This window comes from Miscanthus floridulus, chromosome 3 (genome assembly GCF_019320115.1).
Source record: "Miscanthus floridulus cultivar M001 chromosome 3, ASM1932011v1, whole genome shotgun sequence".
NCBI classification, from domain to species: domain Eukaryota; kingdom Viridiplantae; phylum Streptophyta; class Magnoliopsida; order Poales; family Poaceae; genus Miscanthus; species Miscanthus floridulus.
In genome coordinates this window covers 104,062,784-104,134,249 of record NC_089582.1, presented here as the reverse complement: position 1 = coordinate 104,134,249, position 71,466 = coordinate 104,062,784, and the positions used below count along the sequence as shown (strand labels likewise).

At 45.9% G+C, this 71,466-nt stretch overlaps 3 protein-coding genes across 3 annotated transcripts in view; all 3 read right to left on the bottom strand.

The window, feature by feature from the left end:
- Positions 1-28,437: 28,437 nt before the first annotated feature.
- Positions 28,438-30,946, bottom strand: LOC136546318 (protein GAMETE EXPRESSED 1-like). Its single transcript, XM_066538296.1, has 6 exons — positions 30,462-30,946; positions 29,751-30,338; positions 29,515-29,641; positions 29,251-29,437; positions 29,016-29,172; positions 28,438-28,914 (listed from the first exon to the last, which is right to left on the bottom strand). The coding sequence occupies exons 1-6, from the start codon at positions 30,944-30,946 to the stop codon at positions 28,596-28,598; spliced, it is 1,863 nt and encodes a 620-aa protein (XP_066394393.1). The 3' UTR covers positions 28,438-28,595.
- A 21,171-nt stretch (positions 30,947-52,117) lies between these two features.
- Positions 52,118-57,358, bottom strand: LOC136546317 (cysteine proteinase 2-like). The gene is made up of 8 exons (XM_066538294.1): positions 57,107-57,358; positions 56,860-56,981; positions 56,609-56,730; positions 55,847-55,920; positions 53,095-53,359; positions 52,869-53,000; positions 52,598-52,733; positions 52,118-52,483 (listed from the first exon to the last, which is right to left on the bottom strand). The coding sequence occupies exons 1-8, from the start codon at positions 57,310-57,312 to the stop codon at positions 52,446-52,448; spliced, it is 1,095 nt and encodes a 364-aa protein (XP_066394391.1). The 5' UTR covers positions 57,313-57,358; the 3' UTR covers positions 52,118-52,445.
- Positions 57,359-65,582: 8,224 nt separating this feature from the next.
- The window catches only part of LOC136544148 (uncharacterized), an 8,735-nt gene continuing 2,851 nt past the window's right edge, over positions 65,583-71,466 (bottom strand). The window contains exons 3-5 of the mRNA XM_066536404.1: positions 70,459-71,466; positions 65,673-65,778; positions 65,583-65,602 (exon numbers count right to left, since the gene is read on the bottom strand). The exon at positions 70,459-71,466 is cut by the window's right edge and continues 744 nt beyond it. Of these exons, the coding sequence (XP_066392501.1) occupies positions 65,583-65,602; positions 65,673-65,778; positions 70,459-71,466 (1,134 nt within the window). The remainder of the gene's footprint in view (positions 65,603-65,672; positions 65,779-70,458) is intronic.

The window sequence follows — 71,466 nt, the reverse complement described above, 5'->3', positions numbered from 1 at the left end:
TGACCGTTGTGTGGTGGGAGCCAGACCGCCTGCCCGCTGCCTATATAAGGGTGCTGTTGGTGGTGGGGTCCCCCCCGCATCGCTCATTCACTTTCATTGCATTCGAGAAATCGCTCTCTGCTCTCTTCTCTTTCGCCTTTCGCTGCCCTCGCGTGTTCTGTCTCTCTGCTTGCGTCTCACGCTTAGGTTGCTATAGCGGTGGCTTTCCTTTCCGCCTCCGCCCAAACTCGCCAGCCCGCCTTCTCCGGACCTTACTGCCACCTTCTCGATGTTAGGGCCGTCGGCTAGGGTGCGTGCTTTGAGGAGTGCATGCTTGCCTCTGCCTCCGCATTGGAGTTTGAAAAACTAGTGGAGTAGGATTTGGGGAATGTCTCTACGTCTATCGGAGACCTAATCACCGCAGACTCTGAAGATATGGTGATAAAGTCTTGGGACTTCGGCCCCTCCTCTATTACTGAGGAGGCAATCATAGAGATGTTGAAGGAGTCATGTTTTCCTTCTTCCAGGGTAAAAATCCCTCCACCGGGTCAAACTGTTCTGGAACCGGAGGAAGGATATGCAGTGGTCTTTTGGGACTTCTTCACCTGTGGCCTCTACCTTCCTTACATTCCCTTCCTTCACCGGGTGTTGGAGACCTTCAATGTCTAGCTCCATCATCTGACTCCCACTGCTTTCCTGACGCTTAGCAAATTCTGCTGGGCGTGCATCTCTTATGGTGCCGAGCCGGATGTGGACACCTTTTGCATGTACTATGAACTACAGAAGCAGCCGAAGAAGAAGAAGGAGGTGTGAGATAGCAAGGAGGTGGAGGTGACCTACCAGTATGATAGTTGCACTTTTATGTCTAAGAGGAACCAAGGCGTGGACCGCCTGGAGATCTCTTTTTGCTAGAAGGGTAAGTGGGACCACGGCTGGCTCGAGCAATGGTTCTACGTGAAGACCTATGGGGTCTGCAGCATAACTGAGGATGGCGAGGAGCTCTTGGAGTATCCATTGACTTCTTGGATGGAGGAGATGGTGCCACACACGCGCGTGGACCCATCGGAGGAGGTGTCTCCGATGAGGGAGGCTTGTGATCAGGCTTTTGCGGCAGTGTGCCGCTACTCTAGTGGCCGTGATCTAGTGGAGGAGATCATGGCCTCCAACTACTGGCCCTTAGGCAAAAACAACCCAGCCTTTCGGCTGGAACATGTCAAGGTTCCTATTTTCGGGCCGGAGGCTAGGGTTCCGTTCCCCTGCTTTGGTCGGTCCTTGGGGGAGGGGGTGATGGAGGATGGTTTCATCTCTGAAGTTGAGGAAGCCACCATAGGGTTGGTTGGCAAGATTTCTGAGTGTGAGTACACGTCATGGATGGCCGTGGTAGGCACCATGCCGTGGCTCAATCGAGTTTTTGAGGAGGTTGGGATCGTCTACCGGGAGCGCGAGGTTCCTGCTGAGGTCCTGGCTTTGATTGAGAAGAAGAAGAAGGCCTTTGCAAAGAATGCTAGGGCAGAGGCCAAGTCTAAGAAGAGGAAGGGCGCCGTCGGCTCTCGGGCACCTACGAAAAAGAAGAAGACGAGCGGAGCTCCATTGATCGCGCCGGCCTTGTCTTCTGCTGGCAGTGCGGGCGTTGCCTCCACCGGCAGCGAAGACATTGAGAGCTCCTCTGTCCCGTTAGCGGATGCATGAGTTGCGAGCGAAGGGGATCGTGGCTCTCCTATAGCTCTGGTGTGCCCAACGAGTGGAGCTGTGAGCGGTGTCGAGCGTCTGGAGATCGGCGTTGCCCCAGCGCGCTCCTCGCATGGTGCTACGACCATCGGAGAATAGTCGGAAGATAGCGCCATCGAGACTATGCCTAACGTTCTTGGTAGGCTGTGCCATCCCATGGCATGTTCCTTTGTCCCCTGCCATTGTCATGCCTTCGCCCATGCCTATGGCTGATGTCGGGTAGCTGGAGGCCACGCTTGCTGAGGAGGCCCCGGCGGCTCAGCCTTCTTCGAGTCCTCCACCCGCCGGGCTGCTGGCTAAGGAAGTCTAGCCCTTTGGGCCTTCACCACATGATACGGCGGAGACTTCTGCTCAGAGGGCGCGGCAAGCTGCCTAGCCTGGGCTTTTTACGAGTAAGTCTATTTGGTGCACATCATTGTGTTTATTGTCTTCACCCAGTTCATTCCTTTGTGTATTGAGCTAAGTGCTAATACTGTGTATCTATTGCTTTGTAGGTGATGTCATGGCTGGACTTCTCACCCTGGAGGAGCGAGCAGCCGCTGCGAGTGCTAGGTTCGGTCCGGGGCAGCCGGGGCTGACGACGCCGGGTCCGAGTAAGTATAAAATGTTTTTATTTTGATCATAATCTGACCTATTTCTGATCTGCCCTCTGACTTGAGCTATTGTTGTTGTTGTTTTTTATGTAGGCTCCTCTGACACTTCTATCTCAGGTTGGGAGGAGTGTTATCTTGCCATTCTTGGAGATGTCGGAGGTGGTCTTCGGCTGTTGGTGCGTTTAACGTGAGATTTGCTTTTCTCACCTTATCGTTTCGTGTTTGTTTGTTCTTTTTTGAACAGATCGCTTCAAACAGTGTCTGAGGGATATGGATTTCTTCCAGCTTCTCCGTGTTCACCTGGAACACCAGAGCCTGGTGCATCTCCAGCGGTTTTGCCCCTTTCCTTCTTTTATTATTTTTTGTGTATGCTCGCTTCTAGACTTGTTCTTGATTCCATTGCTGATCGCTTTGGTTTTTTTCCTCTGGTCGCAGGGGTATCACACAGGTGTTGTTATGGAAGACCGCTATACCCACGAGGTCTCCGACCGAGACATCGTGATCGAAGCGCTCAAGGTGGAAATCGAGCGCCTGGAAGGTGAAAAAGGGGGTCTATCGGACTCTCTTACAGCTCTCCACCTATCTCTGACGGAGAAGGAGCGAGAAAAGGATGGCTTGAGGGCTGATCTCGCCAAGGCCCAAGAAGCGAAGGTTTTGTCCATCGAGCAGGCCCACAGGGCGAATGAGCTGACCGAGGGTCTCCGGCAAGAGCTTGCCTCCGAGAAGGAATCCGCAGCAGCGGTGAGGGAGCAGCTATCTCTGACGACAAGGCGTTTGGACTCGGTCAAAGGAGTCCTTGCTACAACCATTGGCCACTACCAGGCCACCATCGCCGAGCTCAGAGGCGAAACCTCCGCTCCTCCAAAGGAAGACAACGTGTACGCCCTCGCCTCCTGGCTAAAGCGTCACCTTGCGAAGCTCCCTGGTCTGATCAATAGTTGCACGGACTACGGGGTGCTCACGGGAGTGGCGAATTATGCCAAACTTTTGGCACGCGGCGGGTGTACGCATACCGAAAGTATTCCAGAGGGGGCGCTGCCTGGCCTGGAGGAGCTCGGTGAGACCTCTCTTGGTTTGTGAAAAACCTTGAGAAATTTCATTGGGCACTTTTGGGCTCCATTTAAGAGATCTGCTGCCCAGACATTGGCGGAGGACAAGAGGGAGAAGGTATTTGTAGTCTTTGTAGCTATTTTTTTTCTTTTTGTTTTTGGCGATGCTGCGAAGGCTTTCGTTGCTTTTGCCCCTGATACTCTAGCCTATGCTGTAGGATGCGCAGAAGGGTCTTGCGGGCAGGCCTCCATCGGTTCCACGCTTGGCGACTGTGGTCGGTGCCTCCGCCGCTGGTGGTGCTCCGAGGGGATCTATGATCGGCGGTGGTGGCGGTGGTCGGAGGCCGCAGGCGTCGTGCCCGCCCACAGCTGATGCGAGCTCCGCTCTAGAGACTTTCGCTGCGGCTGATGCATCGGAGGTCTAGGCTCTTTGTAGCACTCAGTTTTTCTAGCGTGTATTTTGCAGTCCAGCTGGACTTTTGTGAATAAAGTTTATTTTGTTCTGAATGGTTTTGTGGAAAATTTTAACCTTGCGCAGGTTCCGAATCGGGAGCCTACACAAGATGTTGCGCCTTTGACTCTCTACAACGACGGTATTTACGTGAGCGAAGAGCTTTGGGAGTATTGGCGTTCGGCCTTTCCCCGCAGCGTTGCGCGCGATGTGTTTGAGTCAGTTAGGTTTGACATAGACGACGAGCGCGCTGGGTTTACTCGCACGCTCGCTTGGCGCGAACCTCCGCCACAATAGTTAGGATTTTATTATAAGTTGGTGTCCTGTAAGAATGTTTCTCGATGCTTTATGGAATACAAGACAGGTTCACTTTCTTGATTGTTTGTGCTGTGGCTTGAGCCCATCGTGGTAGTTTACATATCTCGTCTAGTCCCGAGCTCGCACACCGTTGTCCTTTGCTTGGGCGAGCGAGCGCGATACAGAGGTGGTGGCTAGGACCTTCGCCCCATTTTTTCTCATTCTCTGTGCTTGCTTGATGGCCGGGGTAGAAGTCTCCATAGTTTTTCAACCGGCGGAGGCATACTTGAAGTCCGCCTAGCGAGGCTTGCCAAATCATTGTTTGATCCGGCTAGAGGTTTGGCGCAGCTTGTGCAGACAGCGGAGATTCTAGATATTTCCTTAGCTAGGTGTTTTAGCTATCTAGAGGTATGGGTCTCCGACGCTGCACACCCGTGGGACATGGTTGATCTTTGGAGATGGCAGGTTAGGTCTCTGGCACTAGGGGAATGTTACAAGATTTCATGCGATATCCCCTACTTCCGTAGGCCTCTGCTGTTCATCACCATGCCGTAGGTCCTATCTCTTTTCCCACTGCCTCCGACTATCTACTGTTGCCTCCAATTTTATGAGTTTTCATACAATATCTACGTTCGAGTTGGATGTCTAAGGAGACCCCTGCCTCCATGGCTGTCACTATGGCTTTTGCCTGTGCTATGCCTTGCTCCCCCCTTGTGCCCTTGCGCCCTATGCTGACTGAGTTTTTAAGGGCTTGGGGGGAGTCCATTTTTATAGCAGGGTGGCGGCTTTCGGGTGTTAACATTTTTGTACGTTGTTGGTTGGATCGTATCTTGGCTTTAACAGCCTATATCTTTATTGAATCATTCGTTCCCCTTGAGATCTTTTGAAGTAAAGAGGTCTGGCGCCACAGTTGTGGCAGTGTTTCGTTAGGCACTTTATGTTTTTCCTGTTTTCGATGTCAGAGACCTTTGGTAGTTTTCTAGCTAGAGACCTTCTTCCTGGTCTAGCGCCATAAATTTTTTGCCCCTGATGCTAGGGGTGTTTTCGTTAAGGTCGGAGGCGTGCTTTGCCGAGGTTGTTTTTTCCTTGGCTCCTGAATTTGTTCTTCGAGGGTTGGAGGCCTTTTTGGCTCTCCCCTCCTCCCTTTTTTTGACCTTGCTGCCTGACTTTGTTCAGGTCTTCGTCAACGGTCGGAGGCTTGTTTGGCCAAAATTTTTATTATTATTTTTTTATGCCTGACTTTGGACAGGTCTTTGTCAAGGTCGAAGGCCTATTTTGACTGTTTTTTGCTGCCTTGATGCCTGACTTTGGACATGTCTTTGTCAATTGTCGGAGGCCTTTTTGGCCAAAATTTTTTTGCCTTGATGCCTGCCTTTGGTCAGGTCTTTGTCAAGGGTCGGAGGCCTTTTTGGCCAAAATTTTTTGCCTTGATGCCTGACTTTGGTCAGGTCTTTGTCAAGGTCGAAGGCCTGTTTTGGCTATTTTTTGCTACCTTGATGCCTGACTTTGGACAGGTCTTTGTCAATTGTCAGAGGCCTTTTTGGCCAAATTTTTTTTGCCTTGATGCCTGCCTTTGGTCAGGTCTTTGTCAAGGGTCGAAGGCCTTTTTGGCCAAAAGTTTTTGCCTTGATGCCAGACTTTGGTCAGGTCTTTGTCAAGGTCGAAGTCCTGTTTGGCCATGGAGGTCGTTTCAAATTGCCCTTGCCTATGGCTGGCGCTTTGAAAGGACCTGTAGTTTTTGTTTACCGAATATTGCGGCGCTAGAGCTGGCCGCTTTCGGTTTTGGGTTTTTTTGGGGCGTTCTTTTGGGGAATTACCTCTTTATACTTGTAGAGAATTTTTACATTGAGCCTGCCTCGTTAAAAACCTCACCTCCGCTTAGAGTTCCCTTAGGAGGAAAAGAGTGCAGGCTCTTTTACATTTTGTTTTGATTGAAGTAAAAAAAACTAAGGTAAATGCATGGAGGGGCCTCCACTTATATTTTGCGGAGGTTGCCCTTTGGTACATTGCCTAGATGTAGTATCTACGTAGGCTGTCAATATTCCATGTGTGGGTTGTTGTGACACCTTCGTTGTCGGTCAAGTGGAAAGAACCAGGTCGGCCTGCTACCGTTGCTGTGTATGGGCCTTCCCATTTCGGTTGCAACTTGCCGACCAGTTGTGCGTTGGGTTTTCTTCTGAGTACGAGGTCTCTGTGTTTTATGTCTTTCCTTACCACCTAGGAATCTCTCTAGTTTTTGGTTTGGAACTGATATTTTGCAATATTTTCGACTGCTTCCAGTCTTATTACTTCTATAGTTTCTTTTGCATATTCTTCATCTTGCAACATCAGCTGACTCGTTGTGCGGAGACTTTCATGCTTTATTTCTTCTGGCATCATGGCTTCTTCTCCATAAAGCAGTTTGAATGGTGTGAATCCCGTTGTTCTTGAGACGGATGTATTATGTGACCAAATAACTCTAGGTATTCATCTATCCATTTTCCTTTGCGTAGGCCCAGCAATGTTTTTGATATTGCTGAAAACACTATTCTATTTGCTCTTTCCACAGCGCCATTAGACTCTGGGTGGTATACCGAGGCGAAGGCTAGTTTTGTCCCTATGCTTTTGTAGAATTCTTTGAAGTTCTCTGAATCGAATTGTTTTCCATTGTCTACTGTCAAGATCCTTGGTACACCGAATCTGCAAATGATGTTCTGCCAGAAGAATTTTCTGATAGTTTCTGAGGTTATCTTCGCCAGCGGCTTTGCCTCTATCCATCTTGTGAAATATTCCACTGCTACTACTGTGAATCTATTTCCTCCTTGGGATGGCGGTAATGGGCCGATGTAGCACTTGGTTTTAAAGACAAAACCAGATACACACTATATGTGAGCCTAGAAAGTCAAATCTCACATATAGCCACAAATTAGGGTAATATCAAAAGACAATACTTATTACATAATGTATTAGTAAAAGAAAAGTACCCTCAGAGTAAAGACAGTGGAAAGTTGACTCCGGTCTTCTGGTGAAGACTTCAAATCCACAGGGACGATTGACTGGTTGACCACAAGCCTAACTCCTCCAAACCAGCAATCTGGTATCCATCTGGGATTTTTATCCAATGTATAGAAAAATAAAGCAAGCATAAGTACATGTCGTACTTAACAATTATATCATGGGGTTCATGAGGCTCAAAAAGGCTGACACTAGTTTAACTGCGATTAGCTTTAATAGGTCATCTTTTTAAGCAATTGGGTGGCAAAGAATTTATCATTCCCATAAACATATGATCAGGTAAACATGATTAATGTATAGCATAAACAATCAATTATTAGCATCATCATTATCCATTAGTGATCATCTCTATTCCATAAGGGTCCAAGGCTACTCGTGTTCGTGAGCACGACTGTTATAACAGTTTTATACTCTGTAGAGTTTGTACACGTTCACTGTGAGTTGTGATTTACCCTTTCGCCCAAGGTAGCTATTCCCTTGACCCACTTCAAAGGAAGGTCGGCAGGGTTCACTATGAAGCCTTTCAAAAGACTTTGTCTAACAAGTTAGGGCCGCCAGGCGTATGTGGCCCATCTCTAGGAGTGGCAAGCGTGGGCATCGTAGCACGGTACACACTTCCCAGCAGCAAAGGAAACATACTCCGCGCCTGAAAGGTAACTACTAACAAGCTAGAAAAGATCCTCATACTAAGCTAAAGCCAGAGCCATATGGACCTCACAGCTGTACTATAAGTCTCGAATGATCGCTTACAAATAAGTCCTTAGGGAGAGGAATCTGAAGCATATAAACACTCCAGCCCCTGGTTCCATGTTACTAAAAAGTCATATTTTAATGTTTATTGCATATATCATTAGTCAAGTTATAAGATCATGGTTTTGATTAAGCACTAGCAAAAACTATCCAATGCAATATCCTAAAGGTGTCAAGGTACAAGATATCAAATATCTAGGATATCCTATTTGGCAACAAGGGAGACACATGCAATATGAATTAAGTGATTAAATGTGAATAGGTAACAAGGATGTCCCATGCTATACTTGCCTTACACATCGATCCTTCGGTAAGCTTTATTCTTCGATGTCTTTCTTCTAATTCTTTGATCACCACATGTATCTCACCGACTGGACGTAATCGTAGAACACCACACAAACATCCATACACATACATGCATAGCATATAGTTGTATCTATATTAGAACAGTAAACCAATCATAGAAAAATAAGTAAAAGAGATTGAAACACGATTCTACGTATCGCTACGAACACACAGTCGCGAGAAGCACGCTAATCGAAGCTACGATGAAAAAGATACATCTACCGAAAGATTTGCTTAATACGTGGAAAAGAAACTATAGGCTTCGCTTATGTTAACTATATGAATTCATATACAAAAGATATTTTATAAACAATATGGATTGAATCAAGTCAATCTTAGATTTAAATTATAAAACAAAAATAAAACAAATCATATTTTATGTATAAAACCTAGTTGCATAATCTTTAATCAAGATATGATTTAAACTATGATGAAATAGCAATATAGTAAACATCATTACTAATACATAGATCTCGTCATTATGAAACAAATGCAACTTGAACGGACTATTTCGGAGTTAGAATGAACAAGTTATGATTTAAACAAGTTTTACTTTGGTTAATTAATCAATTAAATCTACTCATGAATTTCAAGTGTTGAAAACATGCCTAACAGTTGTATAAACATGTAGAAAACGTAAATACGATCCTAACGCAATTTGAACGGATCAAATCGGACTTAAAACGCAAAAGTTACGCATAAAATAAGATCCTGTGGCATTCCTGTAAATAATTGAACTCAAATTTGAATTAAAACAATTAAAATTCTGAATTTAAATGTATTTTAGACTGGGCACACTAATTCTGGAAACTACAGGGACTTAAACGAATAAAAACAGGGCCTAAAAGAAATTATTTTGAACTGCTTGGATTGCGGGTTGTTTTCTTGAAACTCTAGGGGCTAATCTGCAAAACGGGTGGGGTTGACTGCTGGCTGGCCGCGCTGATGACCGGGCAGCCACGTGGCAGCACGCTGTTGGTGCGGTGTGCCACGCGTGCGGTGGGCACGCGTTGACTTGGCGCGGTGGACCGAGTCCACAGTCCGCGGTGAACCGAACCGTTACGTTCTAATCCTGGCCGTCCATCCAAGATCCTATGGCGTAGGTGAGTGCGGGCGATTGACCGGCGCTGCCCCTCATCTCCGGCGAGGGCACCAGGGCCAGCGGTGACTGGTGTCCTACGCTACGGTGTCCTAGGGAGCTATTTGATGAACGTGAGGCATGGGGAGGTGAAGAAGCTTACTACGAATCGATTGGAAGGGAGCTTGGTGTCCGGGAAGTAACCGAGGTGGGTCGTCGATGGCGATGGCGACTGGAGAGAGAGAAAGGCGCGCGGGTGAGAGCGAATCTGACCAAAACGTGACCAAAAACCAGAGGTGGAGGTACCTACGGGCGCGGCCGAGTACGGTGGAGCTTCGAGGCGCGTCGGTGACGTGGTTCAAGGTGCGGGACGGGGAGTTCGCCGGCGGCAGTGGCGACTGGAACGGCGAATAGAGGAAGGGGCAGAGGGGAGGGCTCAGGCTGGGTCTTTATAGGCGGGCGGGCGTGGTGAATGGAAGGTGAGCGGGGCACGCGGGCGAGATCTTGGCGCCTTCCAAGTAGGCACGGGCGCCGGTGGCTTTCCATACGGCGTGCGCCATCGGCGGGGGAAAGAAAAAGGAAAGAATGCGTCGGGGAAGAAATGAAGGGAAGACGATGGCAGCGCTGACGAGTGGGGCCAAGTCGCAGCGAGAGAGAGAAGGGCAAAACGCGTGCAGCGCTGTGGGCACGGGGTGGCTATCGTGCGGGCCAGCTGCGCAGCGAGATAAGGGGAGCGGAGCGGTGGGCGCTGAAGGCTGAAGTGGAGCGGCCAGCGTGGGATGGGCCACGCGGACGCGCGTGCGAAGCGGGCCGGTGCTAGCGAGTGCGGGCGTAGGCGCGCGGGGCAGCAGTGCTGAGCTGAGCGGGCCGCCAGCTGGGCTAGGGCGAGCGGGCTGCGGGAAGGAGGAAGGGAGAAGGGCTGGGCCGCTGGAAAAGGAGAAGGGAGGGGAGTGCGGCTGGGCCGCCAGCAGCGGGCCGAGGCCGGGAAGAGAAGAGAAGAGGTGGGCCGACCAAATCCTGTGCTGGGCTGGTTCCGAGGTTGGGCCAAAAAGGGTAGAAAAGAATATTTTTCAAATAAAAATCCTTTTCTATTTCTTAATTCAAAAACGATTTCAAATATGAACCAAATCAAGCATAAATATGATTTAAAATATACTTTCTAATTCCAACATAAATGAACCAATTTTTGGTAAGTTCCAAAAATAACTTTTTAAGTTCTCACATTTTCCATTTCCTTTTCTTTTTCTAATCTTCCAATTCTAAGCTAAGTTCAAATCCAATTCGAGTATGGTTTCAAAAATACTTTCCCATTCAATAAAAATGGACAATTCTATTAGGCTTTCCAAGATAAACTTTACAACTTTAAAAATACTTTTATTTTCTAATTTTCTTTTCTTTTATTTCAAAGCCATTTTCAAACTCTTTTCAAAGCATTTTAACCATTTTGACTTTTAAACTAAAACCACTCAACCAATAAAATTAAATGCAATAGCATGTATGCATCAAACATATTGCTACCTTATAATGTATTTTAATTTAATGAATTTTTTTATTTTGCTATATTTCTTGTGCACAAAAATTCATAAATAAATATTTTTAGCTCTATTTTAAAAGAGGTAAATTTTAGGGTGTTACAATTCTACCCCCTTAAGATGAATCTCGTCCTCGAGATTCGGAAGACGTCGACTAAGAGATGGGAATACTCCGTCCTTAGATTCTTCTTCACTTTCTCGTGTAGTTCCATCATCTTGATAAAGATTGCATACCTGTTGCTCTTACTCTAAGTAACTTGCCTAACAAATCCCAAAACTTTGACAGGTGCCTTGAACAACTCTCTGGTAACCCTAATCACTAGGCCATAATTCTATTTTCTCATATGTTCACCTTTCAATGAGGCTTCCTTATATTCTTGGTCCGAAAGATGATCTACAACCAATCTTTAAAACATTGATGATCTTGGTGAAGTTGCTCGAACTGGGAACACAACTCTTAATCCTTAGTGTCATCCAAACCTTCTTAGCACGATTCTCCATTGCTAAGGGTATCGACCATGACTTCGCTTCTCGAAGTGATAGCACTTTTCCAAGTCACAATTAATCTCATTCCAACGAGGATATCACAAGCTCAAAGACTAACTTGGTGAAGGTATCCTATATATTCTTTTGATCCTTCTAGATATTACTTTTACCTTCAAGAAGATGGTACTTCCATGCATCGTAATGGATAACTCCAGATAACTGGTTAGTTCAACTCATGCTTATAAGGACACATCCTACACCTTCACAAGACACATTTTTGTAGATACAAAGCTCTCGTCCTAATCTAACAAACTAATACTCAGGTTTTACTTTGACCTTTTGGACCCCTTCAAATATTTGACTGAAGTCTCTTGATCCAAACTAACTTAAAAGCTTCTCTGGTAACTTTATTAACATCTTGCTGGTCTTGGATAGACCTTTCTTGGACTTCTAACCAAAACTCATTGAAACTCTAAATTCTCTCTTACATCCTTGAGTACCACCACGCTTCCGCTGCGCACTCTGATTTCCGCTGTGCAAACTCAAATGTATGATACTTCATCTTACCAATTCTTCAACTTGGCTACCCCCCTTAAGATAAGGTAAAGTAGGGGATACCAAAGTATAGCTTGCATCGTCTTGTGATTGTAGTCTACTATTGTTCAGAATTTCCTCAGGATTTTTGACCATCCAAAATTAGAGATATGAACCAATAAAGACAGACAGCTCCGAAGATAGGATAGTAAAAATAGAAGAACAATAACCCAACTATTTATTTCATTAATCCTTATACCTTAAACCTATAAACTAAATGAAATTGTGGGAACACCCAACAAGATCATTGCAATCATTACAAAGATGCAAAACAAGTATAAACATAATGACAATTCGACAAAGCACTTAAAAATGCATAACTCATTCATTGACTCACTTGCGATACTATCGTTTTTATTACATAAGGGGCACAACTCCTATTTCTTAAAAATGGCATGATTACAGGGACATCTCTCGCATGGGAGTGACATGTCATCCACTACATCAATTTCATCATGGGCTTCCTTTGTACTGTGTGTCACCATCACTTGCTGGTGGTAGTCCTATATTGACCTAACTTTGGCTACCTCCATGGCATAATTGTTGATTCTTTTGTGGGCAAGATTTAACATAATGTCCTTCCTGCTGGCAATGATAACACTTTCTCTTAGCTGGATCTTTAGTGATGTCATACTCCACAGAATTGTTGCTTAGAGTATTGTCAGCTTGCTGACTCTGTAAGTTCATCTTTGTTTGACTAGACCGCTTTTTAGCTCGCTTGATCTTTTGGGGTTGAAACTCCATGTAGGTGATTGTCCACCCATCTATGCATACCTCATGTGGAAAGACTGGAGTGACCTTAGCTTGAGAAACTTCTAATTGTTTAGAGTCTGAGTTTGTCTGACTAGGGATTGGAGTTGGATGTGACAATGTAATAGAACCCAAATGTTGATTGCTTTCTAATTCTGTCTCTGGTGAGATCTCCTTTCTCTTCTTATCCACATTGTCCTTAGGTACAGGCTGAATACCTTCATACTCAATTCTTTCTTCTGATGGTGCGGTTAGAAGCACTGAGCGCTGGGCATACTTGATCACTCCTTCACAAGCAGATAGCCATCCTATTCCAAGAATGACATCAATGTCCACTAACTCTAATACAATAAGGTTTGCTTCAAATTTTACTCCTTTGATGTTAAGACTAACTCTTGGGCATTTGTGGTTTGCCTTCATTTCTCCTTCTGGGGTCTTAACTATCACTGGTCTCCTCATTGAAAGCATAGTTATCTTATGTTCCTCTACGTATGCACTAGAGATAAATGAATGTGAAGCTCTGGGGTCAAACAGCACTGTGGCAGAAGCTGAGTTTACTAGAATGAAACCATACATAACCTCCTTAGCTCCATGAATGGTAGTCATATCCATATTATTCAATCTTCCTCAAATGTAGTTTCTCTTTGCTTTACTTCCTTGCTCCTATTTCTTCTAGACCTTCTGTTCTTGCTTCGGTTGCAGGTGATCCTGGCATTCATGTGCCATTCTTCCAATATCTTCATTGGACTTCATATTCTTCCAAGCTTCTACTACTTGTCTCTTCACTGGTCCCTTTGGTATGTTGGTTTGACCTTGTGGCAAGCACTGTTGAAAACTCCAAGGTTGAGTCATTCCTTCTGGTGCTTGTTGTTGCATAGCTATAAACATCTCCTTGTCGAATGCAGTCAAGGACAACATAGCTTGGTCCTCCTAACCTTTGATACCAGTGGTCTCCTCATTATGATCCATCTATATAGACAAAGATAGAGGATTGAGAATAGAGACAAAGTTTTCATAACAGACAGAGGCTGAAGTGAGCATAAATTTTAGCAAATAACAAGGTTGGAGAGAAAACAAGAACTAAGCAAGATAAAAGCATGCTAAAACGTCCAGTGCTATCTAGGCTTGCATCCTACAGTCAGCATTGTTCTGATACCACTTTGTAACACCCGGTTTTAAAGACAAAACCAGATACACACTATATGTGAGCCTAGGAAGTCAAATATCACATATAGCCACAAATCAGGGTAATATCAAAAGACAATACTTATTACATAACGTATTAGTAAAAGAAAAGTACCCTCAGAGTAAAGACAGTGGAAAGTTGACTTCAGTCTTCTAGCGAAGACTTCAAATCCATAGGGACGACTGACTGGTTGACCACAAGCCTAACTCCTCCAAACCAGCAATCTAGTACCCATCTGAGATTTTTATCCAATGTATAGAAAAATAAAGCAAGCGTAAGTACATGTCATACTTAACAATTATATCATGGGGTTCATGAGGCTCAAAAAGGCTGACACTGGTTTAACTACGATTAGCTTTAATAGGTCATCTTTTTAAGCAATTGGGTGCCAAAGAATTTATCATTCCCATAAACACATGATCAGGTAAACATGATTAATATATAGCATAAACAATCAATTATTAGCATCATCATTATCCATTAGTGATCATCTCTATTCCATAAGGGTCCAAGGCCGCTCGTGTTTGTGAGCACGGCTGTTATAACAGTTTTATACTCTGTAGAGTTTGTATAGGTTCACTGTGAGTTGTGATTTATCCTTTCACCCGAGGTAGCTATTCCCTTGACCCACTTCCATGGAAGGTCGGTAGGGTTTACTATGAAGCCTTTCAAAAGACTTCGTCTAACAAGTTAGGGCCGCCAGGCGTATGTGGCCCATCTCTAGGAGTGGCAAGCGTGGGCATCGCAGCACGGTACACACTTCCTAGCAGCAAAGTAAATATACCCCATGCCTGAAAGGTAACCACTAACAAGCTAGAAAAGATCCTCATACTGAGCTAAAGCTAGAGCCATATGGCCCTCACAGCTGTACTGTAAGTCCCAGATAATCGCTTACAGATAAGTCCTTAGGGAGAGGAATCTAAAGCATATAAACACTCTAGCCCCCTGGTTCCATGTTACTAAAAAGTCATATTTTAATGTTTATTGCATATATCATTAGTCAAGTTACAAGATCATGGTTTTGATTAAGCACTAGCAAAAACTATCCAATGCAATATCCCAAAGGTATCAAGGTGCAAGATATCAAATATCTAGGATATCCTATTTGGCAATAAGGGAGACACATGCAATATGAATTAAGTGATTAAATGTGAATAGGTAACAAGGATGTCCCATGCTATACTTGCCTTACACACCGATCCTTCGGTAAGCTTTATTCTTCGATGACTTTCTTCTTCTTCTTTGATCACCACGTGTATCTCACCGACTGGACGTAATCATAGAACACCACATAAACATCCATACACATACATGCATAGTATATAGTTGTATCTATATCAGAATAGTACACCAATCATAGAAAAATAAGTAAAAGAGATTGAAACACGATTCTACGTATCGCTACGAACACACAGTCGCGAGAAGCACGCTAATCGAAGCTACGATGAAAAAGATACATCTACCGAAAGATTTGCTTAATACGTGGAAAAGAAACTATAGGCTTCACTTATGTTAACTATATGAATTCATATACAAAAGATATTTTATAAACAATATGGATTGAATCAAGTCAATCTTAGATTTAAATTATAAAACAAAAGTAAAATAAATCATATTTTATGTATAAAACCTAGTTGCATAATCTTTAATCAAGATATGATTTAAACTATGATGAAATAGCAATATAGTAAACATCATTACTAATACGTAGATCTCATCGTTACGAAACAAACGCAACTTGAACGGACTATTTCGGAGTTAGAATGAACAAGTTATGATTTAAACAAGTTTTACTTTGCTTAATTAATAAATTAAATCTATTCTTGAATTTCAAGTGTTGAAAACATGCCTAACAGTTGTATAAACATGTAGAAAACATAAATACGATCCAAACGCAATTTGAACGGATCAAATCAGACTTAAAACGCAAAAGTTACGCATAAAATAAGATCCAGTGACATTCCTGTAAATAATTGAACTCAAATTTGAATTAAAATAATTAAAATTCTGAATTTAAATGTATTTTGGACTGGGCACACTAATTCTAGAAACTACAGGGACTTAAACGAATAAAAACAGGGCCTAAAAGAAATTATTTTGAACTGCTTGGATTGCGGGTTATTTACTTGAAACTCCAGGGGCTAATCTGCAAAATGGGCGGGGTTGACTGTTGGCTGACCGCGCTGATGACCGGGCAGCCACGTGGCAGCACACTGTTGGCGCGGTGTGCCACGCGTGCGGTGGGCACGCGTTGACTTGGCGCGGTGGACCGAGTCCACAGTCCGCGGTGAACCGAACCGTTATGTTCTAATCCTGGCCGTCCATCCAAGATCCTATGGCGCAGGTGAGTGCGGGCGATTGACCGGTGCTGCCCCTTGTCTCCGGTGAGGGCACCATGGCCGGCGGTGACTGGTGTCCTATGGTACGGCGTCCCAGGGAGCTATTTGATGAACGGGAGGCATGGGGAGGTGAAGAAGCTTACTACAAATCGATTGGAAGGGAGCTTGGCGTCCGGGAAGTAACCGAGGTGGGTCGTCGACGGCGATGGCGACTGGAGAGAGAGAAAGGCATGCGGGTGAGAGCGAATCTGACCAAAACGTGACCAAAAACCAGAGGTGGAGGTACCTACGGGCGTGGGCAAGTACGGCAGAGCTTCGAGGCGCGTCGGCGACGTGGTTCAAGGTGCGGGAGGGGGAGTTCGCCGGCGGCAGTGGCGACTGGAACGGCGAACAGAGGAAGGGGCAGAGGGGAGGGCTCAGGCTAGGTCTTTATAGGTGGGCGGGTGCGGTGAATGGAAGGCAAGCGGGGCAAGCGGGCGAGATCTTGGCGCCTTCCAAGTAGGCATGGGCGTCGGTGGATTTCCATACGGCGTGCGCCATCGGTGGGGGAAAGAAAAAGGAAAGAATGCATCGGGAAAGAAAGGAAGGGAAGACGACGGCAGCGCTGACGAGTGGGGCCAAGTCGCAGCGAGAGAGAGAAGGGCAAAACGCGTGCAGCGCTGTGGGCGCGGGGTGGCTGTCATGCGGGCCAGCTGCGCAGCGAGAGAAGGGGAGCGGAGCGGCGGGCGCTGAAGGCTGAAGCGGAGCGGCTAGCGTGGGATGGGCCACACGGACGCGCGTGCGAAGCGGGCCGGTGCTAGCGAGTGCGGGCGTAGGCGCACGGGGCAGCAGCGCTGAGCTGAGCGGGCCGACAGCTGGGCCAGGGCGAGCGGGCTGCGGGAAGGAGGAAGGGAGAAGGGCTGGGCCACTGGAAAAGGAGAAGGGAGGGGAGTGCGGCTGGGCCGCCAGCAGCGGGCCGAGGCCGGGAAGAGAAGAGAAGAGGTGGGCCGGCCAAATCCTGTGCTGGGCTGGTTCCGAGGTTGGGCCAAAAAGGGCAGAAAAGAATATTTTTCAAATAAAAATCCTTTTCTATTTCTGAATTCTATTTCTTAATTCAAAAACCATTTCAAATATGAACCAAATCAAGCATAAATATGATTTAAAATATACTTTCTAATTCCAACATAAATGAACCAATTTTTGGTAAGTTCCAAAAATAACTTTTTAAGTTCTCACATTTTCCATTTCCTTTTCTTTTTCTAATCTTCCAATTCTAAGCTAAGTTCAAATCAAATTCGAGTATGGTTTCAAAAATACTTTCCCATTCAATAAAAATGGACAATTCTATTAGGCTTTCCAAGATAAACTTTACAACTTTAAAAATACTTTTATTTTCTAATTTTCTTTTCTTTTATTTCAAAGCCATTTTCAAACTCTTTTCAAAGCATTTTAACCATTTTGACTTTTAAACTAAAACCACTCAACCAATAAAATTAAATGCAATAGCATATATGCATCAAACATATTGCTACCTTATAATGTATTTTAATTTAATGAATTTTTTTATTTTACTATATTTCATGTGCACAAAAATTCATAAATAAATCATTTTAGCTCCATTTTAAAAGAGGTAAATTTTAGGGTGTTACAGCCGACCAGGTCCATCCTCCATCTTTGCAGCGGCCATGTTGGAGGTATAAGCTGGGTCTCCGACGATGGTTTTGACTGTCCTGGAGAGAATGTTTGGCATGCTTTGCATGTTCTGACTGTCTGCTCTGCATCTTGTATGTGTGTTGGCCAATAAAAGCCTTGCCTTATTGCCTTTGCTGATAAAGCTCTAGAGCCAATGTGCGACCCGCATATTCCTGAGTGTATTTCTTGAAGCAACTCTATGCCTTCGCTCTGCGATATGCATTTGAGGAGAGGCTGGACTACTCCTTTCTTGTACAGTACGCCATTTATGATTGTGTAATTTCTTGCCCTGGCCTATATTCTTGCTGCTTTTGCTTCATCTTCTTCGGTGGTTTTGCCTTCTAGGAATTTTGTTATCACCTTTCTTCAATCTTCATTTTGCAGGTGTAGTATGGGTTTTAGTGCCTTAGATGTCTCCGCAGTTGTCGAAGACTTCAAGATCTGGTAAAAAGTGTTTGGTGGCAGTGGCAGGTTGTTTGTCGTAGCCTTTGCCAATTCATCTGCCTCTGCATTTTCTGATCTTGGGATGTGCTTCAGGGTGAAACCCTCGAATCTCCGCTCCAAATTTCTGACAATGGATAGGTATTTGATTAGTTCTGGCTCTCTTGTTGTGTATTCTTTCTCTACTTGGCTAGTGACCACTTGAGAATCTGTTTTGACTGTCAATATTTTTGCCCCTAGGGCCTTTGCTTTGCTCAGCGCTATGATCAGGCCTTCATATTCTGCTATGTTGTTTGTTGATTTGAACTCTAGCCTTGCTGCATATTTCAGTCTGACGCCGGAGGGTGCCGTTAGGATGGCGGAGGCTCCTGCTCTGGCTTAGCCCTAGGCTCCATCCGTGAATGCTATCCAGCCTTGAGTTGTTGGTTGTACCTTGGGCTCTATTGGAGGTGTCCAATCTGCTACAAAATCAGCTAATGCTTGTGATTTGATTGCTGTTCTAGGGACATATAAGATACCAAACTGTGATAGCTCTGTAGCCCATTTACCTATTCTACCGGAGGCTTCTTTGTTTCTGAGCAAGTCTTGTAGTGGCAGCGATGTTGGAACTAAGATTTCGTGGGCTTGGAAGTAATGCTTTAGTTTTCTTGATGCCATCAGCACTGCGTAGGCAACTTTTTCTACCTCTGTATAGTTTAGCTTGGCTCCAGACAGTGCTTCTGAGATGAAACAAACTGGTTTTTGAGTTTTGCCTGATTCTTTTTCTAGCTCGTGGACTAAGACTGCGCTGACTGCATGGTCGGAGGCCGCCACATACAGCAATAGGTGGCTGTCCGAATCTGGGACAGAGACCATCAGTGAGTTTGCCAGATACTCTTTCAAGTTATGAAATGCCTCCGATTGCTTGGACCCCCATTTGAAGTTGTCTCCACCCCTCAGGGCTTGGAAGAAGGGTAGGCTGCGTTCTGCTGATTTTGAGATGAATTTGTTGAGCGTTGCTATTCTTCCCATCAGCTTTTGTACTTCTTTCTTGTTTTTGGGCTCTGCCATTGTCATTATTGCTCTGGTTTTGTCCGGGTTCGCTTTGATGCCTTCACTGCTTATGATATAACTGGGCATCTTCCCTTTTGTGACTCCAAATATACATTTCTCTGGGTTGAGGCGGAGGCCAGCTGTCCTGAGGTAGGCGAAGGTTTCCTGTAAGTCGGAGACATGATCATTCTTGTTCTTGCTCATGACCACTATGTCGTCGACGTAGGCTATGATGTTTCTATCCAGTTGTGAGCCCAAAACTTCCTTTGTCATTCTGGCAAAGATTGCTCTGGCATTTTTGAGGCCCTCTGACATTCTGGTGTAGCAATATGTCCCGAATGGAGTGGTGAAACTTGTCTTGTCTTCGTCTTCTTTTTTCATCTAGATTTGGTGATACCCAGAGAAACAGTCAAGGAGAGAGAACCTCTGGCATCTGGCTGCCTTGTCGACAGAGGCATCTATTCTTGGCAATGGGAAAGGGTATTTTTTGCAAGCTTTGTTCAGATCTGTGAAATCTATGCACATTCTTATTTTGCCATTCTTCTTTGGTACCAGTACTACATTTGCGAGCCATTCTGAATACTTAACTTCCATGATGACTTTTGCATCTAGCAATCTTTGCACCTCTGCCTTTGCTGCCAGGATTCTGTCCTCTGACATTTTTCTCTGTTTCTACTTTCTTGGTCTCATGTTTTTATTGATATCCAGTTTGTGCTATATGATGTCCCTGCTGACTCCCTGGAGGTCGGAGGCTAACCAGGCGAAGATGTCCTTGTTTTTTACTAGAGTTTCCATGGGCTCTTCCTCTTCTGCCTTGCTCAATTGTGAGCTGATTGTTACTTTTCTGTCTGGTAACTCCTTTTCTAGAGGGATCAGCTTTGTCTCTTCTTGACCTGCCATATCTGTTTCTTCTCTAGGCATATCTGGAGGCTCTAGTTCTTTATTTGCTGACTCGACTGTGTTGATGTTTCTTTGGGAACTATTGATAGCTTTCTCTATGTTTCTTGCTTCTTTCTGGCTACCTCGGACTATGATAATACCATGGAGTGTCGGTATTTTCATGCACAGGTAGGCCATATGCAGGGCTACGTTGAATTTGGTTGTGAATCCTCTGCCCAAGATGGCATTATATGGGTAATACAGATCGACGACGTTGAAAGTTATGTACTCGGTTCTAGCATTCGCTTGGGTTTCGAACGACACTGGGAGTGAGATTTTTCCTAATGCTTGTATCTGCTTGCCTCCGAATCCTATTAAAGGGGATTCGGAGGGTAATAGTTGATTTCTGCTGAGCTTCATTTGGTTGAAGGTATTTGCGAAGATTATATCTGCTGAACTGCCAGTGTCGATCAGTATTCTGCTTATCTCCCATGCTGCTATGTTTGTCTTGATCACCATTGCGTCTGTGTGAGGGTAGCTCTCTAGCTAGAGATCTTCTTCTATGAAGGTGATTGGGACTCTGGACCAATCTATGTGTTTTGCTGGGCCTTGGACTGCTACATTGTTTACCAGGCGGAGGTGATCCTTTTTCTGCTTTTTCGTTTGAAACTCCATTGATGATCCTCCGGCGATTGGCAATATCATGCCTATTGTTGGCAGTGCTCCATGAGGGTTGACTTGGTTTTCTGGGTTTGGCTCGTTTTTTGGTGTTGGGGGTTGGTTGTGAGGTGGTGGTGGAGGCAGTTGCTGCATGTGGTGCTATGGCGGCGGAGGCTCGAACCTTATTCTGTTTTATTCCGGTGGGTTTGTTTCGAGATAGGTTACATGGGGAGATTTTGGGTTTATGTAGGTCAGGCTTGCCTCTGACCTGTAGTTGCCCGCCGGAGGCTGCTGCGAAGGTGATGACCGCCATGCTGGTAGGAAGTTTGGGTAATAGGTAGAGGCCAGTGTGGAGGGATGTATTTGGGTTGCGTTTAGCGCTAGGTACATTGGGCAGTACTGCTGGTGGCCAGTTGTGTAGGTGGTGTTGACCTCTCTTGCGCTTTGCTGTGTCGGAGGTTGGGCAGTCTACTTGTTCTTCATCCTTTCCTATGTTTCTTTTGTCTCCGGACAATCTTTGGTGCTGTGCCCTGCGTTTTCGCAGTGAAAAACGCAATATGGCCTGCGTTGTTTTTGGCTTTCAGTTTTTACCTTGGTAACCTTGCCGACCTTGGTTCCTTGCCTGGGCCTCCTGCCATGTTGGCGCTGCCTATTGCCCTTGCTCGGGGTGAGGTTGACCCTCGATGCTGAGCACTTACCCCTGGCCTGGCTTCTGATTTGATACATTCTGGTTCGTATAGGTTTTTTGGGAATTTTTGCTGCTGTTTTGTTGTCTGTTTTGACCTTGCTCCTCCAGCCTTTTGTGGAGGTCATTGTCTGATCTGCAGTACTTCTCGAACTCGTCATGCAACTGTTGTATGGAAGTTGGTTTCTTTCTTGCTAGGTGTGCTGCGAACAGCCTGATTCGGAGGCCTTTGATCGCTGCTTCAATGGCGATCTCGTCTGGGACATCTGGTGCCTTCGCCTTTAGTTGCACAAATTTCCAAAAATAGTCATGTAGTGTCTCTCCCTGCATTTGCTTGCACTAGAACAGATCTGTGGAAGTCAGCGACTGTGCTGTTAGCCCCTTGAAGTTTACCAATATCTTGTCCCGGAGGTTCTCCCAAGAATAGACTGTGCTTGGTTTGAGCATAGAATACCAAGCCAGCACGTCGCCTTTGGCTGCAATGACAAATGACTTTGCCAAGACGGCGTCGTCTTCGTCGGTGGAGGCTACTGCTGCCTCGTAACTCATAATGAACTGATGGGGGTCTGTCTTTCCGTTGAACTTTGGTAGTGTGATTGGCTTGTACGCTTTTGGCCATGGCGACTGTTGTATGCCTTCAGATAGTGGGGACTTGGGATCGATAGGCCTCCGCATCACCTGAGATGGCATCGTCGGCTAGCTGATCACTGGCGTAGGACCTTGAAGCATGGTTGCAGTTGGTGTTGCTGCGGAGGCTAGGATTGCGGAGGTTGACGCTGGTACTACATGCTGCATACTTAGTATCTCAGTGTGTAGGACTACCAACTGCTGCCTTATTTCTGCTGCTTGTGCTGACGCTTGAATAACTTGCTGATTAGCTGCGAATGCTGCTGCCATTATGTCCCTCTCTTGTTGTGCTCTTTGCAACTGTGCTTACAGCTGTTGCAGTTCTTGCTCGGGTGTTGTGGGTGAGTTTGGTTGGGCCTTCGGATCTTGAATCTCTGGATCTTGGGGTTCCGGTGATTGACCCTGGGCATTTGCTCTGGTGTCATCCTCCACTGGCAAGGTTGCGTAGGTGCTACGAGTGTTGCGCCTAGGCCTTCCTCGCTAACCCGTGGTCACTGCTGCTCTGGTGGTGGTCTTTCTTTTCCCTGCCATCGTTGGTTTGCCTTGGTCAGCCCCACGGTAGGCGCCAATGTTGAAAACGGCGATTTCAAACAACGTGGGGGAGACCGAGGCCTCCGCCCGTCGGACGTCGCCCTTGGGCGGAGGCTCGGGATATGAACGACAGGGGGGAGAGTGGTGAGTAAGGGAATGGCACGGAAAGCTATGGTTTCATTAATTCATCCACCAACCAACTCTTTATTGTTACAAGTGTTCCCTATTTATAGGGCTCAACTACCACATTCACAGAGTTTACAGTAGTATCCCTCAACTGCTACAGTACATTCTTGGGATATTCCTCTACTTGCTTTCTGTCTCAGGGGTAATCTTGTCATGCCGCCATCTGGTACTGGGCCTACATGATCAACCGGCCCATCGGGCCTCAAGACTCGGTGATGGGCTTTAGGGCCTCCGCCGTGGGTTTCCGCTCTGTCCGGCCTCAGGATCCGACGATGAGCCTTCGGGCCTCCGCCTCTGGGAGTGCCAAAGCCGTAGGCCTCCAGCATCCCAGGATCGCCGATTTCCTGCTTGGGTCTTCTCCCCGACGGGCGGAGACCATGCTGGAGCACCCGCGCAGTCCACGAGCGCCCTCAAATGGTTACCTGCACATACCCAAACAATGTTGGTATTTAATTAGTCTCCTAGCGGAGCGGCCTCCGCCCCATCGGCCGGAGACGCCTACGAGCCGGCCGGACGGAGACCGCGTCAGGGCCGCCGCCCGCAACCTGCAAGCTCAATCTAACCAACCGTTCTCTTTCTCGGGTTTAGAGGCGTGGGAGCACAACCTCCGTTTTGGTAACAGGTCGGAGATGCCTTCGTAACCTGCTGACTGCGTAGGTCTCCGCCGCTCGCGGTGGCCATGTTACAACAATAAAATTATTTTTCAACGAAGAAAGTACTGTATATGTTCTTTTTTCGTCTTTTGAGCTCAGAACCTGGAGGGCTATTTTGTTGGAGCAATAGGAAACGGGTTTGTTTCCGTTTGCGGAGGGCAAATTACGAAACTGTTTGCACGCACCCACCTCACGGCGCGTGCGCGGCCGTTGCCCTCCCGCGCTCGAGGGCTCGCCCCTCCGCTAGGACACGCGTCGCGCGCGCTCCAGGAGCGGCCGCGCCCGGCGGCACCACGTGGCCTGGGGACCAGGCGCGAGGTGGCGGCTGCCGACTGGCGGGGGCGAGCAGCTGCCCCGTCGTCTCGCGCCAGCAACGCAAGACGTGCACGTATACGAACGTGAAAGTGGTATACGGGGAAAACGTGTGGGAATACCAGCGTAAGATGGGGAGTAGTGTGATGGCTCAGTGCCTCAGTTCTTCAGTTTAGCTTTGCAGTTGGTGTGGGTCAACTTTTTTGACCAGTTCGGTTGAATTTTTTCAGTTGGCAGCAGCAGCGGTAACTTTGTTTGTGTTTGCTCGATTACGATGGCACAGACGTATACTACTGAATTACTGACTCTACCTTCTTTTTTCTGAGAAAGATTGGTGCACTCTACCAATATACCGCTCCAGGAAAAAGAAAAACTCGAGTACCAGTGGAAACTTGACGTGATAGGCCTCTCTATTCCAAACAGGCCCAGATGAAACTCGGCTTCAACTGATGGACCGCCCCTTCGGCGGCCTTTCCACTTTTCGGCCATTCCAACAAGCTGGGCTTCATCAAGTCCCCGGAAAGATATTGGTCCGGGCCTACCTTTGGCATATATTTTCCATTATAGACTAGACTAGACTAACTATGCGTAATATTCTGAACCGCGTCGAGGAACTCATTGACCCTGTGACTGAAAGCTGGGACGTCCAACTTCTCACCCCAAATGTTTTTGTGAAGAGGATGTCCACTTGATTCGGTCACTGCCGGTGCATACTGACATGGTTGGCATTATGATAACAAGGGCCGGTTCTCTGTCAAATCGGCTTATAAAGTGCAGCGGGCGAGTGAAGAAAGAAAAATGCAGAGAGCAAGACCAGGGGCAGGAGGAAGTAGAGGGAAGGATGATTTCTGGAAGAATCTCTGGAAGATCGACTGTCCGCCAAAGGTCAAACACTTTTGGCTCTGAGAAAGAATTTGCAGTGACGAGGAATGAAGATTGACACGATCTGTTGCTTACGCCGAAGATTAGATGAAGATGGCGGGCACTTGTTCCTGAAATGCAAGGAGGTGAAGAGAGTATGGAGGGAGTTAAATTTGGAAGATGTGCGCTGCAAAATGGCTGACTGTGTATCAGCAAAAGACATGATGGAACTCGCTCTAAAGCTGGAGCCTAAAACGCAGTTATCTGTTATTTTACTGCTATGGCTTTGGTGGGATGAACGGAACAAGTACAGACAGGAGGGAAGAAGGAGATCGGCAGTGGAAGTGTCTACGTGACTGCTGCACTGGCGGACAGGTTCCAGGAAAAGGGTGCCCAACCCCTATTGTCGGAATCTCGTCAGACAACTAGAAAACCCAGGGCGCGGCGTTGCCGCACTATCTTTGAGCAGGCCATTGTTATTCTTAGGTGGGTTCCAAAAAGTTTAAAATGTAATGATGAATTGCTTTGTTGGTTAGGACTTAGCAGTATTTTATTTGCCGACCACAGACCACCCCACAGGTGACTTCCGGGGTTCGGGTTGTCTTCTGATGCACGTCCGCCTGGCTGCCGCCACATTTTTCAGAATGCTACTGCCCGCTCAATGTGTACAACACGCAGCGCGCGGGCATGGTGGCGGTGCTGAACGCGGACAACGTGGACGAGCTGCTATTGTACATCAAATCTGACAGTACAATTGTAGAATTATAATATTGTACCTGTAAATTTAATTTCAAAAGAAAAAATAGGTTTGAGATTCTGAAAGTACAAAGCATGATACTGAAAGTTAATACTTATACAATCATGAAGTTCTTTAAGTCATCCTTGGATACTCCCTTGTTCAGCTGTCAAATTTATAACTTCAGGAAACATACAGAAGCTGCTAATTGATGTGTATGCACATGCTTGTATGGCAACTATGAGAGAGGGTCCATGGGTTAATAAAGGCGAGAAACACCTGGTATGATGTGAATAAAGATGCCCTTTTCAAAGGGGAAAAAAGTAAGTTACTTATGCACTGGATTAAATCCATTGCATTGGCATTTTCTTTTGTGGTTATCTTCAAACACCTATATTCATGCCGATCTCCTTGTCATTGGCATGACACCTGGTAACAAATACCGAAGATTTAAAACCATGCACTTAAAAAGATGAGCACCATAATATGAGAAACTATGCTAGAGAAGTTGCAGGAGCATCAGAAATTCAAAATGGGGGGCAGAGGTGGAATTGAATGGAGACATCACATAGGTACTCATGTTGCATAAGCATCAAGTTGCAAATACAATGTAGCAGCAAGAATAGAAGAAGTAAGGTATAACTTATAAGAGACTACGATTGAAGAATATTAATCTAACTTTCAAGCAATCCCTGGTCCTTTGAATGCCCATTTCATTATTGCAATGTAACTTAGCTTCCACCCTGCATTGCTACCTAAATTAAGGTAAAACATTGGAGTACACCAAAACTAACGAGCATAAACCAAACAGGAATGGACCAACCTAGGTGGTGTCCTGGTGGGTGAGGCAATGAAGAAAGCACATGGTGTGCACGGTGGCACAGCATGCACACGCCCCATGAAAGGCATCGGCAGAGGCCAGCTGCTCCAAATGGAACGGCTTCTTGCTCATGGACAGTTGTATGCAATTCAGAGACATAATCTCAGATAGAAATATAGTGGTAGGCAATGATAAAATAACCAGACCGAGAGTTACCCAGTATTTTTAATGCAAAACAATACTTCACTTTATTTTTCAGCTGTTTATTTGGTTATGCTATGTATTGTTATTGAACAAGGTGATTCTGGAGAAACTTGGTGGACTCCACAAGATGGTTGAAAAGTAATATGCTAAGCTCATTTTCTAAGCCTTCTCTGCATCTAACACAGTTATCTTAGACGAATAAGATTTAATTTTGCTGCACTACCTGTGTGCTAGAGCATATATATTGGTCTGCAAGGTCTAAGCATTGTCTATAAGCAGCAAACCTAGGCCAAAAATGCACCTGCATATGCATGCAAGTGTTAAACAACATTTGCACAACCTTGAATCTCCCACAAGCTCTTTTCTTTAAAGAAAGTAGGCTTCTAGCAAGGCCAACTCTATCCTGCTCAATCCCATGCAGGATCTGCAAACACGGAGAAGTTCATAACACTTCAACCTCTGTCGTTTCAGAAGCAAGTTAGTAGACAAGCAAACGAGGAAGGAACGAAGGCACACCTGGGCAGTGGCACCTGGGGACATTGTGTGAGCGAGTTTCGAACAGACATTTGATCGAACACCCTAGAGACGTTCTTCCAGCGGCTGGAGCAAGCGTAGATGGCGACAACAGAGAGCCACTGACGTGCGCTGAGATGGCCCCCAGCAATGCTCGCGGAAGAGGCACACGGCTCGCACTAGTTGCCCCGGCCACGGCGGCGCGCGGCACGGCGTTCGGTGGGCCGAGGCCACGGTAGTGGTCAGCTCGCCCGTGCCATTTCAATGGTGGGCCACGCTCCCTCTCTCTCACGGCAGCGGCACGGAGGCCATGGCACAAAGGCGAGGCAGCCCTGGCGGGTATTAGTGGGGCGAGGTGGCACAGGCCCCGACCATGGTGGGGCAGACCCACCCCCGGCGCGGCGGCATAGGCCCCTGGCCATGGCAGTGCGAGACGCCCTTGGCCATCGGCGTGTCTGCTCCCCAGCACGGGTGCGGCCGGCTCCAAGAGCTGCTGGAAGAGCAAGCGCACGTGGTGGGCCCCGCCGGCACTGGGCGCGGGCATCTGGCCGTAGGGCGACGGGAGGCGCGCCTGCGGGTGCGCCGGCCGCCAGAGCGATGGCGAGAGGCGGCGGTACTCGAACACAGAGGCCAGATCGAGCGGGTTCGCGCGGCTCCCTAGGTCGACGCCCGAACCGATCCGCAATCGAACAGATAGTATCGCTTCTTCGCCGAATCGGACGGCCAGTGGGCTAACGGGTGACGTGACCCTATCGGTTAGCCCGCTTTTGAGAGCAGGATTTCCTATGTAGAGATAAGATGGGTCAAGCCACAGTATGGAGAGTTCAAAGTTAATTAAGATGGAGGTTTTGATTACAAAACTGGATCAGGCGGCTGGGGCTATATCATCCGCAATGACCAGGGATCAATGGTGAAGGCGGGGGCAGGCAGAGAACCGTTTCTACAAAATGCATTCCATGCGGAACTGCTCGGCTGTCTCGCCGGACTGAAGGCAGCAGCAAATTTGGTGTTTGGCTGCTGAAAATACCGTTGGTTGATTTGTTGTGAGAAAAAAATACTGTTTGTTGGCTGAAAAAGTATGACTTATAAGCAAGTGAACAGGGCGTGGGAATACAGAGGGTAGCTCTGGAGACGGATGCTGTTCGGGTCAAAACTGCTTTGGAGGATGATGCTTATCGTCTGTCAGCTATGAGCGGGATCGTAACTGAACTTCGGTTACTACTAATGACGGATTTTGGAAGCTATAAAGTGGGTGTGTGTCCTAGAACCTGTAATAAGTTTGCGGATGCTTTTGCATCGTTTGTGTGTAAGTTGTCCAGTGATATGCCTATCACTTGGGAGTCTGTACCTCAGTTTGTTGAGGACTTGATGACCAGCGATTCTGCTGTGTCTGGTGAGTAATGAATTTCCGAGTTTAAAAAAAAAAGAAAAGAAAAGAAGAGAGAATCACTGAAGCCCCTTGGATAGAACAGGAAAATGCTGAACATCATACAAGATTTCTGAAGCGTAATTTGATTTCACAACCGTAGTTTCATCAAAATGTGCTAGAACATCGTGTAAATAAAACTTCCGTCAACATCTGATGCGACACTCAAAATAGCTCCTTCCGAACTAAGAAACCAGACCGCTGTGCCTATTTCCGTGGCCGCAGATTGTACTTCGGGGAGACCGACGTTGTGAGGGAGTTCTCGCCGATCTCCTCCGCCACGACAACTTGGTTGCGCCTTCGAATCAGAGGCGACCGCTCCGGCGGCAGGATATATGTTGGGTCCATCTTGCTGTCCACCTCGTCTACCAGCTCGTCGAAGACCCACGAGTAGTCCCTCAGGCTCTCCGACTCCGACTCCGACTCCGAGCCGTATGACAGCGCCCTCCCGCCGGCGTTTTCCTCCAGCGCCCGGACCTTCTCGACCAGCGTCTGGAGCAGCCCGTGGTTCAGCACCTCATAGTCCCTGAAGGATAAAAAGAGGTTAAAATTAAGCGAAGGCCAATAAACGAGCGTGTAGATTTGCATTGTGTGATAGTGCAGCAGAGGCCTTCGTTTATCACGTACCTGAAGGTGAATATGGAGTGCAAGATCTGAACGGTGGCAGCGCCGAGGAACACCATTCTGACCAAGAACACCTTGGACATGACCCAGAACTGCTTGTCGAAGTCGTCGGCGCCAATTTTGATCAACCCAATCTCCAATAGAAGCGTAATGCACAGACCTGCCAGGGCAAAATGTTAGCTATGGGCATTCAAATTTAATTTATTATAAGTTTTCAATTTCGATAGTGAAATAATACCAAAGTAGAGCTGGCCCCTGATGCTGAACGTTTGCTTTGCACCGGTGAGCATATAGATGAGGAACACAATGCAGCAGTAGAAGAAGAAGGCCTTGATGAAGCGAGACTCAGCTAGAATGGCATTGTGCAGAATATACAGCTTGTCCAGAGCAGCAAAAATGTTAGCCTGCTTTGCTCTGAACTCTTCCTGTGTATATGAAAAAGTTCAGTAAATATAAACGACCATGTAAAGTGGGTCATATTTTCAAAATGAGATATAAGAACCTGGGCTTCCAGTGTGGAGTGAGAATTTTGGATGAGATGCTCGTGAGCTTTCCGGATTTCTTCTTGCCGGGACAGTAGCTCTTCCTGCTGACGCTGGCCATACTGTGCAAGTTTCTGCATTGTTTCCCTGCAATTGTTCACTTAATCAATATTATTTTTCTACTAGACGTATAGCAAGCATTTGTCAAGATTCAAGAACAATACAAGCTGAACAGTGCATATGAATATAATAATACCTGCTTTCTTCGAGAGATTTTGCTTGAAAGCTGTGGAGCTTATTCAGTCCATCCATGGCCTGGTTCTGTCCATTCAGTAGCTGCTTTTGGTTCTCCAAGGACTTGCCAGTAACACTCCCAATGTCATCAGCAGTTCTTTGCAAATTCTGCATCTTTGAAGATATTGACTCACCAACACTTTTAATTTCCCTTTGCATAGATCCAGTCTCTTCTTTTATCTTATCCATCCCGTTTCCTAGTCTTTCATATGATTCCTCAACGCGCGCATTACCTGCCTCAATCTTCTCCCTCATCTCTGATTGCCCTTTACTCAGTTGTGCCTGAGTGGTAGCGATCTCCTTGGACTGCTCAAAGATGGACTTCGAGTGAACCAGCACAACGTTGATCTGCTCCTCGGTGTGCTTTGACACCTCTGCCAGGTTGTCGGCTTGCGTCTCGATCGATGACAGCGTGTCCTTCACTTTACTAGACTCTTTGATGATCTGATCTGACCTCTCTTCGATCACCTCGAGCTTCTCCTCAGCGGACTTGGATGTCCTTGTGAGATCATTGACGAGCCTCTCAGTGTTGTGCTTGAAAGCTTCAGTCCTGAACGACGAATAAATCAAATGAAGACAAAAAAAGATAGCGTCAAGTTCAGTATAAAAAATTGCTTTAAAAAAAGTTCAGTACAAAAAACATATCAATGCTAGGAGAGAAAACCAAACTTACTGCAATTGGTGGCATAGGGTGTTGGTCTCCAAGAAGAACTCGAGGAAGACCTTGCCTTCTGATTCACTCAGCCGCTTGCGGCAGTGCACCATCTTGGATCCCTCTGCGCAGGACCGGAAGGGCGGCCGCCCCGAGTCCTCCTGGAAGCAGCTGCTGAGGTGCCACGCCAGGCGCGACTGCCTCTCCTTGTCGGCCATGATCTCGCTGCAGCTAGCGAAGAGCTTCCGGTACGCCTCCTGCCAGCAGTTCCTCGGCCCGGCGAGCTTGTTCCGCGCGTTCTCCAGCAGCTTGAGCCCTCTGGGGTCATTGGTTCCGTCCAGGGCGAAGTCGGCCACCGCGCCATCGAGCTCTATCACCGGAGCGCGTTCGCCGCCCTTGGGCGCAGACGAGGAGGAGAAGATGTTCCATGAGAATCCACGGATCCTCACAGGACAAACCAAGAAGCAGATCAAAATCAGCAGCACGGGCGAAATGTTTCTTGACATGATCCTCTTGCCAGCAGTGATATTTATATCTTGGCCGCTTAAAATCAGGGGGCCAGCAGTCCCTGCCAGGAACAGAGAAGGGCATCATCAAAAACCGTCAATTTCATACAGATTGTTATGCTCATATTGCTCTGGATTAAAACAACTTAATCGCACCATCAAGACCTTCTCTTGATATCGGTTATTTCTGATGTTTCTTAAAAAGGAAGTTATTTCATAGGGGAAAATATGATGAAACGAGTAACAACCTAAACTGAGTCGTTGCTGCAAAATTCAGGCATTGTCTAGTTCCAAAAAATTTTCCCAAAAAGTGCTACAGTAGCCATCATATCGAATCTTGCGATACGTGCATGGAATATTAAATATAGACGAAAAAAAACTAATTGCACAGTTTGGTTGGAAATCGCGAGACGAACGTTTTGAACCTAATTAGTCCATGATTGAACACTAATTGCCAAATAAAAATGAAAGTGCTACAGTAGCCAAATTCTCAAATTTCACCTAACTAAACCAGGCCGAAATTCTCCAATCAAGATTCAAGAACGAAAGGTAATTGCGGCGCAAGCAATAAGTTGTTGCTAACTTGGAGGGCCTGCGGTGTGAATGGCTTCCTCTTAAGTAGTCGCGGTCACAGCTGTGTTTCTTCGCCGGCAAGGCAGAGGGAGATCAAGATTTCAAGAGGTGGCTGTCACATCGCATGTTCACATCCAGGGGGAGAGCCAATCAAATGTTTCCAAGAAAACATTTTGGACCTTTTGAATTTGACGCCGCAGGTGAAAGAGACCCACTCTCACTGACACGCACAAATGAACAACGAAGCGATTAGCAGCAAGGTAATGGGAATATGGGCATATGGGTGTTAGATTGATCTCTTATTTTAAATTGGGCCTAACGGCCCAGTTGAGCCTTTGATCCGCGTCCTGATCGGGGACGCCCAACTCACTATGGCTGGAGGGCCCCTATCACACTGCGCAATATATAGAGGTGGGGGTCGGCGGCTCTGAGTACGAGGTTCACCTAATATGAGCTCCCCATCTATAAACCCTAGCCCGATCTAGTGAGGGGCGTAGCCAGTGACCCACCGCCACCACTACACTGCGCCGCCACCGATCTTCACCGCCGGTCGCCGCCGCCCATCACCATCACCGTCCTCACCAACCGTCGCTGTCCTCGCGCAGACACCGACACAACGACCATGACCAACGCCTCTGGATCGAAGGCCTACGATGGTCGGTAACCTAGCACTACTCCTCTCTCGAATCTCTGTCTAGTTCATGTACTAGGACATGTTATCCATTTACAAGATGTACCCGGCTAGATATATGACTATGTGATCAGAAAAAATCCTAACAATGGGATGCCAAACCGGTCAGGCTTTGTAGATCTCCTACCGTCTTGTTAATTAGGTGTCGTTCCCGGCAAGGAAGCTACAGTTAAGCAACCGGTTAATTGCAGTTAAGTCCGCGCGAGCATGAGGCGGTGGCGCTGGCTTCCGCCGCAAGCCCCGGGGATCGACAGCCTAACGGACTGGGACCAAACTGCCGCAATTCCTCTTCGCGATTCGGCAATTCCTCTTCGAGGATTTGTGATCAGATTAACCCGACGAAGCACACATAAACCAACCAACATTTCAATATTTAAATGGTATTGAAATGAAATGAATTTGTATTTTTATATGAAATACTGACCGACTGTGAATGATCAAATGTTTCAAGAACTTGATTCGCAGAATCTAGTTTTGTTTCCTAATTGTTTTAAAAGGACTCCACAGAGTGCAGTTTCAGAGCAAGGGAAGTTCTTAGTGTTGAACCTAAAACATGATCTCTAGGCATAGAACTAGCATGTCTACTTGCACTTGGATAAACCGTGAGTCCTAAAAGCAATCATTAGTACTAGATTAGAGATAGAATGAGAAAGAGAGGTGAAGGGGTGCAAACCGTCGGCTGCCTTTAAGGAAGATGGGCTCGCCATCGCATTGCTTGGCGATAACCCGGTGGCAGTGCAGTAGCGGTGTCGTCCGGGGTCGATGTAGAGGCCGCAGGGTAGCCCAGCGTCGTAGCAGTCCTCTGGCGTGATGTAGAGGTGATGGCGGCGCTTTCCGTTGCTGGCAGTGCCCCCTCTGTGATCGGTTAGGGTTTAGGACTGTAGGTGGGGTGCTAGGCGGCTCAGGTGAACCTCATGACTTGAGCGCCCTGGCCCCCACCTTCTATTTATGGCGCTGTGCGACGGGGGCCCACCAACCATATTAGGGTAGGGCATCCCCGATCAGGGCGCGGATCTAATGGCCCAATAGGTCGTTTGGCCTATTGGTAGAGATCAACTAACATTCTTCTCCTTGATCTCACTTATATCTTAAATTTAACTTACGTTCTCTTGTCCCATTCCATCATAGATTAGTGCATAGAACGTGCATCATCGTCACGGTCTTTGCCATTAGATTAAACAGCTACAATGCACCTCTATGTTTTGAAACAGATTCTTAACTAGGCTCTTATTGTCCAGGAATCATAGGCTTTCCCTTAATCCATGTTGGCTACGTGTTCTCTGAACACACTGGGTGGTAAGCCTTTTGTAAGTGGATCCGCGAGCATCTTTTCTGCTCTTATATGCTCAAGACTAATTATATGATCCCGGACTTTATCTTTCACAACATAATACTTTATGTCAATGCGTTCGACAGCACCACTTGACTTATTGTTGTGAGCATAATATACTGTTGAATTATTATCGTAGTATAACTTAAGTGGTTTATGTATATTGTCTACCACTTTCAACCCGGACCTGAATTTCTTTAGCCAATTCACCTGCCCTATGGCCTCATAACATGCTACAAACTCGGCATATATTGTGGACGATGTAGTGACGGTTTGCTTTGACCTTTTTCACGATATAGCTCCTCCTACGAGAGTGAATATGTACCCTGACGTGGACTTTCTTTCATCTCCCACATAATCAGAATTTGTGTACCCCTCTATGTGTAGGGAATTGTAACACCCCTGGTGTTACGAGCTCGTTTAGCAACACGATTTAGGCCTAAGTAAAATTTCCAAAGCGAGTTCTCGGATTTTTGATTTAAAATGTATTCGACGCAAAAGCGAATCCTATGTGACTTAGTTTCGTGAACTCAAATAAACGTCCAAGTTAAAATTTCTCGGTGCATAAAAATATTTAGGAATGTCTGTCAATAATTTTGGTAAATAAATAGCGAACGGTTTATTCTATTAGATTAAGAAGGAAAAGCAACTTTTATAAATCAAATAAAAATCCATTAATAAATAGAAGGATATACATATATATATATATATATATATATATATATATATATATATGTATACTCATGAGTTTATTTTGTTAAGCACGAACTAAAGAGAAGGAGAGCGCAGCAGTTTCGTTTTTTTGACGTACATCGTACTCGCCTGCCTTTGCTATTGATCATTGTCTCGTTCCCATCGTGGCTCTGCATTTCTCTGCAATTGTAAAGTCTCCTCATCCGTCCCCGTCCATCCTCCCCGACCATTGTTTTTACTTCTCTCTTGATTGCTTGTGTCTGCCTCCGCTAGTACTTGTTGTCTCTGTGGCCGGTGAGCAAAGCTCCAATTCATGAGTTCCCACATCTCTGCCTCGGCCTGACCTTGCTTGTCTTCTACCGCCACTTGTCCTTGCTCCACTGTTGCTCAGTCGTCGCAATCAATCCGAGTCAGTCCTGCCTTCCCTCCCTTTTTCCTTCTCTGTTGCTGAGGGGAGCCATCCCAGCTCTGCTCGTCCTCCTTGCTCTCTCTCGCTGCTTACTTACGCCTATGGAGGCCGCAATTGTCATTGCCCGGCACCGCGCGTGCAGGTGCGCCCGATCCCGTGTGTGGTTCTGCACCTTCCTCTCGTCCGCTCGTCGTCGGTCCACCCCACGCGACCGCCCGTGACCGCCGCCCTTCTGCGCACCCGTGCCACAGCCGCCCGAGCCTGGAGTACCGCCCTCTACATCCGCCTAACTGTAGTGCCGCACCGTAGTAGCCGGCGCCCCTTGCTCTCCCTCCCGTGCGCTCGGGTGCCCGCAGCGCTGCCCTTCCCGCAGCACCTCACGCCTCGCGTTGTCGGTGCCGGCCCTTCCCCGCACTGGCGTACGCGCGCCCTCCTTTTCCTTCGCTACCGCGGTCGTGTGTGGCCGCCACGCCGTCCTGGTCCACACTGGCCGCGCCCTCGGCCCCGCTGCTACCCGCACACCGCCCAGCCAGCGTCGTTGCCGCACCTCCCGCCGCTATCACGCGCACGCGTGCCCCGTGGCCGTGCCGGTGCTCTGCCCTCGTCGCCCTGCCTCCCTCGCGCGCGCGCATCGCGTCGTCCTGGCCCGCGCCTTTCTTCCTTGAGTGCGCACGCCACCGCTGCGCGGTCACCGTGCCTGGAGAGCCGTGCCACCGTCCGTCCAGCCAAAGCCTTAGCTGCTGGCTTGCCGCCGCCATGGCTCACGTGCGGGCAGGCTGCCATGGGGCGGCTCCGGGCTTGCCGTGGCCAGGCCATGGTCATGCGGGGTGTCGTGCTACTCCCCGGTGGGACTCCCACCGCCGCCGTGCCTTCCCGGCCGGGATTGGTCGCTGGCCGGAGCTCCTATGCCTCTGCTCTGTATCGAAAGAAGAAGATGAGGTGAGAAAAGAGTATAAATCCAAAACGCAGTTTTATAAAGGGTCCAGTGCGAAATACGTGACTCGAATAAATAGTACCTGCTGGACTACGCTTTAGTTTCGAGAAAGTACGAGGGCCATTTCACAAATGTGCTATGCACCTACCAGCGCTAGGTCGGCCTGTGGTCGCTCGCCTAGGCTACCTTGGCCGCGTGGGCCGGCTGGTGGGCCACTAGCACGCCTGCCTAGGCTCGCCACGTGCTTGGGTCGGCTTGGGCCACTCGCCACTACGATGGGCCGCGTGTGCGCGCTGCGCCTGGGCCGTGCACGCCGTGCCCCACCTAGGCCGCCTTTGCGCTGGACCTGGCCGAGCTAGCCACTAGGCCGGTTTGGTGGCCGCTAGCCTTTAGTCTTATGAAGCACTTGTTAATTTAGTTGTGGAAATAGACTTGTAAAATTTGTAGTAAATCATAGAAAAATCATTAAAATGCCAAATCAGTTTTGTTGAGTTTCTAAAATCATGATCTATCTATTAGTATATTTTGTTCATCTAGTTTGATGATATTTTTGGAAGCTGTATAATTAATTTAAGATACTTAGTATTGTAAAAATATAAATTTATAGGAATTGTCGTGATAAATTGGTAATATTGTTGAATATGAAATTTGTACAGTAGGTTCCTAGCAATATTAGGTACTCGCTGTAATTTTTGTAGCGCCAGAATAATTAGTTTGCTAAATAGATAATGATGTCATATTGCGAATAAAGACTAAATTGATAGAATAGAATAAAGAAACAACTTGGGATTATATAACTAAAATAATTGTTGAAAAATAACGTCTTTTTCGACAACACGAATATGTAGCCTAAGTACGGCCGTCGTTAGAATGAACTCGTTAGCTTGTGAGGTGTGATCGGGTTTCTAAGCATTTCGGCTGTCGTTGGTTATTTATATCTATGCATTTGCATCAATGCATATCATATAGGTACGATGATGGATCAACGGATCAATTGAAGGATGATTGGGAATCCGAAGATGGTATAATGGTATTCTCTCTAGAAAATGATGCAATAGGCTTTCTATTCAGATGATGTGGATGATCTGAAGATGCTGATACTAACTTTTAATATATCTTACCCAGGTAAGCCCCGGTGCATAACCCCTACTTTTCTGCAGTTCAAATTATATTTGTGTATTAAGTTTTAAGGAGTTGAATGAAACCCACTTGCATATATATATATATATCTTTATCCTATGAGTCTTACTAGTATGACAGGATCGTGTAGATTGCTATGCTACAGGACTCCGATAGAAGTCAAGTGATTGCCTGTCACTCGCGAGAGATAGGAAATATATTACTGTATTATTATCACTTGGCAAAATATAAATGGTGGAAAGGAAAATGGTGACCGAGCAGGGATATGGTTTGGGTATTGGTGGGTGTAAGAGGTTGTGTCGCTGTGGACGCGGGGCATGGCTTGGTTACACTATTTTCTCTACCTATATCGGTTAAGGACCGGTCGTTGCATAAGCCATCGAGGCAAGTCACAAACTTATTATTCCGAGCACTTACTTGAGTATGGGCACTTGGAAGACTTGTTGCTCTCTTGTCGTGGATCCGACTCTTTCTGGACTGACTGTCAGGGTTTTATTTTGGTGGAGGAGGTCCTTGCATCGCACTGAGTCCGGGACTCAGGGACGGGGGCTTGGAGTCCTAGTTTAAACGGGGACCTGGACACCTGGGACATGAGAGTGATGGGTTGGTTCTGCTTGTGCCTTGGGTATAAGCGGGGCATGTGTTTTTGGGGTACCTAGCTAGGGGCATTGATTCGCGAATCACCGAATAGTCTGATACGGCTTGTTTCGTGTCTAGCACCGTAGTAAGAACTGAAAGAGAAAAGATGGAAAGAAAAGGAAATCTGATTGCTTACCACTTGCTTGAAAGTAGCACAGGTGCTTACATAGAATGGTTAGTTAATGAACTAATGCGGCTATAAATAAAAATCAAATATAAGAACGCACGCTTAGTAATGCTTTCTGCAAATGCAATAAACCCACAAGCCAGATAGCCTTGCATATCATTGGAGTCTTTTCTTTTCTCCTGTCGGATAAGTCTTGCTGAGTACAATTGAGTACTCAGGGTTTTATTCCCCCCTATGCAGGTGATAGGTGGATGCTAGGGCTGACCCTTATGTGTGGATACCTCCTGGTGGACTCAGCGAGGATTCCTTTACGCTACGATCGTATTTGTTATTTATAACTCTCACCAAATGCTTTTATAAATGAAAGTTTCATAATCTGTTGTCGTAGTGTATATATCAATATTTCATCATGCCATGATTAGATAATTATTTCTGTTGTAATTCTGATCACATGTTATATTCCACTGTTAAATTAAATTATTCATAACTCTGATAATATGATTACATTTCGCTATTATAATAATAAATATTATACTCTGATGTCGTATTAAAAGTGATGTAAGAAATGGGTAAGAATGATGTAAGCTTTATTCTCTCATTTGTGATCCTGTTGGCAAAAATGTGGATTTTCGGGTTTTCCCCTGGGGTGTGCCTGACGGAACCGAGTAATCTAGTGTCCTCCTTCGAGTGCTTAGTGTCTAATGGAAGATGAGCACTCCTGGGAGGCATTAGATTAGGCGGTTCTGCCACAAGAATCAGATCTTCTATACGTTAGCATGAGACCCTTCGTACCTTGTAGGTAACACAAAACTTTCTTTACTAATTTCCAGTGTTCTATTCCTAGATTACTCTGATATCTGCCAAGCAACCCAGTAACAAATGCTAAGTCAGGGCGAGTACATACTTGAACATACTATAAACTTCCGACAGTTGAACTATATGGAGCCGCTTTCATTTGATCGATCTCATATTGGTTTCTGGGACATTGAAATTCCCCATATCTGTCGCGCTTGACTATGGGAGCAGACGATGACTTACAATTTTGCATACTATATTTCTTTAAAACTTTTTCTAAGTATGACTTTTGTCTATCTTGGTGAATCTCTATTCATAGGATGAGCGAAGCTTCACCGAGATCCTTCATATTAAACTTTGAGGACAAGAACTTCTTTGTTTCTAGTAGTAGACTAACATCACTGCTAGCGAGCAAGATGTCATCCACATACAAGACTAGGAAAATGTATTTTCCATTCTTGAACTTTGCGTAAACGCAATTATCCTCTACATTTTCTTAAAATTCAAACTTTCTTATTGTACTATCAAACTTCAAATACCACTATATTGAAGCTTGCTTTAATCCATAAATGGATTTTTTTAGGCGACATCCCATGCGTTCTTTTCCTTCCATAACAAAACCTTTCGGTTGTGCCATATAAACATTTTTCTCCAAATCCCTATTTAGAAACGCCGTCTTTACATCCATCTGATGTAGTTCTAAGTCATAATGAGCTACAAGCGCCATTATGATTCTAAAAGAATCCTTACATGAGACTAGAGAAAATGTCTCATTGTAATCTATGCCTTCTCTTTGCGTGAAACCTTTCGTCACAAGTCACGCTTTAAACCTTTCTATATTTCCTTTAGAGTCATGTTTAGTTTTATAGACCCATTTACAGCCTACTGTCTTGGCTCCTTTAGGAATTGTTTCTAATTTCCAAACCCCGTTGGTTTTCATTGATTTCATTTCATCTTCCATGGCTTCAAGCCATTTGGATGGGTGAGAGCTTCTCATGGCTTCTTCAAATGAGGTGGGATCATCCTCCATTTAAAATTCCTCACATTCATAAACTTCATAGTCATCAGGAATGGCTGATCTCCTGATTCTTTGAGACCTTCTAGGAGCCTCGCTTGATGACGCTTGTTCTACATGAGGCTGTTGTTGCTCTCCCTCATGTGTGACAACGGGTTCTTGGGGATCCTAAAGGACAGGTTTCTCATGTTCATTCATTATTGCCACATGAGAACCAACAACAGGTGTTGTTACTACAGTGTCTTGCACTGTTGGTATAGCAACAGCAGGTACCATGAAGAATGGTTCCTAAACCATAGGAGTGGGCACGTATACCCACTTCTCTTCAAAACTAATTTCTCGCGCTACCATGCTCCCCCTGATCATATCTTCCTCCAAGAAGACAACATGTTTTGTTTCTACAAACTTCGTTTGTCTGTCAGGACAATAGAAGTGATAACCTTTTGACTTTTTTGGATAGCCAATAAAATGATAGCTGACTATCTTGGAGCCCAGCTTCTCTATGTTTAGGTTAATTACTTTTGCCTCAGCAGGACAACCCCATATACGTAAATAGTTTAGTGAGATTTCCTTTCCTGTCCATAACTCATACGGTGTCTTGGACACCGACTTACTTGGCACTTGATTAAAAATATGAATGGCGGTTTTTAACGCCTCCATCCATAAACTTATCGGTAAGGTAGAATAACTTATCATGCTTCTCACCATATCCATTAAGGTATGGTTGCGTCTTTCCGCTACTCCATTTTGCTGAGGCTCGTCCGGTGTAGAATACTAGGCTACTATGCTATTTTCCTATAAGAACCTTGCAAAGGGTCTAGGAACTTGGCCATATAGGGTGTGTCGACCGTAGTACTCTCCCCCATGGTCGAACCTTACTACCTTAATCTTTAAGTTATGCTGATTCTCTACTTCATCCTTAAATATTTTAAATTTATCCGATGCTTCTGATCTTTCTTTAATTAGATAAATATAGCTAAAACGAGAATAGTCATCTATGAATGTTATAAATGAATCATAATCATCCATACTCTTCACAGGAAAAGGACCACAGATGTCTATGTGAATTATTTCTAAAATTCATGCGCTTTATTTGGCATCTTTCTTTATTTTCTTAACATACTTTTCTTTTATGCAATCTATGCATTGTTCTAAATCTAAAAATTATAAGGGTGGAAGAATTGATTTCTTAATCAATCGCTCTATTCTCCTCCTCGAAATATGGTCTAAACAACAGTGCCATAATTTTGAAGATACATCATGTACTCTCTTCCGCTTATTTGTTGCATTCATAGCCAAGGAAGCATTCTTATTCTCAGTACTTACATCATTCACATTATCAGAAAGTGATAATAAATAAAGCTTGTCTTGTCGAAAGGTAAGACCAACACATTTATTATTATAAATAATCTGACATTTGCCATTACCAAAATGGCAATCATATCCATCGTCATCTAAATGTGACACACTTATTAAGTTTCTTCGCAAAGAGGGTACAAATAGAACATCTAGAAGCTTAAGTAGAAAACCATCAACTAATTCTAGAGAAAGATCTCTAATGGCTTCAACTTGAGCTTCAACTCCATTTGCTACTTTAATTCTTCTTTCTCCTCTTTGCAGAGTCCTTCTCGTACAAAATCCCTGTAATGAATTTACAACATGAACAATTGCACCTGAATCAATCCACCAAGTAGATTTTGCATAACTTAAATACAGGGATTCATTTATAAATGTAATGAAATCCTCACCTCTCTTCAGCAGGCTCTTTAGAAAGTCTGGACAATCCCTCTGGTAGTGTCCATGCTTCTTGCACCATTTTCACCGATGCTTCTCAACTTGAGCATTGGAGTTCTTCTGATGGTGCTCAGTCTAAGGGACTTTCCCTTGAGGTTTGGCGTTCTTATTGAAGTTCTTTTTCTTGTCCTTGATAAGGTTAGCAGAGTCACCCTGTAAGGACTTCGACCTTTCCTCTTTTGAACACACATTGCGATGAGCTTTTCTATGTCTCACTTGTCGGGCTGCATGTTGTAATTAACAATAAATGTTTCATATTTCTTTGGCAAGGAAGCAAAAACCAAATGAATCAGGAACTCATCCTTGAGCCCCAAATCCATTAGCTTTAGCTTCGAAGCCGTGTTGCTCATCTTCAAAATGTGCTCTCTGATACCGCCACCAGTATATTTCTCATTGAACAATTTCTTGATCAATGTACTAGCATAAGCCTTGGAAGAGCTAGTGAACCGATTCTCCACCTTCTTAAGGTACTCAGTGGCGGTATCACAGTATGGGATAGACCCCCTTATAGCACCTGAAATAGTGGATTTAGCCACCATTAAGCACTTGTGGTTCAAGATGTCTCACTTTTTGTGCTCGAGATCATACTTCATGCGCACTTCTGCATGATCTTGCTGCCGAGCAGTGAAATTAGCATCTGACTCATTTTCTTCCCTCACCGGGTCCACTGGCTCAGTAGGACACGGGAAGGTAAGCGCCAAGTCATTCTCGAACAGCGCAAGTGCAAGCTCATACTTCTCTCGCCATACCCTGTAATTACCCCCTTGTAGAGGTGATATGTGCGAGATGAATGCCATTGGAATGAGTTCTAAAAACATCGTCAGAGATAGTGAGAAAAAATATATCATTATAATTGAATGTTTTAATTTAACGTTGGTCAAAATTAAAACATACAATATTCTTATACACTAATTCTACATCACCGTTGGACAGAAATAGAATTAATGCATGGAAAACTTATGATTAAACCTTATAATATTGCTATTATCAACGTTGGTCAGAAAAATAACAATATTATAATTTACTGATTAAAATTGACTACTCTTCGAATTAAATTCTCCCGTTTGTTCGAATTTAATTAGAAGATCATTAACTTTAACATTGCAACGGAAACATGAAAAATTCATTATCTATTTTTCAGAAGCATTAAACTTTTCTCAACTATTCTATAAAAAATATCCGATAGTCTAGATCTATACCCAGTGAGGCGTCTGATACCATTGTTGAACCTAAAACGAGATCTATAGGCATATAACTAGCATGTCTACTTGCACTTGGATAAACCGTGAGTCCTAGAAGCAATTACTAGTACTGGATTAGAGATAGAATGAGAAAGAGAGGGGTGAAGGGGTGCAAACCATCGGCTGCCTTAGAGAAAGATGGGCTCGCCATCGCATTGCTTGGCGATAACCCAGTGACAGTGCAGTAGCGGTGTCGTCCAGGGTCGGTGTAGAGGCCGCAGGGCAGCCCAGCGTCGTAGCAGTCCTCCGGCGTGATGCAGAGGCGGTGGCGGCGCTTCCCGTCGCTGGCAGCGCCCCCTCTGTGATCGGTTAGGGTTTAGAACTGTAGGTGGGGTGCTAGGCGGCTCAGGCGAACCTCGTGACTCAAGCGCCTCGGCCCCACCTCCTATTTATGGCGTTGTGCGATGAAGGCCCACCAACTATATTAGGGTTGGGCGCCCTGATCAAGGAGCGAGTCCAAGAGCCCAATAAACCGTTGGTTGAGATCAACTAACACTTTAATAAACAAAAAAAAGTGATCCAAAGCGGTGCCGCTTCAAGTTCAACCCGCCGCCACAGACGATGCAGCCAAGCCAAGACCGTCGCCGCCAGCCGCCACCTCCACGGAACCCCTGCCGCCGGCTCCAATGCCGGCCAGGGCAGGGACCACCCGTTCTTCCTCGCCTTCGACAACGCTGGCTATCAGCAGGTGCCCCTAACACTAATGATGTTGTGATCCTGCTGTCAGACATGAATCCTGATGCTTGGTTGATAATATATATTTGTCATATTACGGTTGCGGCTAACTAAAGGTTTTACCACAAAAAAATAGGGCCATGCGTGTTCTGACATAATAGGAGCACTACTTTTCAATGTAGCATTGTTTTGGTAATGGGACTTCGGTCATTTCTTGTAGCAATGGCCTGGTGACGTTTCAGACATGAGACATGCTGGTCAGTTTGTTTCGTGAATGTCTTAACGTCTTGTTATCCTGATGACTGGAGGTAGTAGTCTATAACTCTATATGCAGGCCAGTTCTGTTGTTTCAATATTGAATACCCTTGGGAGTATAAATGTTGGAAGCTTCCCGCCTTTATTTTGCTTAAGAAGCTTTCATTTAGTTGTTCATGTCCACCAATTTCTTCACTAGAGTGCAAGGGAAACAGTGATATGTTACTTAGGCTATGTCTGAACAGCATTTTCAGAAGCCGCGCTGAAAAAAAAGGGGCCCTTTCTAATTTTCCATACTGAGTACCCTGACACAGGCCCACATCTATGTTTTCATAATTTAGCTCTAATTATGTCTGTAGTTACATGCCAAACATGACCAAGATGCTATATATACTTCCATGGCAATCAATTTATCTGACAAACGAAAATTCACAAGCATATATGTTTTTCATCTGCTCAAACTAACAGGCATGGCCTAAATTGGGCCTAAATTGTTGCACAAGCACAGCCTAAAGGTATTTTTTCTACAACCAACCATATGAATTTGATATAATCTCTTCATAAAATGGAAAAATACTTCCAAGATAGCCGATTATATGTGCCTGTTTATATCTGTAGTTACATTTGCCATGGAGTTTTTGTGGTCCTCCAGTTTTGTTCATGATTTATATATATCTTCTATAGAAAACTGGTTCAGAGCTGCCCCTTTCTCTGCATGGCCCAAAGATAAACTTAATTCTAGTTTTCTCTTACTAGTGTGTAGTTCTGGAAAGTAAACTTGCATCAAAAACTTGGATGAACAATGCTTTCTCTTACTGCTAGTGGGCAGATTACGCTGTGATATGGCTGGATTTTTGTTACAAACTTTATTCTAGCCTTTGTCACAAACTTTCCCTTATTGGCCATAAATATATTCTAGTTTTTCTTGCAAACTAATGCTGCTGCTTCATGTGTGATGGGCGATGCAGAAGGTTTCCTTATCAGCAGCAAAGAGGAAGGCATCTGGATTGAAGAGGCAAAAAGATTAAAAGATCCATCAGCAAATCGGTTGCCAATGCCGCCACCAATTCTAGCAATGTCAACAGGGATAAGAATCATGCTATCCCCAAGGATGATGTCCCCAGCAAACTTCCCATCACAAGCCCCAATATCTCCTGAGTAATCATGGTCAAGGTAAGTGATGATGTAATCTATTGCTACTGTTTTTTTATGTGTTCTAATGCTATTTATGCTTCGAATTAGTGCTTTTACTGCTGCTGCATATATTTTAGTTCTTGTTGGCCCGCCATTAGGATCTTCATATAGGGTTAAAAGATTTTTTCTTGCATATGTGAAAGTTCAGTCTGGAGCACAGTTCTCTTCTACTGGAACATGCATATCTATCAATTAGGTTGGCAATTATGCTTTTCTTCTCTGTTCTTGATTTTTTTAGTTTGCTTGGCTGAAATTGTTAGTCGCTGAATTCTCACTCTTGGTAGTAGGAGAATTCTTACTCTCATCGAGAGAGGATGACACTAGGAGTTGGGATAATTTTCTTGTCTATTTCTCACACAAGCTCACACAAATGCCATACCAACCTGAGGGGTTGGGGTTACATATTTATAGGCTGCTAGCCAGCCAAGCATATGCCAAGATGCTAGTCTAAGATGCTAATATGTTGTCCTAGCTAAGATGATGTCCTCTAGTCTAAGATGCTATTCTCTAAGATGCTGTCCTCTAGTCTAAGATGCTATCCTAAAAACAAAAAAACAACCACAAGGACCATGTGAGCAGCACAACCCCACAAAGACCAGCCACACATGAGACTTATCCATCATTCTCCCCCTAAGTCTTGTGCGTCGTCTTGTGGGAGAGTTGAACCATCCCGGTCCTGGAGCAGAGCTCAAGGAACTTGATCCTCCCAAAGGGCTTGGTGAGCAGGTCCGCAAGCTGGTCCTTGGTGTTGATGTAGCTCGCCTTGATGCTCCCTTCCTCCAAACAGCCTCGGATGAAGTGGTACCTCACCCGAATATGTTTGCTGCGTTCGTGGAACACGGGGTTCTTTGCCAGGGCCAGAGCGGACTTGCTGTCCACCCTGAGCTCCACCGCTCTAGTGTCTCTGCCGAGGAGATCACCAAGCAGTCGAGCGAGCCAGAGCGCCTGAGTCGAAGCGGTGGAGGCCGCTATGTACTCGGCCTCGCAGCTGGACAGGGCCACCGCCTGTTGCTTGACCGACTGCCAGCTAACGAGGCACTTGCTGACGAAGAAGAGGATCCCGCTCGTGCTCTTGCTGGTGTCGATGTCGCCGGCGTGGTCGCTGTCGCTGTACCCAACGAAGTGTGCCGCCCTAGGGCACCTCGAGTAGTAGAGACCGTGGTCGAGAGTCCCCGCAATGTAGTGGATGATCCTCTTCACAGCCTGCTGGTGCTCCGTCGTCGGTCGCTGCATGAACCGACTAACGTAGCCGACGGAGAATGCCAAGTCCGGCCGTGTGTGGGTGAGGTAGCGAAGGCTCCCCACAAGACGTCAGTACTGCGTAGCGTCCACCTCCTCCGTCGTGCTGTCGCGGCTCAGCTTCAGCCTCTCCTCCATCGGAGTGAGAGCTGGGTTGCAGTCGGTGAGCCCAGCTAGCTCAACGACACGCTTGGCGTAGGCGGTCTGTCGAAGCATGATCCCAGAGTCATCCTAGTGCACCTCGATTCTCAGGTAGAAGGAGAGAGGCCCTAGGTCACTCATCTGGAAGGTGGCCTTCATCTCTTTCCTTGAATGCCGTCACCTCCGCATCCTTGGTGCCGGTGATCACCAAGTCGTCGACATAGACACCCACCAGCAGGGCATTTTCTCCATTGCCCCGTCGGTAGATGGCCACCTCGTGCGGGCTTTGCTTGAAGCCCATCCCCTTTAGCGTGGAATCCAACTTGGCATTCCACGCCCTCGGTGCCTGCCGCAAGCCATAGAGGGCCTTGCGCAGGCGGAGTACCTTGCCCTCCTTGCCGGGGATCGCAAATCCCGACGGCTGGTGCACGTAGATCTCCTCCTTCAAGTCGCCATTAAGGAACGCCGACTTGATGTCCATGTGATGAACACGCCAGCCCTCTAGGGCAGCTAGCGCAAGGAGGAGTCGCACGGACTCCATCTGTATCACAGGAGCAAAGGCGTCATCGAAGTCGACCCCCTCTTGCTGCACGAAACCTTATGCCACCAAGCAAGCCTTGTGCTTGACGATGGCGCCGGCTTCATCCCTCTTTAGCTTGTACACCCACTTAAGGGTGATCGCGCGGTGACCACGAGGAAGGTCAGCAAGCTCCCAGGTGCGGTTCTTCTCAACCGCGTCCATCTCCAACTGCATCGCGGCGTGCCATGCCGCGTGTCTCTCGGCCTCTACATACGACCAAGGCTCGCCGTCGTCACACGCAAGGTGCAACTATGCCTCTAGGTCATGAGGCACCGGTCCTAGCACCGGCTGGTCGCCGAGAAGGTTCTCCATCGTATGGTACCGCAATGGCTCGCCGTCGTGGTACGTGTCGATGCGCTTCTCATCGTGAGAGAGCGGAGTAGCGAGCTCAACCGGGCTATGCTCGACACAAGCTGGAGTAGACGTGCCTGGAGAGGTGCCTGTCGATGCTGGAGTGCGTGGCGTTGCCGGTGAAGAACTCATCGCAGCCGAGGTCCTGGCTAGAGAGCGTGGTGCTGTCGGAGTAGCAGGCGCCGAGGTCGGTGGAGGCTCGGGGACTGGGGTAGACGCGCTCGCCGAAGAAGAGCCGCCTACTCCCCCAGCTCCCTCGAAGTGGACGTACTCGACAGTGAAGTCGTCGTACGTCAAAGCCGAGCCGTCGTCCACCACCTTGTCCCACGCCCATCCTCGCCCTTCGTTGAACACAACGTCGCGCACCATGCGCACACGCTGTGTCTTCGGGTCGAGGATGCGGTAGGCCTTCGAGCCCTCCGTGTAGCCGATGAACACTCCCGGAGTGCTCCTGTCGTCGAGCTTGCTGATGTGGCCAAGCTCCTTGGCGAACGCGAGGCAGCCAAAGACCCGCAAGTGGGAGACCGCCGGCTTGCGCCCATGCCAAGCCTCGTACGATGTCCTACCGTCAAGCGCCTTGGTAGGCGAGCGGTTGAGGATGTAGACGGCCGTCACCACCGCCTCTCCCCAGAAGATAGCCGGCATCCCCCTCTGCTTGAGGAGGGCCCGAGCCATCCCCACAACCGTCTGGTTGCGCCGCTCGACGACTCCGTTCTGCTGCGGGCTGTACGACGCGGAGTAGTGGCGCTGAATGCCCTTGTCAGCGCAGTATGACACGAATTCAGCCACCATAAATTCGCCGCCATTGTTGGTGCATAGCACGCGTAGCTTGCGGCCGCACTCTGCCTCCACAGCAGCCTGCGTGCGCCTGATGGCATCCGCAGCCTCTCCCTTGCTACCGAGGACCATCACCCACATGTAGTGGGAGAGGTCATCGACGAGCAGCAGGAAGTAGCGTCGTCCTCCCGGTGTGGCCGGTGTCACTGGGCCACACAAGTCCCTGTGCACAAGCTCGAGCCTCTTCTTGGCTCGAAAGCTAGCCCGCTGTGGAAAGGGGAGTCGCCTCTGCTTCGTCAACACGTAGACATCGCAGAGCTGCTCCACATGGTCGAGGCATGGCAGGCCTCGCACCATCTCTGTGGCACTGAGTCGCTTTAGGGCCTCGAAGTGAAGGTGCCCGAAACACTCGTGCCACTGCCACGCCTCGTTGTCCCGACGAGCAGCGAGACAGAGGGGTTGTGCCACCTGCACGTTAAGGACGTAGAGTCGATTTGCGCTTCTGGATACCTTGGCAAGAAGGCGACGACGATGATCCCAAATCCTCATGACTCCGTCCTCAACCACCACGCGCGAACCGTTCTCATCCAGCTATCCCAAGCTGATGACGAAGTTCCTCAACGCGGGGATGTAGTAGACTCCGGTGAGCAGCCTGTGCTCACCAGACACGGTGGTGAAGATGACAGAGCCGACGCCCTTGATCTCCACGCCGAAGGCATCCCCAAACTTGACGGAGCCTCGGACGCTAGAGTCAAGCTCGGTGAAGAACTCCCATCGACCGGTCATGTGATGGGTGGCACCGGTGTCGAGGCACCACCTGTCAGTCTTGTCATTGCCGGAGCTGTCACCAAGGAGGACGTGTGCTTTTGGCTCGTCGAGGTGGAGGAGAGCCGCTGCGGCCGGTGCCGCTGGAGGTAGCTCGATGCTGGCATGTGCCATGAACAGAGCCGGCTCCTCCTCCGCCTGTGCGACGTGGGCCTAGGCGCGTCGTGGCTGCCGACAGTCCTTGGCCCAATGGCCAAGCTGGCCATAGTTGCGGCAGGCGTCGTCTCGTGCCAGCTTGTGCCTGTCGGTGGCGCCGCCCTGGGCGCCTCCGCGGGCATCACCCTTGGCACGTCCTCGCGCCCCGGCCTGGGCGTCTCTGCGCACCTTGTGTGGCTTGCCACGCTTGCGGCCGCCTATCGCGGAAGAATGCTCCCCCTTCTTCCGGTCACCTTGGCTAGCAAGCCACTACTCCCGAGTGAGAAGGAGCTTCCCGCCAGTGGTGATGGGCCCCAAGAGGGACTATGGCTCATCGCTGTCGACGACCTTGAGGCAACCGATCGCCTCCTCGATCGACATCGTGGAGAGATCCAGTAGAGACTCGATCGAGCGAGCCATCTGCTTGTACTTCTCGGAGACGCAGTGGAAGAGCTTTTCGACAGCTCTCTCCTCGCCGTAGGTGTCGTCGCCGAACTGCACCATCTTCTGCAACAGAGTGTTAAGACGGAGAGCAAAGTCATCAACGTCCTCACCTGGCTTGAAGGCCAGGTTCTCCCACTCCTTGCAAAATGCCTGCAGTGTGGACTTGCGGGCGCGGTCGCTGCCGATGCATGCCGCAGCGATGGCGTCCCAAGCCTCCTTGGTAGTCCGCTTGCTGGTAAGCAAGAACTGCATCTCGGGCGGGACTGCAGCGATGAGAGCATCCAGCGCCCGTCAATCTAGGTCGTAGTCGATGTCGCCGTACCGGACTGCCTCCCACATGTGCCGCACCTGGAGCTTTACCCTCATCACCGTAGCCCACTCGACGTAGTTGGTCTTGGTGAGGGTAGGCCACCCACCGCTGGGACCGACGTCCCTGACAACAGCCTGGAGCCCGTGGTAACCACGGTACCGATCCGAGGAGAGAGAGCCACGCTGCCTGTGAAGGCCGCGCTCTCCATCGACCCGTCGGTACCGATCTGGGGAGAGAGAGCCATGCTGCCTGTGAAGGCCACGCTCTCCATCGACCCGTCCGCCACCGTTGCCGTGCACGCCTCCTCCAGGAGCGCCGCCACCGTGCGCGCCTCCTCCAGGAGCGCCGCCGGCACGTCCGCGCCTGTCTGGGCTGCCGCCGCGCTCGTGGGCGTGCGCGGCTGCCCCAAGAGCGCCACCGCCGTGCGCGCCTCCTCCAGGAGCGCCGCCAGCGCGTCCGCGCCTGTCTAGGCTGCCGCCACGCTCGTGGGCGTGCGCGGCTGCCCACTGCGCCGCCCGCGCTCGCGCTGCCTCCCTCTCTAGCAGCTCGAGGTCCGCGTCGGCGGTGGCGTCAGCGGAAATGGAGCTGCCGATGCTGTCGCGCAGAGCCTCGACCTCCGTTGCCGCCGCACGCGCTGCATTCGCCGCCGCCGCTGCTTCCGCCTCCGCTCTGGCTGCTGCCAGCTCCGCCGCTGCCAGCCTCGATGCCCTTGCCGCCGCCGCAGCGGTCTCTGCCGCGGCAAGTTCGGCCTCCTGCAGACGCCGCGTGCTCGAGGCGACCGAGCGCTGAGACTGCCCTGCGGACATGACGCGCTACCGAGGGGCTGTTGCGTGGGGAGAGGGCTGTTTCAGACAAGCTGCTGCTCGTCTGCGCGGGGGAGGAGTGAGCAGGAGCGGCCGGAGCTACTGCTCGCAGCTGGGGCTGTTGTGTGGCTGGGAGGGGAGATGAGTAGGAGATGCTCAGGCTACAGGATAATACAGCTCCGATACCACTTGTTAGTCGCTGAATTCTTACTCTTGGTAGTAGGAGAATTCTTACTCTCATCGAGAGAGGATGACACTAGGAGTTAGGGTAATTTTCTTGTCTATTTCTCACACAAGCTCACACAAATGCCATACCAACCTGAGGGGTTGGAGTTACATATTTATAGGCTGCTAACCAGCTAAGCATATGCCAAGATGCTAGTCTAAGATGCTAATATGCTGTCATAGCTAAGATGTTGTCCTCTAGTCTAAGATGTTATCCTCTAGTCTAAGATGCTGTCCTAAAAACAGAAAAACAGCCACAAGGACCATGTGAGCAGCACAATCCCACAAAGACCAGCCACACATGAGACTTATCCATCAGAAATGATAAGGACCATGTGAGCAGCACAACCCCACAAAGACCAGCCACACATGAGACTTATCCATCAGAAATGATATTTTAGTTTGCTAAAGATATATTTCAATAGAACAAATATTACATATCTGACCAGCTCAATGGAAACCTTCAGTCCTTGAACTCCACTTCTCCTTTCAAGTTGGACTACAAATGTTTGTAAATATTACCATTGATGACATGACTCTCATGGTTCTTCATCTGAAACTGAAGAAAATGGAATATTTATACGATTTTTCATCTGTATCGTATGCTGATAAATGCATTGCATTCTTTATGATTTTTATGAACAGGGCTGTGATGTGGTGGAGTGCAGGGCTGCTTTAAAAATCTCCATCACTAATTTTTCAAGGCAATCGGTCTCAGACTAGTCAGCACAAACCTGTATAATATTACTAGTGTCAGGATAGCAGATTAGCAACACTGGTTTGTATAATATTATTAGTGTCAGGATAGCAACACCCAAGTGTCATCTCCACGGCTCAGCTTATTTCGGACTCCGTTCTAAGTCCTCTGCAATCTTTTTTGAACTTATGATTAGAGGAACAGGTCGTGTGGCCTTCTTAAAGCATATGTTGACTTCAATTTAGCTTGCACTTGTATAAAGGTGTGACCATTTTTTGCAACTTTGATAAATTATGAATCATGATATTACAAAATATCTAGTCTCATAGATTGGTTTATTGGACAAGTGAATTCAGTGAATTCCATGTTTGCTGATGACCTCATCACAAGAGGCAGCCATAACATGTTCTCCGTTGCAGCTGCAAGAATCGTGGTAATTATAATTTATAAGCGCTGTGTTTCCATGCAAGTTCAGGCGCATATGTCAACAAGCAGCAGGTTCAGGCGTATCAGACAACAATATGCAGCGAGTTCAGCAGCCAGCCAGACACACTGCACGCGTAAACGGGAACGCGGCAGAAAACGGGCCGCCGCAGAAACCCACGGGGTGGGAATTGGGATACCCGCAGCCGCCGCCGCTTGCATGTCTAGTACAGTGGTTTGCAAAATTTGGTCAGGCTGTGTTTAGTTGGAGGAAAAGTTGGAATTTAGGTACTGTAGCACTTTGTTTTTATTTGGCAAATAGTATTCAATCATGGACTAATTAGGCTCAAAACATTCGTCTCGCGATTTCTAACCAAACTGTGCAATTAGTTTTTGTTTTCGTCTACATTTACTGCTCCATGCACGTATCGTAAGATAATATGATAGGTACTGTAACACTTTTTTGGAAGTATTTTAGGAACTGAACACGCGCTCACTTATAAATGCTAAGCACCAAAGTTCTGTGATTCGTTTCACAGCAATGTATCGCGTCACTAGTTCTCCAAGGATCACGAGCCAACTCAGATTTTAGGTGTACGGCAGTCTTGCTGAGGGAATGGGGAACCGGATTAGCTTACGAACGAGTCGAATATCCAAACACCCCGATGGCTCCTCCAGAGAGGCCTCGCATCCAAGCCAACTAAACATAACTCAAGAGACATGAACATGAGTACAGTACATGACAATATATAATCTGCATATGGTACATTATTTTATGATAAAATGTCCCAAGCTGCACCATCATGATTAATGGGTATTTTGTTTCATAAATAAAATGCCATACACACGTATGAGTAGTTTGGAACCCCAACTGACAATCTACCTCACAGCCATATACGGGGGAGACGTACAAGCAGGGGCTAATTCCCTCCCTTCACGATTTTCGATTCACAACAGAGTTTTCCGTTCTGTATAACCCATCACCAAGCTCAGGTTAAACATGCATTATTAATGCCAAACAGACTGTAACATTTCGTAGGGGCCTCATGCGACAATAGGGTAGGATGCACATGTAGCAACACCTGCATCGTTGAGAGTCCAAGTCAGTATCGTGTCACTAGTGCTAGTGCACCATATCCTGAAACACAAGATCTCTTCTTGTTCTTTTGTAGCGATGAAATATATGGAATACTCACCGCACATGTTCTTGCCCATTTCCATCTTGAAGTAACCCTCATCACCCCAGTCGGCGCCCCACGAGTTCTTGATGAGCCAGTAGGGGACACCATTTTCGATACCATAGCCAACAGCCAGAACAGCGTGGTTCACATCCTAGTAACGCGAAAGAATTCATAATTTAAGATCATAACAACAGGAGCATGACATGGTAGGAGCAATTCATAGATAAACTCTGCATAAGCAAACTATAGATAAATCGTAGGTTGATACAAGGCTGCTGTAACTGACCATCGGAGTAGTTCCACAGCTGTCACTAGTGTAAACTCCGCTCTTGTACTGCCTGAAACCATTGATCACCTGAAAGGCAACACTAACTGGGCGAACCAGAGCAACAGCATCCTTCAGTTCATCCTCAGCACCCTAACCACCACAACAGAAATAGTATAAACTATTAACTCAGAGTAGTTAAATGTAGATAACACTCTGTCAAAATTTAGTATGAGGTTCTCCTCACCAGGGTGATGTTAACCGAGTCCAAAACCTTGACTCCAACATTCTCAGCCTTGAAGTCGCAGATTCCATTGACACCTTTGTATGGGTAAGATTCCTCGGTGTCAAGGCCACCATTGTATTTGATGTATTCAAAGGCCTGGGATGGAAGGCCTCCATTACATCCGAAATTGTTGAATGGCTTGCCGCAGTCAACAAGCTGTTGCTCAGAAAGAGAGATGGGCTTGCCAGTTGCCTGGGTATATGCAGCCTCAAGTGCACCAGTAGTGCTGCCATAATAAGCATCAAAAGAATTTAATTATTTTGTCTGCATGACCCCCTTTTCCTACTTTCAGAACATGCTATGATGGTCATTTGTATGCACAGCAGATAAGAGAAGAGTGAAAAGAACATGTAAAAGGAAATATAAGAACAGCTAATAACTGGCTACTAAAAAAGTATTTTGACTTTTGAGTACGAATATTCAAATCCTTAACTTCTTAAGAAGTCCTGCAACATGACCATCTAATGTCACCAAAAGCTACCAATATAAACTTTGTGGTATCTCCCTGAAATATTGATTTAAGTTTTTTTCTAGTTTGGGAGAAGTTAGCACTAGAGTGCCTCAGCATTCCACGAAAGTTTTTCTACATAGGTTTGCCCTTTAATTTGCCTCTTTGTTTGTGAGGCATATCTGATAATACAAATGTGCACTACTTCAGAATTGATGTATAAGTGCTAACTAACACTTTCTTAGGACCATTTCCTTTTCAGCATGAATCTGTTGCCCAATCTCATTTCTATCATTGCCTACAGCCTACAGTTTGGAACTGGATACCAGTGAATCCAATGACAAAAATGATATTTACTCAGATTCACTGATTTAGGAATAGCAGAGGGGAAATACAGACCACATTAAATCAACAAAATCCAAACTAGATGTAAACTGTCTGAATAAAACTTTATGTTGTTCATCTAGCCCTGCAGCCTGAATTTGTTGTCATATATATTGAGATGAATAAAAGGGTACCACAGAAGTTAAAAGGCAAGTTTTATAGGACGACGATTAGACCTGCTATGTTGTATGGTGCAGAATATTGGCCTACAAAAAGACGACATGTTCAACAGATAAGTGTCGCGGAAATGCGTATGTTGCGTTGGATTTGCGGTCATACAAGAAGAGATCGAGTTCGGAACGATGATATACGTGATAGATTAGGGGTAGCACCAATTGAAGAAAAACTTATCCAACACCGGTTGAGATAGTTTGGACATGTCCAATGGAGACCTCCAGAGGCACCGGTGCGTAGTGGAATCCTAAGCCAAGATAGTAACGTGAAGAGAGGCAGAGGAAGACCGAAGTTGACTTGGGTAGAGGCAATAAAAGGAGACTTGAAAAGATGGAATATACCCAAAGACTTAGTCTTAGATAGGAGTGTTTGGAAAACAGCTATTCACGTGCCTGAACCTTGATTGCTTCTATTGGGTTTCAACTCTAGCCTACCCCAACTTGTTTGTGACTTAAAGGCTTTGTTGTTGTTGTTGTATATATTGAGATGAATAAAGGAAGTAAACGTGAAGTATGCAGTGCTCTGACAATTAAGAATATCATTTGGCTTCTTATCTCTAGAGTGACTTTGTTTCTCTATCTATGAATCAAATTTGCTTCTCCCAGATTTGCACTGTGATTTTTTTTCCGGGCCCAAAAGAATAGTATAGGCACAAACATGTTTGAAAGCTAACTTTTCACTATGAATAAACTCTATCTCAAGGACATCATCTAGTAACCAACTTTTACAAGGGATCAGAATGGCACCTATATTAGAGATTCTGGTCCTTATCACGGCTCTCACTGATATGTTAATTTGTTACTTGGGTCGACTGGGCAATTAAAATTGCATTTGCTTTACATTTTAATTGAACTTTTTAATTTATGAGGAAAAGTTTTCCACAGAGCTCTGCATTTACACTATTGAATAGTAATGTATGTCATATGACATATTAGCTTGTGTGCATATAAAGCTTCATAATGCACTAATTTGAAATGGAAATTATTATTTGAAAGTAAATTTAGTTGGTAGGAAACATAAACAGGTCCAAAAAATGATCATAGGTCAACTAACTGGGACAGATTTGAAAGCAAAGTATAGCCCAAGAGCTAAGGTTGGTTGGTTGATCGTGATTCAATTATTTAATTGCTTGTATGTCTCGCGAGTGCAGTAGTTTAGGTCAATTAACTGGGACAGATCTGAAAGCAAAGCATAGCCCAATAGCTAACGTTGGTTCGTTGATAGTGATCCAATTATTTAATTGCTTGCATATCTTACGAGTGCAGTAGTTTTATCCTTTGCTGAATATTTTTAAAATCTCTTTCGTTCAAAAAAAAACTTTATGGGATCAAAGATCTGAACTACTACTCTTGCTAGCAATAATCAGCTTCACCAACAGATATATCTATCAGAACCCATCGTGGGCCACACCTAAAGTGGTTTTAAATTATTTACCCCAGCATGGGGTTTGAAAGTGCCCCATCCTGATTACTTTCAAGACCATGATTGATTTAAAGGCCATGAAGCCCATGCAAGTCATTTGGACGCAATCCGTACTTCCTGTCAGATACTATCATTGACATGATTCCCATATATTCTTACTTTTTAGTACATTAGGGAACAAGGTAAACCAGTAATGACATATGCTCCATCCAGCTTTCTCTAGGAATGCTATATATACAAGAAATGAGAGAACGAGAAAGAGGACGCTGATTTTTCAGTGGTTACCTGAAGGTCCAGCATGATCCACAGTGGCCCTGGTTTTTCACTGGGCTCACAATCCCATCCTCCCTCCAGTCTTTCTGCAGTAGCCAGAACAACATCACATACACATTTCACAGCATAATGTCCAAAAAATATATATAGCATCCAAGACTAGTTGAGATTGTTCAATTCGTAACCACGTCACATGGCTCAGAACTAGTAAAACAACACCGCCTTGCAAAACTGCGAGAACCACTACTGGACATGTATGATGTATCCCAGAACTGCTGTCCTACAATCTTTAAAGATATACTAGTTGATAACGAGGTACTGGGTAGTTAATTAAACAATTTTGCAGTTTTGTTGGAAACATAAACAGTTCCACTGGTACTGCATAGAAAGAGGGGTCATCTGAGCAGTAACTGCATCATGATTCATGTGCCGGGGCCAAGGAAGAAAGTGACTGAAAAACATTGCTTGTCGTGGTGGAGCCGGCTGAGCAAATAGGCAAAAGCTAGAGACCACAAAGCCTGAAAGCAATGAGAAAATACTGCAGCCACTCGCAAGCTTCATACCAGAAACTCCCCTGTAAAGCCTAAATAAACTGAACCAACACAGGCCTGTCTCATGTGACTGATGCTGTTACAAATGAAATCACAGTAGGAACGTGGCTGCAACCTACTACTCGGTACTCGCCTGCCCGTTTGGGAGTCAAAACGTTACTGAGTACGTTACAAGACAGAGAGGATTATCTGTGACGACCGACGAGCAGCTTTGGTAACTCACCGTCTCCGGGAGCGCGGCGGCGGCGGCGCGCATCCGGTGGTTGCCGGCGAGCGTGGCGGAGCAGTTCTGTGCCGCGCCGAGCCGGGTCGCACGGAACTCCTCCCAGCTCATGTCGGAGAAGCCTGTACACCAGCCACACATAACAGACACAGACATATGTGAATCAGTCTTTCAAAAAAAAACGTCAATCCGGGACGCGCTGAAGCGCACGTTGGATGTTGGGACGAGGACTGAGAAGATCAAGGTCATACGGTTGATGCCGAGGCGGTAGGAGAGGCCTTTCCGGTTGGTGGAGCGGACGAGCTGGAGGCTCTCGGAGAAGATCCGGAACCGCTTCTGGACCTCCGCCGCGCTCTCGTAGCTCTTGCCATACCTGCATCGCGCGCCGCCGCCGGCCCAAATCGTGAGGCCATCAGGGAGAACAGAAACGGGAGGGCGGACGGAGGGCGGGCTTTGGATGGACCGCTGGTCGCTGGATTAGGGTGAACGGGTGCTCACCTGACGGCGAAGCGTGCGAAGCGGAGCGCGTCGCGGGTGCGGCCGAGCGCGGCGAAGACGGTGGACTCGAGGAGCGCGGAGGCCGCGCGGTCGGTGACGGAGCGGATCGGGTTGGAGTCGCCGAAGGCGGAGTTGTCCGCAGCGGCGGTGGCCGCGAGGGCGAGGGCGAGGACGGCGGCGAGGACGAGCAGGCGGCGTTGGGCCATCTCGACGGCGGGACTGGCAATATTTTACGGGACATTTAACTTTTTGCCCGGCACTCCTTCCATTTTTATATGGGTACTACATATTTACATATTTATCCTTATAAACAGTAACACTCTTTTTTTTTTTTGTCATTTTTGCTAATGTGGTATGCCATGCAGTCAGCCAGCATGGCCGCGTCCCTCCTCCCGCTGCTGCTTCTCTCTCCCTCCACTCACTGACATGTGGACCCTACTAGTCAGGCTCATCTTTAACCTCTAGCTATTGGGAAGAAACCATCGGTTTTCAGGATGGCCCGCACCGGCCCCGCTCGCCCACGTTGTGCTCACCCAAATCGGTCGTGCCACCACGACCACGCCGGCCCTGCTCGCCCGCCTGCACCGGCATCGCTCTCCTGAGCCGTCTCGGCTTGCCCACGACGGAAAGTGCCGCCGCGCCCGCACTCGGCCATGTCGGCCGCGCTGCCGCGCCCGCCCACGTTGGTCGCGCCACCGCGCCTGCGCCGGCCTTGCTCGCTCGCACTCAGACGCGCCATCGCGCCCGCCTGCTTGCCCACGATGGCCGCACCGCCGCGCCCTGGCCCAGCCCGCATCGGCCGTGCCCGCCACGCTTTGTTTCGGTTTGAAGAGAACATAGGAGAGAGCATCAGAGGGATAAGAAAGAGACAGTGAAAAAAGATTCACATTTATTGCATGAAGACCTATGCACTATGGGGATAGTTTCTCTGGTGCCCAGATATTGAAGATGAACCTGACTGGTGGGGTCCACATGTCAGCAAGTGGAGGGAGAGAGAAGCAGCAGCGGGAGGAGAGGCGCTGCCACACTGGCTGACTGCGTGGCATACCGCATCAATAAAAATAGCAAAAAATTAAAAGAGTTACTATTTACGATGACAAATATGTAGATACCCGTATAAAAATAACAAACAAAAAAGTGTCATCAGTAAAGATGACAAAAAGTTAAATGTCCCGTATTTTACTGGGTCTGTTGAGGGAGTGTGAGGCGAGAGGGAGTGTGAGGCGAGAATGGGATGTCCGGCACTCCGCCCGCTATATACTGCGTTGGGCCCCTCAATTCTTTTTGGATAAATTTGGATGTTATTATATCCGCTATTTTATGCCCAAATCTCAATATTCTTTTCTATGATAAAATTTGTCAATGTTATTATCCGCTAGTTTGTTCCGAAATCTAAATAAGTAATCGGCGATCAACTTTATTTTCGATGCTTGTGTTAATGACTCATGCGTTTGATCGTCCAACTAAAATCTCAGGTAAATATATTACCGCAAAAAAATCATCAGAAACAAGTTCAATTTCTAAAAAAATAGAGTGCCTAGTTATCTATTGATAGATTTTATGTGGTCAAATATGTCAGAGTGTTTATAAATGCTACCCAGTCCTAAAACACAATTAAACGTATAGGAATCCGACAAATTTAGTAAAAAAAATATGTCAGCCGATAAATAGCAAAAGTCAAAAAATAAAATAAAATTGAGAAACATCAGCACGTTTCAAACGAAACTCTATGATTCTGTTTCCGCGTTTTTGGTATTGGGATCCGTTTTCCATTTGCACTTGCTGAGCAAAATCTGTACTAGCGGAGAACTCTGACCAACCCTTGCAGTGAACAAAACCAACCGTGGTGACGCTTGGAGTCGAGAAGGGATACCATGATTGAGCTCGGAGAAGGAGATGCTGAATTGCTGATTGGGCCAGTGAGAAGAAGCAGACAAGATGACGCAGCAGTGAATCTAGAGAATCTATTCCAATTTCCAAGGCACGGGGAGATATTTTGGTGCTGGGAGTGGGACTGGGAGGCGAGGGCCGCTTGCGATTGAGCCACTGGCTGCGGATGGCGTCGCCAGATTGAGAATGGAGCGGACACAAGCAAGACGACGGAGATGGAGCAACGTCTCGGACACTACACCAAGTCAACAAGTGTACGTACATGCTGATGTGCCTTTTTCTTTTTGTGTGAAAGGCAATGTTTAGTTTCCACCAAACTCTCAATTTTGATACTATGCAAAAAGAAGATTTCCCATCACATCAAATTTACGGTACATGTATGAAGTACTAAATATAGATAAAATCAAAAACTAATTGTACAGTTTGGTTGAACTTTACGAGACGAATCTTTTGAACCTAATTAGTCAATGTCTGGACAATAATTCACAGATACAAAAAAAAAATTGCTACAGTGTTTGCCATCACATCAAATACTGTGCGAATGCCGATTCCGACGCCAACTAAGGTACCGTTTAGTTCCACTCCAAAATGCCAAATTTTTCAAGATTCCACGTCACATCGAATCTTTGGACGCATGCATGAAGCATTAAATATAAATAAAAAATAAAACTAATTACACAGCTTAAACGAAATTCACGAGACGAATCTTTTAAGGCTAATTAGACTATGATTAGACACTAATTACCAAAAATATGTGGAAAAAAAGGGGATTTCAGAGCCCATTCATGGCTTTTTTATATACTACTAGGGAGTACTCCCTCCATTCATCCGTTGCACCTTGCCATGAACAGAACAGTTTTGGGCTGGATGTGAGAGATAAGATACTTCGAGTGAGAGTACTCGCTCAATACACGGCACTGTTCTAAAAAAACAAAGGACGACAAGGAATATTCTGTATAGTTGAAAACGTCAGTAGGATAAGGTGGATTACTGGATTGTCTTGGTGCATGTCCGGAAGTTTTGCACCCTGCGATCGGACGTGCAAACGATACGTGGACGGTAATCGCCGAGTTACCCGAGCGCTACGGTGAATTCCGTAGCCCTGGCATAGATATTAATTTGTCGACTGGCAACTGTATGTAGCTCTTGGGGTTACAAGGTCACCATCCAAGTGTCGGCATCTCGTGTCATTTGTTTGGCCCCGTTCGCTGGTCTGAAACTTGGCTGAAGATGGCTGAAAAAATACTATTTTGGCTAAATTGTTGTGAGAGAAAAACACTGTTCCGACTGAAAAAAGAAGCCGAACAAGCCGAATATGAGGTAAGCCGAACATGGCCAAAATGTACTCCTACCTAAGTACCTAAGGTTCCGTTCGCTTCATTGAAAAAACAAGCTAAAACACTGTTTCGACTGAAAAAACAAGACAAAAAATATGGATTATAAGACAAACGAACATAGCCTAAAAAAAAAAAATCATACTTCTTCGTGCCCACAGGATAGTGTTTTCTTTACTCACGCCCAAGATTGTGACGGTCACGGCTGATCCTAGGAGAGTTTTGCTGAAGCTATCTTTTTCCAAAGGCGGGTGGTTCTATCATGAACGACGTAAGCATGGACTATTACAGAAATAATATTTGTTCACCTTTTTTTTCAAAGAGACGACTTTATAAAAAAAAGATCTCTAAAAACATTGGCGCGCGGATCTCTTCTATTTTCATGTCCAAGGTCACTATTAGTTCTCAAAGTGCGTATACCAGCACTCACACCGAATTTAATACCAATAGATAACAAAACTAGTCCATAAATATAAGTTTATATGATATCCCAATTCCATGTTTCAATCCACAATATGATTAATGGAAACATAAAAATTGTAAACAAATAAAATACCTAAGGAAAGATGGTTTGGTTCGTCCTCGTCTCTCATATCTTCATCAACAATAGCATATGAATCTAAACCTACACATATGTTTGGTATTTAAAAATATTAGCAATGCAGTCCATAAAATACAACTCATCAATCGACAAAAAATGGTAGGAATGTTTCAGTGCAGCGTACTATTTGCTCTAGTTTGAGATAATGGAAGTAACTTTTTCACCCGCAGACTTCAATTCTTGGAAATGGTATAAAATGTCTTCATTTTTTATGCTTGCAAAGACATCTAGCTCAACATAACAAATCATTCTTTCGTCGCAAAAAAAAAAACATAACAAATCATCCTATAATTAAACCAATTACCCCCATCTTATTCCTTGATTCAATCTTGACAAATTTCATACCTGAGAAGGCTCTGCCAACCATGGTGGTCGCAATTGGCAAAGTCAAGGCTAACACAAGGAGGCGATAAACCAATTGAAAATGTATGTGTTTCCCTATTTGAACCATATTAATAGCAAGATCTTCAAGGTCATGACAACCAGCAAAACTAGGACCATTTTTCACTTTGCTGTGTATTTTTAAAGTACTCATAAGCCCTTCTAGACTTATTTTGATCTATACCATTAGAATAGGCATCAATCAATTCACGCCGTCCTTCCATCCATGAAACCTAATAACCATGAAAGCATCAACACCATAATTTCAGCTCTAGGCTGTTTAAAGAGAAAACAATAAAAGGAAAATGCTCTATCTTTGGCAATACTATACTCCAACCATGCATTTTTTTTCTTAGTTTAAAACCTTATTAGATTTTTTACCATTTAAAAAAAAAAAAGAAAACCAATTCCAACTACGGCAGAGACGTAATTTAAACAGTTTAAGAGTTGAGGGAGATAGTTCGATTTTGATGTTCGTGGAGGAAATCTAGACTGAAGTAAGGGCAAAAGTTTTTTTTTCAAACGGATATTACGTTGTTTAACAACAAAAGACCATGAAATGAAACGGAAAGGCCCGTTGCCTTGGCACATGCTAAAGAGTGGACCATCAACATGTCAGTTGTGCTGCGATTTATCGCCGTGTCCCAGTTATTTCATCAGGTAGCCCGTGGCCCAGCCCAACCAAGTACGAACTGGGTTTCAACAGCACAGAAGAACGTGTTACTCTATGGGCCTAAATCGTGTGATGTTATATAATCGGACAGTTGCAAAAATAATGTGTTATGGGCCCAACGCCCTAACGACACAAGACCACTATGGGTCTAATTCTATGGCCTATGGGTTCGCTTGTTCAAGAAACCACGTTTGGGTTGCTAAAAAAAAGTAACCACGTTGGGATCTGCTCAAAAAAAAAAAGTAACCACGTTTGGCCTTTGTATAAATTATTAGGTCTTGTTTGGACTTATGGTCTAAACCTTAGTTATCTAAAATAAAGGCTACAGTGTTTCAAAAAAATAAAAAAATAAAGGCTAAAGTTTAGACCACTTTAGCCCACATGTGTGGTCTAATAAGCTAATAGCCTTTTATAAGATTGGCTAAATTTTTTTGACATCACTTTAAACTACTTGTTTGAAGTCTCAAGAACTGAAGTGGTCTAGAGTTTAGGGGATCAAATAGGACCTTACTGCACAATCGTTCATTATTAGAAAATCAAACTCAGACTGAAAAATAGCTTGCTCTCAAAGAATAAAAAAAAACACTAACAAAACATCAAGTTTATTAGAAGGAACACCAATTCCTGACAAAAATCTCCATTGTCACTGTCTCTAGCATATGACATACAATCTGTTCGCTTGTTGGTTTCAGTCAGGGCTTATCAACCAGCCAATAGTGTTTTTCTCTCACAATAAACCAGCACCAGCTGGACTTATCAGCCCAGAAACCAACCAGCGAACAGGCTCATATCCATTTCGAAATTAAAATGTCGCACCCATTTCGAAAAATGGTCTAGAAACACGTACAATGCGTGTTCTAAAAAAATAATGTGCTACTTCTGCCCAGCAAAATGTGGAATCTACCATTAAAAAAAGAATCATAAAGAGTGAGCATTCTACCTCGTAGGATCCACGTCATTAAACAAATTCAGTTTTTCTTCTAAGGGCAGCTTCAATAGTAGTATAAATAGTTAGCTCATAATATATTTTATTTATAAAAAAGAGAGAAAGATGAGCTTAATTCTGCTACTTCTTAGGGTAAATACATTGCTACATGGTCTCCTACCTCATCTCATGCAGAGCCACGTATGATTTTTTTTGCTGATGCGGAGGAAAAAGAGATGAGAGAGAAAGAGGTCGTTGTTTAACCACCTCATGAGCTAAAATTTAGGACTATAAGATAGCTATTGTGTCATTGTATCAGTTATTGTGGTCATACAACTCATAATTTTATTTTTATTGTATGCATAAATTAAGGATTTATAAATTTCTATGAGACAACTTAAAAGACAATCATTGTAAATATTTTCTATTAAATTATCTTAAAATTATGTGGCACCTAATGAGACCACCTACGAGACAACGCCGATGTATTTGCTTGCTTCATCCCTCCGCTCCTGCTCGTCAGTTTTGTCGTGTAGTGCGGCTCTATCGTTCCCTGCTACACTACACGGCCGCTAACTTCTCCAGATCTGAACAAGTCTCCATCGCCGGTGAACTCTGCGGCAACCAGCCCGTCCCCGTGCATCCTTCTGCCGATAACTTGTGCCTTCGAGCGCGACGGGATTGATGCAGACGGCAGACGCACGGGATCTGGATGGAGAACGCTGGACCAACCAACCAACAGCCGGCATCTACGCTCGCACCTGGCTGGGAGCCGGCGTTTGTTTCTCGTGCGACGCGATTCAGCCGGGCGAGGGGCGACTCATTAACCGCCTGCTTCATTCTCTCTCCTCTCTTCTCACTCTTCCACCAAGGATTTTGATGATATGGAATATCTCTCACCCTACTTATTATACTTGCTCTTATCCTCTCGACTCTCGTCTCCTACCCCTCCCGGCCTCTCCCGTTTGGACGTGGCATGCATGTTTGGATTCTATGGTAAAACTTTAGTCCTGCGCTTTTAGCCTATTGGTCTCGTTCGCTTCGCTGAAAAAACAAGCCGAAACATTGTTCCGGCTGATTTGTTGTGAGAGAAAAACACTGTTCCGACTGGAAAAACAAGCTAAAAAAGACGGATTATAAGAGAAACGAACATAGCCATTTTTTTTGCCATGGGGATCCATACATGTGGGCTAAAAGTGAGCAAATGGGGTAGACTAAAGTTTTGCCCATTTGCTACTAAAGGGGTGCAAAACTAGGCTAAAACGACTTGGGGGCGCACTGGACACCAGATAGCCCCCACCCAGCCACCTACGCCCCCTCTCTCTCTCTTCCATGGCTTAATTAAATGAGGGCAAGTCGGTCATTGTAGAATGAGAGATTAAACTTTTGCCATGAATCCAAACACCACCTGCTAGACTAAATTTTAGTAGCAAAAGTTTATGCATGGCAAATGGATCCAAATATGGTCTAAGCATCGGTCGGAGTTAATTACCTTTTGCATTTAATCACCTTGATTATTAATGGCGTACGGGAAGGAACATGATACCATATTAATGAGAGGTACTTAGGTTTTTGCCATGAGCACTAAACTGTTCTAATAAAAAAACAAAAAAAATCACTCTTTGCTGGATGGATATAGTAATCTTTAGTTGTCAAAAGATCATGTCATTTCTACACAATGACATCAATAAAAAAAATGTACTTTCGCCCACACAAACTTGATATAGAATCTTCTCGTCTACTTGTTACAACTACGCCTCAGAAAATTTTGAAATATTAGTTAGCGGGTGTAAACTAATATAACTTGAACGACTCTCCAAACAGATTTTACATGGCAATCAAAGAATAAGTGTTTGATTGTTTCGTTGTAGTTAAAACAACAACAATTAGCATCTCCACTCCAATTTGGCTTTAGTAAATTATCCGTTGTCAAGATGACCCCTTTGAGCAAGAACCAAACAAATATGTTGATCCCATCAAGTTACCACATTGGGCGATTATCTACAAAGTATGCAAATTTTGAGCTTGAACACAAATTTATACAAAAGGAAAAGAAGAGACAATCATCATGTGAATTGTGATGTTTTCCAGCTACACTGTTCATGTGTCATCCGGCCATAGCTTGCAATATTTCACACCCTGATTTCTTCGTGTTGCTTTTCCTTGCACAAGTTTCTATTTACGCTTAATTTTTGTATGTACATGGATGATTGCATCTCTATCCATCCATACTTTGGATGGAAGTTCTCATGCACAAATAGATATATATACATTCGCCAACGGGATCACCATAGCACCTTTGGACAGCCTCGCTCGCGGCGCGTGCGCTCCTCTCTCTCTCAAAAAAAAAAGAAAAAGAAAGAAATGCTCTTCTAAACTCAGCCTTGTGAACTGAGAGATGAATAGATGATCGCCTACCAAAGTCACATGTCCTTTTACACTAAAACGTGACGGTGTTTGATCTTGAAAGAGTATAGATGTCGATCATTCTTATTACTACAGCCAGAAATTTTGCAAGAACTGCACGAACTTCTAATGCTCGATCATTCTAAAACAATTCTCTTTGGAATTCTCCATTTTCGTCAGACGTGGAGAAACAATGCAGAGGGACCAGCTACAGCTAGCCAGCATGAACTCGCATGGGAAACGCAAGAAAGTTCACAACAATGGGTTTAAAACAGGCAAAACAAAGCTGCAAAAGCAGATGGATATGATCACACATCAAAAGATTCAGACTGATGATGCTTATAAAAAGAACTCACCCACGGTCGCGGCCTTGCGTTTTGCATGTGCGTCTTTCTCGCCGGTGGTCGTCAGCCGCATGCGGGCAGATGCAAGAATGGCCCCCAATGCTTTGATGCTGAATTCCTGATACAGCTCATGTATGAAGGAAAAGAACAAAAGTTTTACTGGTCCGTAACCTGCTGATGTACTAGCTCAATCCCAGTTTCGAACAAGGCAAGGCAACGAGCCATCGATTTCATGAACTTCTCGAACCCCTTTTATATGCCACGTGGTAGACTTCAGAGGTTCCAATCGTTCTCACCTCACCAGTCTCATACGGCTCCGGCCGTGCTAGTCTATCAGAAGATATTTTCCCCGAATGATTAATTAATCATTTTTCTATCAGAAGACATTGACCACACAGCACAATTAATCCAGTTCTACGTAGATGTTTGGATTGTATCAAATGAGGTTGGCGTCATTCTGTCCTCAGAACTCACGTAACACTTCTGCAGATTCCAGATCTCGAAGTGACTTTTCAGCAAGCACACACACTTATTACTTCATATATTGATCAGGATCATCGGGTCGCCAGTCACAAAATCTGCTAAAAAAATCGCACGACCTTGCTGATGAGTACGTACGTCCTCAACCCACATGCATAGAATTCGTCAGACGAGCCTTAATTATTAGCTCTGACTTAGACGCTTAATCTTCCTAATCAGGTTCACCTTCCAGCTCCCCACAAGAAACCACAGATCGCAAGAACAACAAACACAGAAAGCAACCGGTGATCGCATTCCCTGTCTGCACAGAAGGACAGTAACACATCGACGAGCTCCTGTACGATGACTCGGGGATTAACTCAGCATGGTGTCACTGCCCCAGCCGCTCACACAACACAACACAACCAACGGCGGCGCATGTAGCTCGCGTGGCGAAACTGCTTAAGAAATTGACGAATTTCATTCGCGCCGGGGTTTTCTAGGGCAATTTGGTCTGACTCTCGCCTCACCCGCCGGCCCAGTTGGCAGTTTACAAAACCGAGCTCGGGTCACCGTTGTACTAGCTATGTTGCGTCCTTGCGGCTGACGCTGACCTGCTTAAACTCCCTCTCGGCGTGCACCCACAAGTATGAGCAACTCTGTATGTATCCTGATCTTTTCAGTAACTCGAGTCCTTGATTTTTCAGAACTAGCCACAAGTACTCCTTGAGTGATCGCAGATCATAGTTACTGTTGGGTTTTCAACGGAAAGATGACAGAAGATTGGTGGACACTGTTCTTCAGAAATCCTGCCCCAGAAAACAAAGAACAACTGTTCCCTGATGACATCCATGATCATTCCTTTTCCGTTTCACCAGATTCATATCTTTGTTCCCATCAAAATTCTTATCCGGGTTAATTTCGCGACACAAAGAAACAATCTGATATAGCTCTTTCAAGAACAGATGGCAGTACCATGCATGGGTGTGTGAGAGTATAAGACTGATGACGAGTTTACGGCAGCGTGATTTATGCATTAGCGTCAGCCTGCAGGTCGGCTCCTCGCACTCAGAGTCACAGGTCATCTCCGTGCCAGGCGTGCAAAATTACGGGACAGTAACGTAACTTGTTTATCTTATCGAGCTAGAAAAACCTCTTCCAGTTGTTGCCCCAGTTCATCGCAAATGCCGATTTTTTTAATTTTTCAGCTTTTAAAAAAATATTCACAAATGGACTTCTGGTGGTTTGATTTTTGTTTATAGACCTTGACATCGGCGCCATGACCGATGGCGCCGAGGTCTTGGCGAGGCGTCGGACTTGGCGGTGACCTGACGCCGACGTGGATAAGACCTCGGCGCTATTGATCTTGGCGTCGAGCTCGGCGCCGTAGATCTTGACGCCGAGCTGTTACACTATAGATCTTGGCGTTTGAATTGAAACAAGTATAATTGTTCTGAGGAACATGCAACACCACCATTGCGGTTCAGCTGGTTAGGGTGCAAAAATTATTTCGAGAAACATGCAATGATTCCATTGTGGTTCAGTTGGTTTGGACGCACGGGTCTCGGCCCAAAGACCTGGGCTCGAACCCAAACAACAAATATATTTTGTTAAATTTTAATTTTGATAAGCAATTACAACAAGAAATATTATTCCTTTATTATTAGTGTCCTGGGTTTCACCGCACACTGTATATTATTGTTCCATTGTTCCACCGTACATTGTATATTTAATTTATTTTTTATTTGATTTTGAAACATTACGTACCTTGATCAGGTTGAGTTGAGTGACGTGTTTATATATATCTTGTTGCCTGGCTATCCTTTTACTTACATGCATATGCCTTTTGTCATCATATATAAGTTGAAGGCTTCCGAGACAAGTAGTAAATAAATAAAAGAATTTATTTTACATTTAGTAAGTGTAATTTTTCTTGCCTCCCTATTTTAGTGTTGAGCTCTTTAATTTGCATACCTCCCTATTTTACATGAAATAGAATTAACAAGAAGAATGAGCTTAATGTATTAACTAAGAGCTCCATATTATCATCATTTAGACTATTCAACTAAGTTTGGTGAGGAACGGAGGAGGATCTTCCCCTCATAAGAAAAACACTACTACCGAGGTATATAAACTAATAAATAAATAAATACATCCATGATTATGATAATATAAGGAGGATTTAAATTTAGATAATATATAAATAAATGCACCTTGAGATGTATCCTTCATCCTAAACAAATTACAAATTAGTAAATAGTGTTCTCTTATGTCAATAATAACAAAGTTTGGTGGAACCCAAGACGTTAGTAATAACTAAGTAAGCAAAAAAAATGATTAATAAATACAGCAAATAAAATTTGTCTGCTGGATTTGAACCTAGGTCTCATGTTAGAGCCAAGCATCCTAACCAACTAGAATACAGCTCAGATATAGAATGATTCTCGAAATAATTTTTCTTGTTCTATTGCTTATAAAAATATAGCAAAAAAAGATTCAGCGCTGGGGTTCAAACCTAGGCCTTTGAGCTAAGTCGCGCACGTCCTAACCAGCTAAACCACAATGGTGTTGTTGTATGTTTCTCGGAACAATTATACTTGTTTCATTTCAAACGTAAGATCTATAGGGTGACAGCTCGGCGCCAAGATCTACGACGTCGAGCTCAGTGCCAAGATCTATGGTGCCGATGCCTTGTCCACGTCGGCGCCAGGTCACCGCCATGTCCGACGCCTCGCCAAGACCTCGGCGCCAAAAGCCATGGCGCCGAGGTCAGGGTCCATAAACGAAAATCAAACCACCAGAGGTCTATTTATGAATATTTTTTTTAAAAAAAGGCCAAAAAATAAAAAATTCGGTCGCAAATGACAGCTGACAGATAAAGTTGTTGCAAGAAAAATAGAATTAAAATTAAATCATGGGTGCTCTTACGTGTTACTGACTTCAAGACGATGGATGCAAAGAACAATATGCATACACCACACGAGATGACCCGATCGATGTGTGTGTGTTCGTGTGGAATAACTTCATGGTTTTTCTAGTCTAAGTCAACATGTACACGTCAGAAGTTTTACCATGGAATTTTGTTACACGTAAGTCAGCGGAAGTAGCTGGTACAAAATATCTGTATATCCACAAAATATGTCAGTCAAGCAAGGCATCCAGCTGGTCGGTCGACATTGAGACACATAAGATGCTGAAAGCCTAAAACCACCAATTCAACAATGTGCAGAAGAAGAATTAATTAATTAAAACCGGGACTAAGGGTTTGTTTGGATGCCAAATTTTTTGGCAAAGTGCTACTGTAGTATTTTCGTTGTTATTTGGCAAATAGTGTCCAATCATAATATAATTAGACTTAAAAGATTCGTCTCGTGGATTTCGTCTAAACTGTGTAATTAGTTTTATTTTTTATTTATATTTAATATTTCATGCATGCATTTAAAGATTCGATGCATTTAAAGATTCGATGTGACGGAAAATTTTGAAAAATTTTACAAAATGGGATGGAACTAAACTGGCCCTAATACCGTAAAGGTTTATGAATTCTTTCGCTTCATCCATGTCTTCAGAAAAAAGTGGCCACCACCCGATCCAGAGATATTTCCGGCGCAGAGTTCCATCCCATCTGACGGCGACGCCTGCGGCCGGCGGCTGGCCCCGGCCACACGTACTACTAGCAAGAATTTATTTAGGCTGTGTTTAGGTCGTGAGATCTGAAAATTTGTTTACTGTAGCACTTTCGTTTTTATTTGATAATTAGTGTTTAATCATGGATTAATTAGGTTTAAAATGTTCGTCTCGTGATTTTCAACCAAACTATGCAATTAATTTTTTTCGTCTATATTTAATGCTCTATGCACGTATCGCAAGATTCGATGTAATGACTACTGTAGCACTTTTTGGAAAACTTTTCGGGAACTTGACACAGCCTTATTTATCGGTCACTTGCGAAGGCAGATGCCACTGTGCCGCGTGTTCAAAACTAGAATTACGTAGGCAGTACCATCAGGCACGTGCACACCGTAAGGTCGGGTTTTTTTTTTTTTGAGTAATAGAGCTTCTATTAATTCATGGCAAGATTACAATCGGCAGCCGCTAGATCGACTAGCCAGCCCGGTGCATTATCAATCCAGAAGTGACAGCGATCAGTGGCCGAAACCATAGATGCACAAAGGTTTGCCACCGAATTTGCGTCCCTTTGAATCCATCTAATCTTAAACTCACTAAAAACCTTGCCTAGCTCTAAAATGTCAAAACATAAGCCTCCGATGTGTGAAGTAGACGCATGTTGACTTAGCAGCAACTTCGAGAGTTCTTGGCAATCGACTTCAAGCATCACCCGGTCGAGTCCCAATTCCACAGCCAGCTCGAGACCCTCCCTCGCCGTCATGGCCTCCGCTGTAAGCACATCCGGTACATCCTCAAACCATCTTGCTGATCCACCTGCCACTAGACCATCTTGATCGCGGATGACCACTCCTGCCGAGCCAGTATTGGTCACCTGGTCGAAGCCCGCATCCGTATTGATCTTGAACCAGCCCGGCGATGGCTTCTCCCACTTCGTTTTCGGCGCCCTCGGTCTGACCACCGGCGCTCGCTTTAGTGACGCCAGGTCTTCCAGAAGCTTTGATATGAACCGAGCAGTAGCACCTGGTTCCCAGGATTTGCACCCGTGACCACGCGCGTTGCGACCAGTCCAGAGTGCCCAGGCGCCACATATAATTGTTTCAGTGGTCGCGATCCTCCCTGACCGCATGTGGAGAACATCCCTAGCCCAAGTGCAACTCTGTATGCTTGGCACCGGCATCCCCGTCTCCTTCTTCACCTCTTTCCAGAATTGCTTCGCGAGCGGGCAGTCGAAGAACACATGAAGCAAGGTCTCATCTCGACTGCCACACACCTCACAGTGGCTTTCTCTTGCCACATGTCGCCTCTTGAGCTCCGACTTTGATGGCAGGGAATTATGGAGCACCCTCCACCAGAAGACACGAACCTTGGGTGGCACATTCAGTTTCCATAGCACCTTCCAAAAGGTCGAGTCACCTGAAGCTGATGCCTGCCTGTTATCATCGGCCATCGCTTTTTCCATCTGGTCCCGCTTGAGCAGCTTGTAAGCAGATTTTACTGAATAAGCCCCATGCTTTTCATGTGCCCAGGCGATCACATCTTCATCTAGACGGTTGCTCGGCTTGATCTTCAGCACCTCAGCCGCCTCCAACGCCAAGAATGAGCTACGTATCAACGCTTCATTCCACACACGTGTCCCGGGTATGAACAGACCCCGTACACGCTCCACGGTGGTCCTAGGCATACGAACCAAAGGTTTGAGAGGTCGCACGCCAGGGAT

Coding starts and splice junctions, on each gene's coding strand:
- LOC136546318 (XM_066538296.1), bottom strand. CDS start 30,946: ATGTCAAGAAACATTTCGCCCGTGCTGCTGATTTTGATCTGCTTCTTG. Junction 29,438..29,514: donor ACTCCACACTGGAAGCCCAG/GTTCTTATATCT, acceptor TCATATACACAG/GAAGAGTTCAGAGCAAAGCA. Junction 28,915..29,015: donor CACTCCATATTCACCTTCAG/GTACGTGATAAA, acceptor TTTATCCTTCAG/GGACTATGAGGTGCTGAACC.
- LOC136546317 (XM_066538294.1), bottom strand. CDS start 57,312: ATGGCCCAACGCCGCCTGCTCGTCCTCGCCGCCGTCCTCGCCCTCGCC. Junction 53,360..55,846: donor GGATCATGCTGGACCTTCAG/GTAACCACTGAA, acceptor TTATTATGGCAG/CACTACTGGTGCACTTGAGG. Junction 52,734..52,868: donor GCTGTGGAACTACTCCGATG/GTCAGTTACAGC, acceptor TCGCGTTACTAG/GATGTGAACCACGCTGTTCT.